We start from the raw sequence: 69,807 nt of genomic DNA on the forward strand, positions 1-69,807 counted from the left end.
TGTGAACACCAGAGCTGGACATGGGATTCCAGCAGTGGTCACACTACTGCCAAGTACAGAGGTAAAATAATCTCTCTCCCTACTTGAGATTCCCCTGTGTAGGCATCCCAGGATCACATTAGCACTTTTAGCCACAGCATCGCACTGGGTTCTCATGTTCAGCTGATTATCCACCACAACCCCCAAATCTTTTTCAGAGTCACTGCTTCCCAGGGTAGAGTCCCCATCCTGTAAGCATGGACTACATTCTTTGTTCCTAGATGCATACATTTACATGTAGCCATATTAAAATACATTTTGTTTCCATGTGCCCAGTTTACCAATTGATTCAGATTGCTCTGTATCAGTGACCTGTCCTCTTCCTTATTTATCACTCCCCCAATTTTTGTGTCATCTGCAAACTTTATCAGTGATGATTGTAGGTTTTCCTCCAGGTCATGGATAAAAATGTTAAATAGTCTGGGGCCAAGAATCAATCCCTGCGGGACCCCACTGGAAACACACCCACTCAATGATAATTCCCTATTTAAGGTTACATTTTGAGACCTATCCATTACCAGCTTTTAATCCATTTCATGTGCGTCATGTTAATTTTATATCATTGTGATTTTTTAATCAAAATGTTGAGTGGTACCAAGTCAAACACCTTACAGAAGTCTATTACATCAACACTGTTACCTTTCGCAACCAAACTTGTAATCTCATCAGAAAAAGATATCCAATTATATCCACAGGATCTATTTTCCATAAACCCATGTTGATTGGCATTAATTATATTACTCTCCTGTATCAGCTGCTCCATTATCTTGCCCTGCTCCCAGCCAGCACATTCCACTGGAGAGATGGCTGCTTAACTAAGCCTGAGCTCAGCTACCAGGGCAGTGACCCTGCTTCATGAGTTGCCAGAGTGCAAAGCAGCCCCATGGGGATGGCTCCTGAGAGAGAAAGAGACAGAGACAATCCCTAGGCACCCATTGTCTCCTCTGCACCCCGAGCCCTTTCCACGTATGCAACCAACAAGGACAGCTCCAGGGAAACATGCATCACCTTGAATCCCAGGCAGGGCCTAATACAGGGCAGATAGGCACCTCCTGGCATCAGTTCATACAATAGTGATTCCTCAGATATGGACCGTTGGAGAATATCTATCACCAGACACCTTCACTATCTATCTATCCAACCATCTATCCCAGGGGCAGGCAGACTTTTTGGCCTGAGGGCCGCATCGGATTTCATAAATTGTATGGAGGGCTGGTTAGGGGAGGGGGTCGTGGCCCGGCCCCCACCTCCTATCTGCCCCCTCCGGGACTCCTGCCCCATCCAACGCCCCCCCCAGTTCCTTGATGGCCCCTCTAGGACCCCTGCCCCATTCACACACACCCACTCCCTGTCCCCTGACTTCCCCCGGACCTCTGCCGCCCCATTCCTGATGGCCCCCCGGGACTCCTTCCCCATCCAACCACCCCTTCTCCCTGTCCCGACTGCCCCCAGAACCCCTGCCCCGACTGACCCTGCTGCCCCATCCAACCCTCCTCCCCTTCCTGACTACCCCCCCCAGGACCCCTGCCCCCATTCAACCCCGTTTCCCCCCTGACCACCACCCCGAACTCCCCTGCCCTCTATCCAACCTCCCCTGCTCCCTGCCCCCTTGCTGCGCTGCCTGGAGCACCAGTGGCTGGCAGAGTTCCTCGCAACACAGAGACTGGGTCAGGTCGGGCTCTGCAGCTGCGCTGCCCCAGGAACTCACAACCCCACCGCCCAGAGCATTGCGCCGGCAGCGGAGCGAGCGAGCTGAGGCTGCGGGGGAGGGGAAACAGCGGGGGAGGGGCCGGGGGTGAGCCTCCTGGGCCAGGCACCCTCGGGGGCCGGGCAGGATGGTCCCACGGGCCGGATGTGGCCCACGGGCCATAGTTTTCCCACCCCTGCCTGATCTATCCCCTACACACCCATCTATCTATCTATCCCTATACACCTTCTCTATCTCTATACTTATCTATCCCCACACCCTCGCTTTATTGGTTTGGTACTGGAGCCCATCACTGTGTGATCTGAGTGTCGGAGAATATTCACACAGCGGGCATCTCTGGAGGGGGCTGCAGGGTCATTAACCCTCATCTGTACATCACTGCTGCATCTGGCCTTAGAGTGAGTCTTAGGGGTTGGAAACTCAGGATGGGGAACACAGATAAATTTCAGAAATGTTACACCCCCCTTCTGGGATGCCACCTGATGTACTGGGGTTTCACTGAGCCCCTCCTGCTCCACTAGCCTGGATTCCCTCTCCCTGGTTCGCTGAATTAGGCTCTCCAGCCTCTTGCAACACACACACACACACACACACACACACACACACACACACACACACACACACACACACACACACACACACACACACACACACACACACACACACACACACACACAGAGCCACAGCTAGCTGCAGACACAGACTGAAGTCAGCTCTGTGTGAGAGGATTTACCCAGCACTCACGTGCACAGCCCCTTTGGGGAATAAACCCAAAATAATACTCTTAGGCTGCATAGAAAGATCTGCACAGCGCAAGCTCATAAAAATTCGCCCTCTCCCTCAATGTGGAGAGAGATGCGCATAGCTTCTTGCCTCCCCACTCCCAGTTAGAAATTGCACAAACTAGGTTTAATAATAAACAAAACAAATTTATTAACTATAAAAGGCAGATTTGAAGAGATTACAAGGGGTAGCAAACAGAACATAGATTGCTGAGCAAATAAAATAAAACATGCATCCTAAGCTTTAAGATCTTAAAGAGACAAGTTTCAAGAAGCAATAGAGAGTCCTCTGGCACCTTTAAGACTAACAGATGTATTGGAGCATAAGCTTTCGTGGGTGAATGCCCACTTCATTGGATGTGCATCCGACGAAGTGGGCATTCACCCACGAAAGCTTATGCTCCAATACATCTGTTAGTCTTAAAGGTGCCACAGGACTCTCTGTTGCTTTTTACAGATCCAGACTAACACGGCTACCCCTCTGATAGTTTCAAGAAGTAATTTCTCACCCTAAATGTTATTTTAGGCAAACTGCAGAGTTTCTGTAGCTTAGAGTTCCAGTTATTTCTTCTTACAGACTGGACCCCTGTTTCAGTCCAGACTCACCCCTGCCTGTCCTCTCAGGCTAGTTCCTTTGTCCCTTCAGGTACTTTCAGCTGTCTTTCTTCTTGGGTAGGCAATGGAGGAGAAAGTCCTGTTTTCCTACTCCCCAGCCTTAAATAAGATTTACATAAGGCAGGAATCTTTTGTTTCCCTGTCTTGATGTCCCCCTCCTTTTAGTGGAAAATTATTAGAAGTCCAAGATGGTGTTTAGTACCAAGTGACAGGACCACCTGACCTAGTAGTGTCACAGCTACGTCCCAGGACACCTCTCAGGAAGGAGAGAGTATCTTTAAAGAATTATTGTTTCTTCCTAATGGCCCATTAAAGCTGATGGCCTGTTGTCTGGAGGGTGTCTCCCAAATACAAACACAGTTGTGATTGTTACATAGTCAATATTCCTAATTGTAGATACATGCATGCAAAATGGATAATTGCATTCGTTAAATTATAACCTTTCCAATTATATCTTACATGAGCCATCTTGCATAAAGTATATCTTAGTTATGCCATATTCATATTTAACTATATTTCTATAAAGAATATGTAGTGTAACATCACAACTACGACTGGCACAGGGCATGGAGGAGTGTGCCCACCCAGCATGACAAGATGAGTGTGTGCAGGCTTGTAGTTGTGTTGGTCTCAGGATATGAAAGAGACAAGATGGGTGAGATAACACCTGTTCCTGGACCAACTTCTATTGGTGGAAGAGATAGACACAAGCTACACAGAGTTCTTCAGGTCTGGGCTGTGTGGTATCTGTGCAAGAATGCAAGGTGCCATGAGGCCTACTTGGCATCAGCTTGGAGCAGAGGAGGAGCCCGTTCAGGGCAGCTGGGGTAGGAGAATGGGAGAACCAGAATGACCCCGTCCCGGATGGTGACAGGCAGGATGAGGGGAGACAGACTGGTCCCTCCTAAGCTTCTGTGATTCTCATGGCTAGGCCCTGAGTAGCCCTTGGCTTACCTTGGGGGCAGCTGGGTTAGAACATCCCCAGGATGGCAAAGCCCAGCTGGCTCCCCCCGTTCCCCTTCCTAGCTAGGCGAAAGGAGAACTCGCTCCTAATCACCAGTGTCTGGGTCAGTCTAGTTTAAAATGTCCCAAAGCAGTGAGGCAGGTGGATAGTCTCCCCGGCCGGTGGGTGATCTCTCTGCCGGGGCTGTTCAGGGGTGAGCTCCCTGCATGGGGATGGACCATCTACTGGTAACTCCCCAACGGACAATGCAGCACTCTGCGGCTGGGCTAGGGGAGGCCGTGGGGTTTGACTGGGAACGCAGCCCTGGTGTAGCTAAGACCCCCCTGCCCAGCGCTAGCAGGAATGCCTTCAGCCGCACACGCTCACATCCTAGCTCCCTGCTACAGTTGGGGAAGCTGAGGCACAGAGCGAGGACTTGCTTCCCCCGAAGTGCCAGCGCTAGGGCCCGAAGCCAGGAGCCCTGATTGGTCCTAGCACCGGGTTAATGGCTTCCCACGCTCAGCCAGGGGGTCCCGGCTGGCCGCGCTGGCACCACCTGGCTCAGATCGGAGACAAGCGAACTTCACACGTCAGCCTCTGCTTTGCCAGGGCAGCGATGACCCGTGCGCGGTTTGCGCCCCCGCGCTGTGCCAGCGGTCCCCTGGGACCGTCCTGGGCTCAGCCCCCAGCCCCCCGCAGGGCGGACGCGGACACCAGGCGGAGCCCGGGACCGACGTACCCCGCCCGCTCCCGGAGCGGCAGGCAGGCCGGGCGGGCCCGGCGATTGGAGACGCGGAGGGCGCCCGAAGCTCTCGCAGGGCATTGGCTGTCCCCGTGGCAACGGGCGGCTTGTGGGGGAGCGGAGGCACCGCCCCCTATTGTATTGCTGGTTCCAAGCGGGCTGGCGGGATCGGGGCCGCGGGGGACCTGACGAGCTCCCTCCTGCGCGTCCCAGCGAAGCAGCCGGCCCGGGCTGGGGATGAGCGCCGGGGCCCCGGGAGCTCGCGCGGCGCCGACTCGCTGCCCGCCTGATGCGGGTGCCCGGGACAGGCCCCTGCCGGTCCCGAAGCGTGTCCGGGCGCAGGCCGGGGGGACTGGCGACCGGACCATGGCGCTGAGGCTGCGCTAGCGCTCGGGGTGCGCGGGGCGCCGCGGTGCCAGCGGAGGAGCCTTGTGTGCCCATGGCGAGCGCGCGTGCAGGTACCCGGGGGGCGCAAGGCGGTTGTGCTGGGGCCGGACTCCTGGGTTCCATTCTGGGCCTCGCGGGGGAAGGGGGGGGGTGTCTCCAGGTAGCAGGGATGAGGGTTGGGAGGACTCCTGGGTTCTGTCCCTCCCACTGCCCCCTCTGTGCTTCCGCTTCGCCGTCTGTGACCCAGCCGGGGCGGCCGCTGCGATCCCGTGGGAAGGGTGAACACAGGGAGGTGCGAGGGAAGAGGCTGCGGTGGGGGGCGAGCCTGGCCAATGGGGGCTGCCCGCGCCAGACGCCACAGTGTTTGTTTTTGAATGTTTTGCACCGGCGATGGCAGTGGGGCGGGGCGGGGGTGGTTGGGCGTGGGCAGAGGCTGGACTTTGCCGTTGGCTGCAGGCACATTCGATCCCCGCAAGAAAGTTGGTTTGTTTTCCGCATAAAAGCAGGGAAGGAAATCTCCCTTCGGGGCCCTGCATGGCAATCGGATCCGGGATCTAGAACAAAGGCAGCGGCCAGGTAGGAGCTCTGCTCAGCGCTGCTCCCCTTGCATGTGCCCAGGAGCACTGGGCCCTGGCAATGCCAGGGACAGGGAATGGGGCTGGCAGAAAAATGTCCTGGTGGCAAAGGACAACGAGAGCCTCCCCTGTCGGGATCTGCCAGGCTGTATGCCCAGGTCCCAGCACGAGGGCAGTGGGTCCAATGCTGCACCAGGGCACTGAGCGGGCACTGCACAGGTTCCTGCTGGGCATGTGCTTCTTATTAATGGAGTCATCAGCTGGGAAGAGCCCCAGCAAAGCAGAATGCAAAGGCTCCCAGCCGCCAGAGGACTGGAGGAGCAGGGCTTTCCCCCCACCCCCATATCCAGGGGTCCCTGGGCTGGGGATAGGTAACATACCCAAAGGGGCTGACTGGCTGAGGGCTCTGTGCCTGTCCCTAAGGGGGCTTTTGCTGTATCCAGAAGGGCACAAACTCTGGGGGAACTGCGTGAGAGAGAAGTGATGAAAAGAGAAGAGTAAATGAAGGATGAAAGAAGGCACGGGAGGGGAGAGCTGGGATGGGAAGGGGAGAGCTGGGGAGGGGGGGCTGAAACAGCTGTAGTCAAGGATCTCCCTTTGCAGACCCCCTCCTGCTCCCCCACAGGCAGCTGGCTGATAGAGAGAGGGGCAGAGGGACTCTCTGGAAGTAAGGCTAGCAACTCCCTGCATCCCATGCTGCTATTAACAGAGCAGGGGGAGAAAGGGGTGCAAATGGGAGGCAGATGCTTTCTGAGCGCTTGGCTATGCTGTGTCTAGTTGAGGCCAGGACATGCTGGGATTCCTGGCCCCTCTGCTCAGCCCAGCTGGTGAGCTGCTCCCTAAGGGCTTTGTGCTGGTTTATTTCCTAGGTGTTTCTTCGAGCTCCCCATAGCCCGCAGGAGAGGCAGCTGGGAGCTGAGACAAGCTGGATCTTGCCTGGACTGCAGCGCCCGGTCTGTGCTAGCCAAGGGCTCTTGGTTTGAGGAGCGGCACTTTCCCATCAGGCAACCAGAGCACAGAACCTAGGAACGGTGCCAAGGAGTCTCCTGCACTCCTGGCCTTAACGGGCCCCACCTGGGGGACACCAGACCCTTCTGTCCCATTGCACAGCCATTTGGTCCTTGCCCCCCACCCCCAGCCTGGTCTCTAATTGGGCAGTGCAGCGAGCCGGAGGACTTGGGACAGGTGGTGCGACGCGGCTGTCGGGGGAGCTGTGCTATGAATTGGTGTTTATGGATTGCCTACTTCAGCCTCTTCACCAACAACTTTGCTGAAGGTAAGCGAGTGCACATGGCATGCTGTGTTGTGTATTGTCCACAGCTGTACGCACCAGGGACCTGACCCGGAGCCACTGAACCCAATGGAGCCTTTCTGTGGGTTTGAATTGGATTTGATCAGGCCCCAGAGCTTGGGGTGTGCAGTGGGGAAGGTGCAAGAGCTGATGAAGTCATGATTAGAGCAGCAAAGAAGGCTAATGTTCCTCTGGGGGACCATGTTCATGGAGAGCAGAGACAGTGATGCTGCTGAACTGCCGAAGAGGAGGGGGTGGGAGGGAATCCCAGACGTTCACCCCTTGCGGGGGGGGGGGAGGGTGCCCTGCCCACATGCTCAGGCAGCAGGTTACATTAAGGGAGCTCCACTGGGGATGTCCAATCTCACTGACCATGACGACTGGATCCCTGAGGGCCCCTTGCGCTGCCCCTGCCCTAGAGTTCCAGCAAGCAGCCTGCAGGGCTGTTCGAGAGAGTTATTTCCTGCTGCAGAGGGTTTGGGGTGGGAGATGCAGTACCCCCCCCACACACACTTATTCCATTCCTTTCCCTTCGGCCCTGCATTGTGCAGCGATGTAGATGTGGATATCCACGGACCATGTTTGCAGATCAGATGCAGATACAAACTTTGTATCCATGCAGAGCTCTAAAAAGGGGGGCCAAGATGGTGCCCTTCCTCTGTGAATGGTGCTGGGATGTGGGGATGGAACGCACTGTGTTGTTGTGGCACCCACAGCAAAGCCAGGGCCCCAGGCAAAGCTGGGTAGGATGCAGTGTTAGCTCTCACCTTCTCCTGCCTTTTGGGAGCGTGAGCTGCACCCCATGACGCTTCCTCGTCCTCAGCAGAGCAGTGTGAGGCGCCCTCCAGGAGTCACTTATGGCCCCAGGAGCTGTTCCCTCTCAGGGTTTTGGATCCTGCTCTGAGAGCACCATGCCCAGGGTGCTGGGTGTGATGGGCCCTGCCTCGCTGCAGGGTATTGGGCTGGGCAGGGCACACTGGCTCTCCTTGCATAACCTGGACACCTGTGGGGCTTGGCTGGCTGATGCGGGGCCCATTGGTGCTGTGTCTGAGCTCCAGGACATAGCAGGGGCTCCACTGGAGACCGTGAGCTGCAGCTCATGGGACATCGTCCCCATGAGCATGAAATCTCTCTGTGCTGGCCCTGCAGGTAACGGCCAGGTGGAGTCTCAGGCTGTGGTTGGGCGTGTTGGAGAGAGCGTGATCCTGGGCTGTGACCTCCTGAATGCAGAGGAGGCACGCCCCCATCTCTACGTGATCGAGTGGGTCCGCTTTGGCTTCCTTCTCCCCATCTTCATCAAGTTTGGGCTCTACTCCCCACGCGTCGATCCGGAGTACGTAGGTGAGTGCATGCTGGGACAGCAGTGGAAAGGTGAACCCGTTGGGAGGACCTGGGGGCTGGGAGGTAGTGGAGGGGACGCTGGTGTATATTGGGGTAGGAGAAGTCCGGGGGGGCTGGGACGTAGCAGAGGAATGTTGGTGTATATCGGGGGTGGGGCTGGGAGGTAGCGGGGGGGACACTGGTGTATATCGAGGTGGGGAAATTGGGCTGGGACGTAGCGCAGGGGACGCTGGTGTATATCGAGGTGGTGAAGTCGGGGGGAGACGACGACTGGGACATAGCGATGGGGACGCAGGTGTATATCGGGGCAGGAGAAGTCCGGGGTGGGGTGGGACGTAGGAGAGGGGACGCTGGTGTATATCGGGGTGAGGAAGTCGGGGGGGGGGCTGGAACGTAGCGATGGGGGTGCAGGCATATATCAGGGCAGGAGAAGTCCGGTGGGGCTGGGACGTAACCGAGGGGATGCTGGTGTATATCTGGGTGGGGAAGTCGGGGGTGGAGCTGGGACGTAGCGGAGGGGACGCTGGTGTATGTCGGGGTAGGAGAAGTCCGGGGGGGCTGGGATGTAGCAGAGGGGATGTTGGTGTATATTGGGGGTGGGGCTGGGACGTAGCGGAGGGGACACTGGTGTATATCGAGGTGGGGAAGTCGGGGGTGGGGCTGGGACGTAGCGGAGGGGACACTGGTGTATATCTGGGTGGGGAAGTCGGGGATGGAGCTGGGACGTAGCGGAGAGGATGCTGGTGTATATCGGGGTGGGGCTGGGACGTAATGGAGGGGACGCTGGTGTATATCGGGGTGGGGAAGTTGGGAGTGGGGCTGGGACGTAGCGGAGGGGATGCTGGGGTATATCGGGGCAGGAGAAGTCCGGGGAGGCTAAGAGGTAGTGGAGGGGACACTGGTGTATATCGGGGTGGGGAAGTTGGGGGTGGGGCTGGGACGTAATGGAGGGGACGCTATTGTATATGGAGGTTGGGGAAGTCCGGGGGCGCTAGGAGGTGACTGAAGGGACACTGATGTATATGAAGGTAGGGGAAGTCGGGGGTGGGGCTGGGACGTAGCGAAGGGGACACTGGTGTATATTGGGGCAGGAGAAGTCTGGTGGGGCTGGGACGTAGGAGAGGAGATGCTGCTGTATATGGAGGTAGGGGAAATTGGGGGCGCTTGGAGGTGACTGAGGGGATGCTGGTGTATATGGAGGTAGGGGAAGTCGGGGGCACTGGGAGGTGGCTGAGGGGACACTGGTGTATATCAGGGTAGACGTCTGTCAGGGTGGAATGTAGCAGAGGACATGCTGGCATGTCTCAGGGCTGGAAGCTCCCTAGGTGGGACACAGCAATGGGGGAGCAGTGGGGCAGTGGCTGGTTCTGTGGCATGGGATCCAGTGGCTGAGGTGCAGTCCGGGGGCTGGCCTTACACAGCTGCATGGTGTTTGCCTTCCCTGAGGCGAGCCGATTCCATCCCACCCTGGGGCCCAGAGGAGTTTCCTGGCAGGAGCCCTGGGTTCCCTCCCATGACTGCAGTATCTAGTGACTGGTCGGGCCCCAGGAGGGTGAGGTCATGGCATTCCCTGTGCTGGACTTGCTCTGGGTCTTCCTGTATGTACAGCGCACTAGTGCTCTGCCTCCCGCACACTCCTCCCCGCCCCCCCCAGCTGGGCCCCAGCCCAGGGCTGCTGCTGTCAGGCTGCATTAGTCACGCCCCCATGGGCTGCGTGGTGCAGCAGGCAGGGCTTTCCCCCTGCCCACAGCAGCTGAGGGAAGGGATGGCCATGGGGCAAGGCAGGGAGGTGAAGGGGTCCGTCCCTGCAGTTTGGACTGACTGGTTCGACCCTCTGCGCTGGTAGGGATGGGAGTGTGGAGGAGGTGGGGGGACGGTGTGTGTGTGTGTGAGGGGCTGCATGGCACCAGGCAGGGTTCCCTCCCCCACCCTCTTATGTCTAAGGCTCTGTGCTGAGGTGGGTAGGGAGGCAAATCTGGCCTCCGCCACACACAGCCCAGCCGATGGCTGAGTGTGGGGGTGGGGATGGGGCTGTGCACACAATAATGAGCACCTGCTGAGGCAGGAAACTCCCATAGCCTGACCCTCCCCTCATTGATGTGCTGGTGGCCTCTGCTTGCCAGGAGACTCTCCTCCCTCCAGCCTGGGAACAGGCCTGTCTGGGGCTGCGTGAGAAAGGTGCACTGCCAGGCTCTGAGCCCGTGTCCATGCACGGCATCGTCTGCACTGGAGTGGGAGTGTTTCAGTGGCTCGGTGGTACATCTTTGCCTTGCATCGGAGTGTACTAGTCTCTCCTGGTCTGTCTTGCTGCCTAATGTGCATGCATCCTGCTCGGCACAGGGCAAGGGGGAACCAGGAGGAAGCGTCTTGCCCTGCCCGTCCCCAGCCAGAGCTGCCAAGGACCCGCGTTGTGGGGGCTCGGCTCCAGAACAGCGCAGCAGGCCACAAGGGGAGCTGGACTACCTGTAGCACAGAACCTTGCGGGGGCATCGTTGGGCTGGGGCTGCTGGGAGAAGGGCAGGCATCAAATGAAGGTCCAGGCCTGAACAAGCCGCTGGCCCCTTTGTGCTGTGCGCAGGAGCTGGTGCCTCGGGCCTGGGCCACACAAAGGCTCTTTCTTGCTAGGGTCAGAGGTCAGATTGACGCTGCTCCTGGGATCTTTGTTCCATTCTAATCCCATAATCCCAACTGGGGCCTGCTGCTGCCGGGGGGAATTCATGCCTGGGAGCCAACTGCCACCTGGGCCTCCTGGAAGTTCCTGGGGATGAGCTGGGATCCCATGGGAGCCCTTGGCACAACCTTGAGCGTGGACTTGTGTGTGATGGTCACAGCCCCTTCCCTTCCCCAACTGCACTGCTCCTGCATCACAGCCCCCGGTCCCTGTGTTACCACCCTCCCCCCCCGCCTTCTCTTCACAGCCTCCTGGCTCCTGTTACAACCCCTGAGCTGCCCCATCCACAGTGCCCTGTGTCACAGCACACCTCCTGAGTCACAGCCCCCCCAACCCCATCTACACTATACCTGCATCACAGCCCCCAGCTCCTGTTACCATCCCCACACCCCATCTGCGCTTCTCTTCACAGCTCTCCCATCCCTGGCTTCTGTTACCCACACACACTGCCCTGTGTTACAGCCCCCCGCCCCATCCACACTGCCCCTGTATCCCAGCCCCTGCCCCATGCGCACTGTCTGTGTCACACTCCTCTGCCTCATCCATGCTGCCTCATATCACAGTGCTGCCCATTAGCTGCACCTACCCTGTATATCCAATATGCCCTGCTCCCCACCCCACCCTTGTTTCCCTGAGTACCAGACAGTTCCCCATACAGGAGAGGACTAAGTCCTACAACACCATGGAACTGGTCACCGTCCTGCCTGTTCATGCCCCAGCCAATCGCAGCTACGAGAGTCGCTCAGTATTTGGGGACAAACCGAACTAAAATCTCCTTGGGAGACACGGGGACAGACACACACACACCCTCTCCCTCTCTCAGGCCAGCCCTGGGTTAGGATCTCTGTGTCTGAACGGTCCTCTAACACCCCCCCCACACACACACACACACACACACTCACACTCACACTGGGGCTGAGCCAGCCTTTCTCCACACTTTTGTGGCTTGACTGCTGCTGGAGCCCTGGGGCTGTGTGCGCTGCCTACTCAGCCCTGCCTGGTGGGTCACTTGAAGGTTGAGCTTGGGGAGGGGATTTCGGCAAAGCTGCTAATTGGCAGTACTGGGCGGAGTGGGATTTGGAGCGAAGCTGCTGGAGAGGGGACAGTGGCGTGGGAGTGGGATGTTCTCCTACTCAGAGGGTATTTAAAGTGGAACAGTGGCAGATTTTCGGGGCTCTTTGCAAACGCAGAGGCGTGAGCAACAGGATCTTCTCTTAATGAAAGGGAAAGGATTGGTGCCTGTTGCAGGGAATGCTGAAAGCTTTGGCTTGGGGCGGAGTGGGAGGGCTGGCTATGGGGCTGGAGACTGACAGCCCTGCAGACCAGGGCAGAGACTGGTGACGCTAACACAAACCACATCCCAGTAAAGATCTGTTACAGCCAGGCTGCAGGGGGCAGGGTGGGACAGAGCTGGGGCACCCAAACTTTGCCCAGGCAAGGCTGCATTGGCAAGCTATAGCAGGAGTATCCCTCCAGCGTGAGCAGGGCTGGCCGCAAAAATATTGCTGGACTTTGTTTCAAAAGCAAAAATAAAAAAAAGTAAATCCCTCTTGTGCCCAAGCTGGCCAGTGAGAGCTGGTGTCTTGGACACCAAAATGCAGACCAAGAAAAGCCTGTGGCCAGCAGGGTGGCCCTGCACTCACAGAAATCGCAGCTTGCAACATGGGTTGAGGTGGGGAGGATTTAGGTGAAAAATGATCATTATATTTCAGCCAGCTGTAAGTGTGGGAGAGACACTGCGGTGGGGGTGGGGGGAGTTGATATCAACTATTTATCTGAAAAGCTTGGCCCAGCTCTGCTGCTCAGCTGACAAGTATGGAGTGCTGCCCCCAGGCTCCTGGGCGAGTCCCACTCTCAGATCCCCCAGCAGGACTCTGCCTTCCCAATGGAGCTAATTCCACCTGTCTGTCTCCTAATGCCTTTAACCCCATCCCCACTGCCAGGCTGAAGCACAAGCCAAACTGGAATCCAGCTCCTCTCCTGTGGCTGAACTGACTCTGCAGGGCTAACGAGGGAGCTGATGGGACTCTGATGCCTGGATAAAGGGAGCGATTTGCCGAGGAGCAAGATACTACTTTGAATAGCCAATCTTCAGAGCAGGAGTGTGGCACGTTAATATTTAGGGGCTTGCTCCCATCATGTACTGCTCTGTCCTTGGTTTGGGTGGTTGAGCTGCCCTCCGGGCTGGGGCTGGACTGTAGCAGCTGGCCAGGTTACTGCTGGGCAGGTGTGCACCTCCCCAGCCTGGGGGCGGGGTCTCTGCCTCCTGGTGCTCACTGGTGGCTGGGAGATGGTCTCGCATTGCCTTTTTCCCTGTACTCTGGCCTAGTTTCTGTGGAGATCAACTATTTCCTCCCCACACCTCTCCAAGGCCTCTGGCTCCAAGTCTGCCCTGAGGTCTGGTTTCTGGGGATGTGGAAGGCATTCCTGGCTGGCCGGGCTCTGGGATCCAGCGGCACCACCAGCCCTATTGGTTCCCTGGTTGGAGAGCTGCCCCAGCTGCTCCACTCAGCCTGTGGCTCGGAACTGGCTCCTTTCTCCCTGCAGCTGTGGCTGCTGTTCCTGGTATGTGAGCTGCTGAGGCCAGGGGTCTCGCCAGGGCCCTGGAAAGCAGGGTTCAGTGCTGTTCGTAGGCATCTCTACAGCAGTGAGGGGCTCCCCCGATGCTACCTACTGGCCAGGCCTGAAAGCACAGCAGCTTGCGGGGCCCCTCCGGGAGAGCCTAGCCAAGGCTCCCAGCATGCTACAGGCATGTTTGTCACTGGTTGAGAGCCTGGCTTGGCCTAGCTCCCTGGAACCATAATGCAATGCCAACCTGTCAATGCCTCATCCTCCCTGGGCACGGTCCTGGACCTGTAGGTCTCTTGGAGGAGGATTTAAAAGCCTTGAGTTCTGTCTGCTTTGTATAGGCAGTTCAAGATCCCAGGCAATTCCTTTTGACACTAAATGTTTGCTGTGTTGACCAGTTGCCACCTCCCCAGAGGTGGCTGCACTTCAGTAATTCTGTGTGCATCAGCCCCAATGCAGGTGCAGTGCCATGCATGGAAGCGTGCTCCAGCGGCAGAGACCATGTGGGGGGGATGATGTATTTCTGGGTGGACTGGGATACTGACAGGGTGTGTCTGCTCCCAATAGTGACTGCAACAACAGCACATTTCCTCCCCACCCCAGCATGCTCCAGGAGCCATTCCTGTGGGCGCAGCGGCAACGCAACTCGGGAGAAGTTGCAGTTGGCCACACTGGGGAGGGCCACCCAGGGGAGGGCAGCGAGAGGTTTGCAGAGTCCCTCTCCTGGTACTGATGAGGGAAAGAGATGAGCCTGTTTTGACTCATAGGCCAGGTCTACACTAACCCCCTAATTCGAACTAAGGTACGCAACTTCAGCTACGTGAATAACGTAGCTGAAGTTCGAAGTACCTTAGTTCGAACTTACCTCGGTCCACAGACAAGATGCGATAAGTCGAACCCAGAAGTTCGATCGCTCGCCGCCGAACTACCGGGTAAGTGTAGACCTACCCTTAGAGTGCATGGAGGGAGCCTGGTGGCAGGCACATGGAAAAGCTGGTTGGCTGGATAGATACTGACCAGAGGGACCCAATTAAGGGCAGAGGGGGTGCAGCTGTGAGGTCACTGGCCAAGGCAGCGTTGCACTGGGAGTGTGTGTGTGGGGGGTGCTGCCAGAGGTGCTGGGCCCAGAGATGTGCTGGGGGGAGGGTGTTGGGCCCAGGACTGAGCCATGCTGGTGGGAGGGGGTAGGGCTGGGGGCTGGACCCAGGGTAGACCCATGGTGGGAAGAGGGGGACTGGGAGGGTGCTGGCCCAGGGCAGAGCTGTGCTGGTGGGTGGGGGCTGGGCCCAGGACAGAGCTGTGCTGAGGGGAGGGGTGGGGAGGGCGCTGCACCCAGGGCAGAGTCCTGGAGCTGCTCAATGACACCCTTGTTCCCATGGCAACTGGCTGCTTATTTTCAATCTTCCCTGGGGGGTGGGGGTGAGTTAGGGGCGGGGCGGGGTGGGGGTGGGGCCTGCCAAGGGGAAGCGCCTGTGGTTTCACCAGGGAGGTCAGGCTGGGATTTCAGTCCCGTTGCCACATTTCCCATGTGGCGCTTTTCAAACAGCTCCAGCCGTTGGTGGGAGCAGCTGGATGGGCCAGGAAGAATCTCATATACACCCCCACATGTGGCATGCCCCCCTGGGTCTGTGAGCAGGGGAAGGCAATCACTCAGGATGCAGCTGCTGCTGGTGAGGCCTGGGGCAGGCCATGACTCTTGCTGCCTCCTGGAAGGCTGCTTCCTCCATGCTCCCATGTGCTGCTAGTCAGGCTCCCTGTGAAACCAAGGTGGGGACCTGGGGACCGGGAGTCACTCTCCCTGCCCAGAGGCCCAAAGACACAGGATCTTAGTCCTCCGTCCCTCAGCCACCGTGCTTTGCCCTCCTCTCCCAGCACAGCCCTGACCTGCCACTCCTGCTGCTAGACACAGAAGCAGCTAATGGGGGGGGGGGGGAGGAGCTGCAGCCTCCCTTGTAGCCCTTTGAACAGTGGTTGCTAAGCAATGGGAGGCTGGGGTTGCTAAGGTCAATGATGTTTTGTTGCCAATCCTCTTGGTGAATGAGGGGGAAGGAGTTGGCAGAGCCAGTGCAGGGGATTATGGAGGGTTGGGGGAAGGGATCGGGGAGGGGTCCCCACTGCAGTCTTTTTGCAGGGTTTAGTTCCTTCCAATGGGGCCTTTGTTTAGGAGCCTGGCTGCTGCTCTGGGATGGGGGAGGGGATTCCCCTGGAGCTCCCCCCCCCACTCTGCTACCCACCCCCACCTGGCCCTGCCCCATGTGTGATACCCATCACCCCTCCGGCCTCTCAGCAGGCAGGCACAGAAAGGGCAGAGTGGGATGGGGAAGAAGGGGTCTCCTGGATTCCAGGCAGCCCTGGGCCTACATATGGACAGTCCCAGGAGCTGCTCTAATTGACCCAGGCTGCAGACCAGAATTGCTGGAGCATGTTCCCCTTTGCCAGGCAGTTGCGAGGGGCTAGAAAAGGGGACACTGGGCCTGTGCTGCACCTGCACTGGGCACCGTTACAGCAGGGCTGGGATCTGGCCCCTTGTCCTCACTGGCAATTTGCCTCAGCTCCCCCAGGTGCAGCCCCTCTGGCAATCAGTCGCAGCTGGGGGAGCACTAGGCATACCAGAATGACCGACTCACCTGGGCCTGCTCTGAGCAGGGTTAGGCCACGTGGCAGTTAATGCGCTACTGGCTGGTCTATGCTGGTGCCCTTCGCCATGGCAAGTCCAGTCGTGGAGTTGAGTAAACTTGGGTAAACTGAGTTTACCCACTTCTCGTTTGGGGAGGTGGAGTTTAGCTTAGGTTAGTTTAGCCACTTCATTGTTTATCACTACAACCCTGCACAGGGGCTGGTGCAGGGACAGGGAATCCCAGCAAAATGCTGGTGTGTACCCAGCCTGAGAGGGGATTGTGAGCGTAAGGCTTGGGGCAGAGGGCTGGTGAGCACACACATGTTCATGAGAGTGCAGGCAAGTCTGGGGGGTGGGGAAAGCCAGGGGAGTATGTAGCAATCTGCCACTAGATCAGCAATGGGCACAAACCCCAAACCCAGCAGGACACCCTCCTGGTGCACATCTAAGCCCTGTGACTGGGGTCTCTCTGACATGCTGGCTGTGGCCACACTAGAAAGGGTTTGCCAGTCGAGGGTTAGAATCATAGGGTCAGAAGGGACTGCAAAGGTCATCTAGTCTAACCCCCTGCCAAGATGCAGGATTTGTTGTGTCTAAACCATCCCAGACAGATGGCTCCAGCCTCTTTTTGAAAACCTCCAGTGGAGGAGCTTCCAGAACCTCCTGGGACAGTCTGCTCCATTGCCTACTGTTCTTACCATTAGGAAGGTTTTCCGGATATTTAATCTAAATCTCTGTGCTCTAATTTGATCTCACTGCCTTTTGTCCTCCCCTCTGTGACAAGAGAACAACTTTTCTCCATCTTTTTTATGGCAGCCTTTCAAGTATTTGAAGACAGCTATCGTGTCCCCCCCCTTAATCTCCTTTTCCAAACTAAACATACCCAGTTCCTTCAGCCTTTGTTCAGATGGGTTTGCATTCCATCCCTCTGATCATCTTTGTCACTTGCCTCTGGATCCTTTCCAGTTTCTCTACATCCTCTATATACACTGGTGACCAAAATTGGACCCACTACTCTAGCTGAGGCCTAACCAGTGCTGAGTTCTATCACTTCCCGTGGCTTGCATGCTATGCTTCTGTTAATGCAACATAAAATTGCATTTGATTTTTTTGCAACAGTTTTGCATTGCTGACTCCTGTTGAGTTTGTGATCCACCACAACTCCCAGATCCTTTTCAGCAGTGCTGCTGCCAAGCCAGGTATCCCCCAGGCCAGATTTGTGCATTTGCTTTTTCTTCCCTACGTGTAGCACCTTACATTTATCTTTGTTTAATTTCATTTTGTTGTCTGTAGCCCAGTTCCCCAATTTTATCAAGATCCTGCTGAATTTTAGCTCTGTCCTCCCAAGTGTTGGCAACCCCCTCTAGCTTTGTGTCATCTGCAGATTTGATCAGTATGCTATCTAGTCTTACATCCAGGTCATTGGTAAAGAATTAAACAACACCGGACCCAGAACAGATCCCTGTGGAACCCCATTTGAGACCTCACTTCTCTCCAACATCATTCCATTAATGCGATTGTTTAACCCAGTGGTTCTCAAACTGTGGGTCGGGATCCCAAAGTGGGTCGCAACCCCCTTTGAATGGGGTCGCCAGAGCTGGCTTGGACTTGCTGAAGCCCAAGTCCCACTGCCCAGGGCCGAAACCCTGTGTGGCAGGGTTCGGGTTGCAGGCCCCCTGCCTGGGGCTGAAGCCCTTGAGCTTTAGCTTTGGTCCCCTTTCCCGGAGTGGTGGGGCTCAGGCTTTGACCCCCCACCTGGGGCAGAGGGGCTCGGGTAGGTTCAGGCTTCGGTCCCTTCTCCGGGGTTCATGAAGTAATTTTTGTGGTGAGAAGGAGGTCAGGGTGCAATGAAGTTTGAGAACCCCTGGTTTAACCAATTATATATCCACTTAATGGTAGTTCTGCCAAGCCCGCGTTTCTCCAGCTTACTTATCTATCAGAATGTCATGTGGGACTGCATCAAAATCCTTGCTGAAATCCAGGTATATTTTGTCCACCAAAGAGTTACCCTGTCAAGAAGGAAATCAAGTCAATTTGGCATGATTTGTTCTTGGTAAATCCATGCTGACTGCTAGTGATCACCCCTTCATTCTCCAGGTATTTGCAAATTGAATGTTTTTATGTTACTCTAGTAGCTTCCCAGGTATTGAGGTCAGTCTGACTGGTCTATAATTCCCTGGCTCCTCCTTTTCCCACTTTTTAAAGATGGGGACTACGTTAGCCCTTCTCCAGGCTTCCAAGACCTCTCCTGTCATCCATGAATTTGTGAACATTTTTGCCATTGGCTCCAAGATTTCTTCAGCTAATTCCTTCAGCACTCTCAGGTGAATAGCATCCGTCCCCACTCATTTGAATTCATTCAGATTGGTCAGAAGATCTCTGATATGTTCTTTACTTATTCAAATCTGCATCCCTTCCCCTTTTTTGTCTATGGTAACTTTGTTAGTCTCAGTTCCCCAAACCAAATGAACTACCCCATTGAAGGACTTTTTGGACAGTATAGCTCTGTCTACGCAGGGGCTTTTGCCAGCACAGCTGTGTCGGTCAGAGGTGTAGGATGGTTTCCACCCCACACTCCTAACAGACACGGCTGTGCCAGCAAAACTTTGTAATGTGGACCTGACCTTTGATAGCTTTTTAGGCCAAGGGAGTCTTGTGGCGGGATTGTGCTGAGGTGGTGGAGAGTGTTTCTCAGTGAACTGTGCAGTGAACCCATGTTGCAGAGTGTTCCTCTCAAACCGCAGAGGCCTAGTACAGAGCCCACCTCCATGTAGGAGAGGGATTGATTGGGTGATGACCTGTAACACTGGAAGCTTCGTGGGGCTCTGGGGTGTGCCCTGGCTTGGGGCAGGGGAGGGATAGCTCAGTGGTTTGAGCATTGGCCTGCTAAACCCAGGGTTGTGAGTTCAATCCTTGAGGGGCCATTTAGGGATCTGGGGCAAAAATCTGTCTGGGGATTGGCCCTGCTTTGAGCAGGGGGTTGGACTAGATGACCTCCTGAGGTCCCTTCCAACCCTGATATTCTATGATTCTATGAACCCCTGCAGCCTGAGTCAGCACCATCGTTCAAATGGACAAGCCTCAGAGACTGCAAGGTGGGGAGGCCCGTGTGGGTGTGAAATGAGGGATAGTTGAGCAGTGACCTATGTTGAGAGAAAGTGTGTGTGTGCTCATACATGTTTATATGGGTGTGTGCAGGTAGAGGTAGGTATATGTGTGTAGGGATCCTGGTGTGTACATAAAACATGGCTACCACTCTGATACTTGTGTAGCTTGTCATGCCAATGATGTATTATTGAGTTGTACTGTATGTGTGTGCATATCAGTGTGTGAGCATAAAGACACGGGTCTGTATAAGTGAACAAGGTGTCTGGTGTGTGTTAGTATGTGTATATTAGGGTGTGTGTGTATATGTCTGTACCTGTGCATGTGTGTGTGTTGGGTCGATGGATGGATAAGATGTTGGTGTGTGTGGGTATATGTATCGGGGTGCGTGTGTATCGGGAATGTAGCAGTGTGTATTGGGGTAACTATGAGGAGGATGTAGCAGTCTGTATTTGTGTAGGGGTGTGTAGTGGGGGTAGCTACTTGTATCAGGAGGATGTGTAGCGGGGGGTGTTTAGCAGCATGTATTGGGGTAACTGCATGGGATGGCGTAGCAGTGTCCATATGTGTGTGTCGGGGAGTGTAGCGGTGTGTAGCTGGGTAGCTACCTGTATCAGGAGGATGTGTAGCAGCGTCTAGCGGGGTGTGTTTAGCAGTATGTATTGGAGTAACTATGTATGGGAGGGTGTAGCAGTGTCCATATTTGTGTGTTGGGGGGTGTAGCAGTGTGTATTGGTGTGGGTGGCGAGTAGCAGCGGGGTAACTACGTGTATGGGGGGGGGGCGGGTGTAGCCATACGTAGCAGGGTGTGTGTACACGCAGTGCATCACAGCCCCTGCGCTGAGCCAACTGCCCACTGCGCTCCTGAGCCGATTATGGCTCTGATAATAGCCCTGGGGATTAGGGGGTTGCATTTGCTGCTTCTTTAGGGTTCTTAGCCTCCTGCTCATGAAAGAGGCTGTGCACTGGGCCACCAGTTGGGCGTCCTGCAGCCCCAAACAGTGGGACTGAGGGCAGCCCCTGCACCAAAGGCCCAAGTCCCGTCCCAGCCTAGGGTGTGTATTCGGGAGCAGGGAGGTTGGGACGCAATGCTTGAGGCCTGCAACCCCCACGGGGAGGCTGGGTGGGAGATGGGGTCGGGCTGGGAACCAGCAGCTCAGGTGGCTGGCAGGGGTGGGAACTGCTGGGGGAGGGGAGATCCTGGGGGAGGCAGAAGTTACTGTAGTGGAGAAGGGGATGTTCAGACTCACAGGGGTTCAGTGAGGGCTCCAGGGATATGGGGGGGGGGCAGGGGAGAGTGGATTGGCCAGAGCTGAGGCAGGTCGAGGAGGAAGAGCTTGCTGGGGGGCCCCCTCAGGCTCACAGGGAGGTGGGGTTAGCAAGGACTGCGAGGGGGAGGGGCAGGCCGAGGATGGCACTGGTGGTTAGTGGGGGAAGGGGGCTGGAGGGTGCTCCCTGAGGAGGCAGGAGCTGCTGGGGAGGAGGCACTCAGCAATCTGCAGGACTTGCAGCCGGGGGCTCCCACGCCATAGCAGGTAGAGAGGCCAGTACTAGGGGCGGGAGCTGGCCCAGGTGGGGATTATGGAGCTGGGGATGATTCTGGGGCCCCTCGTTAGACCCTCTGCCCCAAGCCCCCTGTCTGCATCTCCCTTCCCCCGCTACCTCGCCCCTCCTGCCCCGCTGGGCCGGCGGCGATGTGTCTAATGCTGGGTCTGTGTATCTGTCCTCCAACCCGGTCCCCAGACAGGCATTTGTTTGCCTGGCAGTTCCCAGCTCCCCCACCCCAGCCGGGAGCAAGAGCAGGGCCAGGAGGCAGGGAGTTGAGCTGTAGGGCCTCAGCCGGGACCAGGAGCCAGCTGGCCCCTTTGGATGGGCTGGGGAAGATTGTGGGGAAGAAGCTGGGTTGCTGTGCTGGGGGAGACCAGGATGTGTTGAGTGGGGATTGGATAGAGCTCACTGCTCCGGAGCCTAGGGGGCTGTGAGATACTGCACAGAAGGGGTTGGCGCAGGCTGGGCATGTGCCCTCCAGCACACGGCTGGCCCAGGCAATTGCCCTCAGGTAGGGGGTGTTCCCCTGCTGGTGCCTGGCACTGCCCCCAAGCTGCTCGGTGTTCTGAGTGACAGGCTGGCTCTGTGTTGGCAGGTCGTGTGCGGATCCAGGAAGGCGCCTCGTTGCGGATCGACCTCCTGCGTGCCGAGGACCAAGGCTGGTATGAGTGTCGTGTCCTCTTCCTAGATAGGCACAGCAATGACGACGAGTTCCAGAATGGCACCTGGACCCACCTCACTGTCAACTGTATGTGCCAGGCCAGGAGTCGGTGTGCTCTGGTGGGGAGGCCGGGCAGTGCCATAGGGAGACAGGGAGAGATAGAGGCAGTGCCAGCCGTGACCAGCCTCCCCCATGCAAGGACACTTGGGATCTTGGTACTGGCTGTGACCAGATCTCCCTTTGCAGGGGCTCTCTGGGTCCTGGTGCCAACCATGACCAGTCTCCGCCATGCAGGGACACTCTGGGTTCCGGTGCCAGCCGTGACCAGCCCCCTGCCCCTCATGCCAGAACTCTATGGGTCCTGGTGCCAGTGAAACCAAATCCCCCCTTCCTGGGGCATGTTGGGTCCTGATGCCAGGCATGATCACCCCCTGTCCCTGTGCCAGGGCACTCTGGGTCCAGCCCTTGTCTGTGTTGGGGGTCTCTGGGTTCTGGTTCCAGGCATGACCAGTCCCTCCCCTGTGACAGGGCACTCTAGGTCCCCGTGCCAGGAGTGTCCAGCCTTCTTCCATGCAGGGGTGCCCTGGGGCATGACCAGCGCTCCCTCCCCATGCTGGGCATAAAATTTGCCTGGCACCAGCAGCTATTACGGCATTCGTAGGTACCTACACTGGCACTGGTCTCCCCAGCTCTGTGTGAAGGAGGCATTGCCTCCCCTACGTAGGGCCTAGGTTTCCTTGAGGCAGTGCTCTGGGTGCCTGCCTGCACCATGGCAGGGGGCAGTGCTGGGCAGGGCCTGCTGGGGCCATTGTGGCCCCATGCCGTGTCTCGGGCTGGGCCTTCTGGCGTTCCAGGGGGATTGCGGGTGTTGGATCCCAGTTCTTGTATTGGAATGGGGTGGGGGGGGACCTCCCAACCCCTGTGGCAGACTCGAAGCAGCTGTGACATGGTGTTCGATGGAGGTGGGGCCGGACGGGCAGGGTGCAGCGAGGGCTGAGTGTGCTGGGGACACTGGGGGTGCAGGCTCGTCTGCATTTGGACGGGGCTGAGCTTTAGACTTCACACCTCTCCCCACTTTGGCTGGTTTGGCAGCAAGGCGTGTCCTAACGGCAGTGGGGCTGGCATGGTTGGTGCCGACGTGTGTAGGGCTGCTGAGGAGCAGCGTGAGCTGGGCTGGGCCGTGGCAGGGAGTCCTGGTGCTGCCCAGGGCTTGCTCTCTGCAGGCCTTGTTCCCCTTTCCCCCCTGCTGTAAATCTCTCTTACCAGCCGTGTGTGACCCTCACTCTGAAGCCTACGCTGGGAGGGCAGGGGAGGCACCAGGCTGCTTACAGAGAAGCATAGCAGTGAGCTAGCTTCTGGCAGGGCAGGAAGGGTGCTCGCGTCTGCCCTTCCCTCCTTCAGCTCTTCCCTGACCTCACTTGTGCTGTCCCTTAGGGACTTGCTCTGGGTCTGATTCTCCTCCCCTGGGTACATACTATGCTCGGGGTCTGATCTCCGGTCCCCACCCCCGCACTGCACTCTGGGTCTGATTCTCTTCCCCTGGGTACACACTATGCTCTGGGTCTAATCTCCGCTCCCCAACTGCACTCTGGGTCTGATTTTCCTCCCCTGGATACACTGCATTATGGGTCTGATCTCTGCTCCACCCCACCCCCCGCTGCACTCTGGGTCTGATTCTTCTCCCCCGGGTACACACTATGCTCTGGGTCTGATCTCCGCTCCCCACACCCCTGCTGCTAGGGTTACCATCCGTCCGGGTTTCCCCGGACATGTCCAGCTTTTTTAGCTTTAAATGGCCATCCGGGGTGGATTTCTAATAAGGTAGAAATGTCCCGGATTTCCCCCTTCCCCTCATTCAGAGTGCGGACTGGCTGATTGGACGGCTGGGCCTGATTGAAAGCCGCTCTCAGCCACTGGGGCCTCTAGCAGCCAGAGTCCCTCCCCCGCTCCCTCCTCCCCCGCAGAGCAGCGCCACAGTGTTTGGCTGCACGTGGAGCCCGCAGCTCTCCCTCGGCCTGGGGGGGGGGGCAGGCAAGGGACAGGGAACGGGGGGGTTAGATTGGTCGGGGGTTCTGGGGGGGCTGTCAGGAGAAGGGGGTGTAGAGAGCGATTGGGGCAGGCAAGGGACAGGGAATGGGGGGGGTAGATTGGTCGGAGGTTCTGGGGGGGCTGTCGGGAGAAGGGGGTGTAGAGAGCGGTTGGGGCAGTCAGGGGACAGGGAGCAGGGACACTTAGATAGGGGGTGGGGTCCTGGGGGCAGTTGGGGGGGGCAGGTAGGGGGATTCTGGGGGGGGGCAGGAAGTGGGAGGGGGCAGGGCTAGGGTGGCACCCCATGTCCTCTTTTTTGATTGCTGAAATATGGTAGCCTTACCTGCTGCACTCTAGTTCTGATTCTCCTCCCCCGGGTACACACTATGGTCTGGGTCTGATCTCCGCCCCCCAACCCCCGCTGCACTCTGGGTCTGATTCTCTTCCCCTGGGTACACACTATGCGCTGGGTCTGATCTCCGCTCCCCAACTGAACTCTGGGTCTGATTCTCCTCCCCCGGGTACACACTATGCTCTGGGTCTGATCTCTGCTCCCTGCCCCCCTTTCCCCGCTGCACTCTGGGTCTGATTCTCCTCCCCTGGGTACACACTATGCTCTGAGTCTGATCTCTGTCGTCCCTCCCCCGCCCGCTGCACTCTGGGTCTGATCCTCACCCCCACCCCCCGATTCCCCAAGTATGCTCTGGGCCCAGTTTCCCCCCTCCTTCCTCCGAGTACACTATGGGCCAAATTCCTCCCCACACTGGGTTAACCCAACACTCTGGGCCCAGTTTTCCCTCCACCCCTCCCCTGGGTACGCTCTGGGCCTGATCCCCTCCCACGGATATGCCCTGGGCTCCTCATTTAGCCCTGAGCAGAATGAGCACACGGTCAGGGTAAATGCAGCCGAGTAGAGTGAGACCATCACACGGGGCGGGGGGGACAGCAGCAGTGCGAGGCAGGCCCCCGTCCAGCCCCCACCCCTCTTGCCTTCGCTAGCCTCTGTGAAACCCTGGCAGCTGCCTTCCTCGAAAGCTCCACTTTTCCCCTCCGTGCCAAGCACATTAGCAGAGCAGCAAGCAGCTTGTTGCTCCATGAGCTGAGGAGCAGCGGGGCAAGCGCCTGGCTGGACTCTCCCCCAACTGAGGCCTGGTTACCTCCTGGGGCCCAGGCAACGGGTCTGCAGGAAGCAGCCCAGGGGTCCTGCTGTGCTTGGCCGGTTGCACCCACCCCAGTTTGCACTGCCCACGTGGTGTCCCCAGCCTCCTTACGTGAAAACACACAAACTCCTGGCCAGGGCTCAAGGCCAAAGTGCTCTGACATGGTCCCAGACTGGGGGGCCTCAGTTCTTGGAAGCCCAACTTGAGACTCTTCTGGGAACCCTCCGCAGCCCCCGTTAGTGGCCCCTGGTGGACGTGTGGCTGTAAATGTCCTGGGCCCACTGGCAGCGCTAGCCCTGGGGATGTTGCCATCACAGCCCTTGGTTTCAGCGTTCCACACTGGATCTGAGCACATGGGCCCCATGGCTGGGTTGCAGGGTCCCATTCCAGTTCTGTGCGGCCCAAGGAACTCAGCATAAGTGTGTGGGGGAGCCGCAGGGGATCATCCTGCCTTGGCCTGAGGATACTGTCCGTGGAGCAGAGACAGCGCCTGCAGGGCCCTGACCTCCGCTCCCCTTCCCCATAGGCCTTCCCGGAGAAGCCTGTAAAGGGACTCAAATCCGCCCTCCTGAGTAAACACTTGTAAAAGGCCCAGCCTAACTATTAAACCTCCAAGGGGGTGGGCCCTGACCCTTGGACCCCAGGCAGCACACAATAAGCCTTTGTGCTGAGCCTCCTCTCCGTTTATAGCATCAGGGGGTGGGGACTTGGAGGCCTGGATCCCAGGGCAGGTCCCTCCCTGCCCTTGGCCTGCAGGAGCAACCCTGACCCTGTACTTCATGCCTTGTGGGCTCTCCCATCCCATCCAGCTGGGGAGGCAGAGGAAGTACCCGAATGCCTCTTTTCCGGCTCAGCCCAGCAGCCCTGGCCTGGGGGCTGCAGGCACCCTGCCATCAGCACAGGCCCAAGAGAGCGAGCCCTGCTCTCCACGGGGCATTGGCACAGTCTGTGCCTCCCCTCCCCTTTGCCACAGAAACCCAGCGGCTGTCCCAGGGCCCAGCAATCCCGGACCCATCAGGACCAGCAGAGCTGTGCGCCTGGATGCAGGCTGGGTCTTGGGTGTAGTATGGACAGTGCCCTGGGCACTCTACAGCTGAGTGCAATGGACACAGGCCCTGCCCCAAGGAGTCTGCCATCTCCCTGCAGACAGGCCCTGCCCCGCAGCTGGTGCCACCAGCAACGGCTGTGCACCGCATGTGTCAGTGTTCTGCACTCCCGCGGGAGGAGTGTTCAGCACCCACTGTGCACAGCAGGGGCAGGGCATGTGTCTGCACCAGCTGCTCACTTTCCTGAGGGGCTGCCTGACCCCAGCTCCCCTCGCGGGGGTGGGATGAGCGCAGTGTTCCTGGAATTCGGGATTCCAGGGACTTAGAGGCTGGCTCATTCACTTCTTCAAGCTTGTGTGCACACATGCCCCTCCCCCCTCCTCTCCACACATCAGGGTCACTCAGGCTGCTTAAGGTTATAAGGGGCTGCTCCTCCTGTGGCCCTTCGTTTGGGAATCTGGCCCTTCATTTCCTTTGCTTTTATTTTAAAAAAAAAAAGTTTAAAGCATCTGGGAACAAACAGTCTCATTCCATGTCGCACAACAGACTTTGTTAACCCTGAAACAAATCTGTCGACTTTTCCCATTCGCTGATGTTTCTTGGTGTTGACAGTTTCGGTTTGGGCTGAATCGAACTTTTTCCAGTTTATTTTTTTCAGCACTTGCAGTGAAGCCCCCAGTCCGTCCTCAGCCCCGTTCTGCTCCTCACTTCCCTACACGCTCCCTGCACAACACTGCACTAAGGCTGGCAGGGTTACTGAGGGGAGGGAGAGGAAGGAATTTGCCAGCACCACAGACAGGATCAGACTCCAGATCTCCCGCCCCCTGTCCATACCCTCCCAGCACCCCTTCCCTGAGCCAGGAACGGAACCCAGGAGTCCTAGCTCCTAGCCCTTGGCTCTGACCCTCAGATCACACTCCCTGCCCTGTGCTGCCGGCCCACCAGGACTAAGCAGAGCGAGTGCCTGGGGCTCTCTGCAGCAGAACCAGCTGGTGTGGCTGCATGAGGGAGCCCAGCTTGCCCTGGGGCCAGCAGCTTGGTTCTGAAGCACTGTTTCCGCGTCCTCTCCGCAGCTGCCCCCACCTTCGTAGGGACCCCGCCAGCTCTTGTCGAGGTGCCAGACGGAGAACCCCTGAGTCTCACCTGCTCAGCCGTCGGCAGCCCCCAGCCAGTCATTGTCTGGAAGAGAAACGACCTGGCCATTGAGAGTGGAGACAAGGTGCAGGTAAGGGAGGGGCAGCCCCAGAGAGGGAGGAGATCAGGGAGCTTTCCCAGGCTGTCTCCTGCATCTCCCCAAGTGCTGCTCACTTGGGGCTTCCTCCCCCAGCAAGCGCTAAGAGTGGATTGGGGCTCATGCAGACAGAGGGGTGGTATTGTGTGGGGAGGAGAATCCTCCTGTCACCACTGCAGAGTTCTCCCAGCCCGGGGGGGAAGGGGGGGGGCGAAAGTGCACCAAGGGCCTGCTTTGTCGGAGACCTAGGCCTGAGCTGAGCCCCTGAGGCATGGGCCCCTCTCTGCCTGCCCCAGAGCTGCCCAGCTCAGCACAGAAACCAGGGTGGGGCCAGTCCCCACAGGCCACCTGCCCCAGGCACTGGCCACAATCCCCTCTCCCGCCAGCAGGGCAGAGTAGGGAGAGCCATTCTGCGTGGCCAAGGCTCTCCTGTCCTGACACCACACTGACCCCTAGTGGCCACTCTGCAACAGGCAAGAAATTCCTTCACCTTCTGCGGCTCCAGGCTGGGGCTGGCGAAGAAGGGACGGCAGGACTATTTTTTAATCCTGCTCCCATCCCGCCCTGCAATACCTTTATCTTGCTCCCACCTGCAAAAACCCTTAGATCCTGCAAATCCCTCAAGAGAGACGGATTCCCCCGTGCTACTAAAAAACCCCAATGGTCAGTTAATATATGATATCTATATAAACAGAATTCAGACATAATTTTATCACTAAAAGAATAAAACAAATCTTGCTTAAACCATGGGGGAAAAACTCCTGCTATAATAGACATCACATAGCTTTCTATCCCTTGCTTAAATTTAAGTATTAAAACCTTTATTAAAAAAAAAAGAAAGAAAGAAAAAAGAAAAACTTGCTTCACATTGCTGAAATTCTGTTTGACACACTGATGAGAGATTTAGTGTTTTCCCGCAAATTCCCACAGTCTGGTTTTTTTGCCCACCCAGTCCCGCCTGCAATAAAGTACATTTTACCCACTCCCCCTATTACGGCAGTGGGTCCTGCGGGACCCATGGGATCCTAGTCCCACTGCAGGGCTCTAAACCACAGTTCTCTGCTGGCGCTACCTGCTCCAGCCAGCAGGGCTGCATCACCGGGCACCCCCCAGGCTGAGCAAAGGGTCTTGTTTGTGCCAGGCAAGTGCAGCCTAAAGGGTGCAGGGGCCGGAAGTAGGGTTGCCAACGTTGTATTTAAAAAATAAGGGACGGTTTTCTTAGCACCCCCGCCCCACCTCTCTTCCCGATATTATTAGTATTAATACTAAGCAGTACTCACCTACATTCGCCAAAGGTATTTCTTGCTGCTTTTTGCAGTGCTCAGCAACTCCTGATCTTGTTGTACACAGATTTAAAAATAAGGGACGTCCCTTGTAATAAGGGACTGTTGGCAGCCTGGAAGGCACTACCTAGTTTGCATAAAAAGGAGAGATGGTTGCTGGCCTTATCGGTAGAAAGAGAACCTACAGGACCCAACATGCACTGCTCCATCTTGAGCTGCAGGATTATGACTACACAATTCAGTGTGGAGCATTGCATGCTGGGAACTGTAGAGTGTAGGCCGCTCTGCCAAAGGGGAGGTGAAGTGTTCTCAGGCCCCATTCCAGAGCTGGCAGGCTGCCTGCCACTACCACTGACCCTGCCTCTGCCACAATGGCTTTAATGGCATCCAAACTGCCAGGGGCTTTGCAGCAGGTGCCCCGTGGTCAGTGCCTCCCTTAGCTGACAGGCTGAGCAGGCTCAGGTGTGAGGAGTGGGGTGGGGAGCAGTAGGGGGTGCTGTCCCCTCTGAGTCAGCACCGACCCCGGGGTGCTGTAGTGAGGAAGCAGAGGCCCTGACCACCTGGGGTCATTGGGGCCCCAGAGTTTTTATCCCAAGAGCTGGCTGGGAGCCATGCTGACCCACACGCATCCCAGCTTGTCTTGGCTGCTTCCTATCACAGATCCTCAGTCTGTTGGCGGAAACCCTTCGAGGGGCCAGGCTCCCAAGGGTCTCACTGGTCCTTCAGGGTCACCACCTGAAACTGACCCTCCGGGCTCCAGCACTCCTGCTTCACACTGTGAGCTCTGCTCGGCATGTCGACTGAGCCAGACTCCTGGGAGAGACTTGTCCACTCTGCAGGGATTAATGCACCTCACCCAGCAATCCCAGTGATGCTCACACACCATCTCCAAAACAGCCGGGTTTATCAGTCAGCTGGAACACAACAGCGAGAGGCCGTAGGTCAGCACAGAGACAAGAAGCCCTTCTGGTCAGTCCAGAGCCCAGCCACGCTGTAGTGAAGCCCATGTTCAGGCTGTCTCTGTCTCTGTCTGACCTCCCCAGTCAGTTTCCAGGTCAGAGAGCTCCCAGCTTCCTCCAGGAGCCAGCACTTATCCCCTCACCTCACACTTTCCAGTCATTTGTTCTCCAGTTGGGCTCTTTGCTCAGCTTCCCTGCTGGTCTCCTTGTTGATCTGGGTCGGTTTCAGCCATTTCCTTAACAGATTCTTCATTCCACCCAGACTGAGTTGTCTTAGCCTGCCCTGAGAGCAAATGTAGTCCTCCCCCCCCCACCCCACTGGGTAGCCATGCCAAATATAGGGGAAACTGAGGCACACACAGGGGTCATACAAATAATTCCCATTTTGTCACACTTCCATTCTGCCTCCCATTCTAACCCACACTGTAGATTCAGTTGGATACAGGAGTCTTCTTCATTTCTTGTCCTGAGCTGCTGTGTCATCTTGCTGTTAAACAGCCACGATGTTCTGTCCCAGAGGTAGCTGTGTTTTTGTGCTGGGCAACATAACACTTCTGTACAGGACAGAATATCACCAGGGAAGGGGAGGTGAAATGCTGGCCCCATCTCGCAGCACCGTGCTGGGGTTGGCACTGTGAGCCTAGGGAAGGCAAGAGATTCAGGAGCTGAATTCTCTTGGGATGTTGAAATGGCCTGTACAGCTCATAAATCCGACCCCTGGTCTGCTGCTAGGCTGGGGGTGCCTGAGGACATCCTTCCCTGCACTCCCGCCTGTACTGCCTTGTGCCTTCAAAGGTGAGCAATGGGACGCTGAGGATCACCAGCGTGGAGCGGGCCAGCACTGGCATCTACACGTGCCATGCCTCCAGTAAGGAAGGCTCTGTCACCCACACCACCCGGCTGCTGGTTCAAGGTAAGGGGGGAGCTATCTCTGGGGCTCCTGATTGATCAGGGGCAATCTCTATAGTCAGTGAGGTCCTGTCATCTGGGCACCTCTTACCTTCCACTGCAGAGACCAGCCTGTCAGAGCAGGAGCTGGGTACGTGTGCATGTGTTTACACACCCGGACATACGCACATGCAGTGAGATGTGGGAGTCTGCTAGCAGAACGTGGCCTCTCTCTGCACACACTTGACCCAAAGAAGGATCTTGCCGGGGTAGTCCTCCCCCTTGCCCCTCCCCCTCAGGCCCTGTTAGCCCCCCACATCCCCCGCAGCCAGACCCTGCTTACTCCCCTCTCCGAGTCTCTGCAGAGGAATTGAAGCCTCTCTGGGAATCTGTTCCCCATGTCCCATTGGTCCAGTCAGCGCTTCCCCTCCCTGTCAGAACGAGCTGGCGCCCCCTTCTGCCCAGAACCTCACTCTGTGCCCTGTGTGTGCCAGGGCCACCGGTCATCGTGGTGCCACCACAGAACATCACGGTCAACATCACCCAGGATGCCTTCCTGGCATGCCAAGCCGAGGCCTACCCTGGCAACCTCACCTACAGCTGGTTCCAGGGCAGCAGCAACGTCTATCACCTCAGGTACACAGCGCCGGGAGCCAAGGGGGTGGCACGGGGGCAGCGGGCAGGGGCAGAACGGCCTCTTGTGGGGATGGGCAGGAGCTGCGGCAGGGAGCTGGAGACTCCACGTCCACATACACATCCATACCTGCGCACTCACTGACATGCACACACCCATTGCGCTCACATCGCCACACGCACACTCACTGCACTCTCACACTGTCACACAAGCACACACCTCATAGATGTTAAGGTCAGAAGGGACCAACATGCTCATCTATACTATACATTGCAGGCCACCACTGCTTAATTTGTAATGAAAGAGTTCCTGGGGCCCAAGCAATTTTTTCACATTCATAACTGATACAGCAAGCCCAGAGGTGCCGGGGCTAGGAACTGCCAAGGCCCAGAGGCGCCGGGGCTCTGAACTGCTTGGCACAAATTAAGTACTGCAGGCCACAGAACCTCGCCCACCCACTTCTGCAATAGGCCCATAACCTCTGGCTGAGTTACTGACGTTCTCAAATCATGGTTTAAAGGCTTCAAGTTACAAAGAATCCACCATTTACACTAGTTTAAACCTGCAAGTGACCCCTGTCCCACGCTGCAGAGGAAGGTGAACCCCCCCCAGGGTTTCTGCTAATCTGATGGCGGTGGGGATTCCTTTCCGACCCTGAGTGTGTGGGCAAGACCCAGCAGCCAGACTCCTTGGAAAGAATTCTCTGTAGTAACTCAGAGCCCTCCCCATCAAGTGCCCCATCTCTGGCTATTGGAGAGATCTGCTGCTAGCAGTTGCAGATGGGCTACATGCCATTGTAGGTAGTCCCATCACACTATCCCCTCCAGAAACTTATCAAGCTCAGGCTTGAAGCCAATTAGGTTTTTTGTCCCCACTGCTCCCCTTGGGAGGCTGTTCCAGAACTTCACTCCTCTGATGGTTCGAAACCTTTGTCTAATTTCTAGCCTAAACTTGATGCCCCACACACACATCCACACACCTGTGCACTCACACACTGCCCCCCACACACACACCCATGCACTCACTGACCCACACCTGTGCACTCACACACTGCCCCGCCCTACACACATCCATGCACTCACTGACCCACACCTGTGCACTCACGCACTGCCCCCCCCACACACACATCCACTGGCTCACCGACACACACCTGTGCACTCACGCACTGCCCCCCCCACACACACTCACTGACCCACACCTGTGCACTCACACACTGCCCACACACACACACTCACTGACCCACACCTGTGCACTCACACACTGCCCCCCACACACACATCCACTGGCTCACCGCCACACACCTGTGCACTCACACACTGCCCCCCCCATCCATTGGCACACCGCCACACAACTGTGCATTCACACACTGCCCCATGCACTCACTGACCCACACCTGTGCATTCACATACTGCCCCCCCACACAGACACATCCATTCGCTCACTGCCACACACCTGGGCATTCACACACTGGCCCCCCACACACACATCCATGCACTCACTGACCCACACCTGAACTCCCCTCAGATACGCACACTTTGGCACATGCACGCACTCACCATACACAAACACACACGCACTGATTCATAGAGAAGTGTATACACCATGAGATATACACCTGTACACACACATAGACACTGACACACAAACACAACACAGAGGCGGAGGCATTGCTGCACGTGCACACACAGAATATTGTGGAGATGTATGCATGCAAGCACACAGTGATACACTCAGATGTGCACACACACCTGAAGAGACGTGCGCACACAGGTATATAGTTGCTGACACACATGACGACATCAGATACACACCAAGAGATGCAAGCGTGCACACAGTCCTACAGCAAGGGAGATGCTCAGAGCTCCTAAGTACACGGATACATGGAAGAGTGTTACGTACACACGGATACCAGCCCATGCACTGCTGTGTGGCAAGGCTGATGCACACAAGCAGAATGGTGCTGGCACTGGTGACAGGAGCGGTGGCCCCAGCTGAGCCCCCGTGATGTGCTGGTGGGAGTGTGGGGGGATTCCCTGTTAGGCCTGGTGGTGCGGAAAAGGGGACTCCAATCCTCTGGTGGCCTGACAGCTCAGACCCGGGTGGTGATGTACGGCCTGTGATGCTGACAGCGCTGGCAGCACATGGAGCCCAGGGCTGGAGTAGAGTAGGGGGAGGAGATCGGGCCAGGGACCCCCCCCCCGCAGCACCATTCAGATCATATACACCTGGCCAAGGGCTTGCGCGGTGAGTGCTGAGGGGGTGATTTGATTGGCTGGTGGCAGGAGGGTAAAGTGGTGCTTCTGGAGTCATAGGAGTCAGCGGGACAGTCAGCAGTGACGAGAGTGTGGACAGGGCTGTGGTGATGGCAGCTGTAATGAAGCTATGGTGGCCATGGCAGAGCTGTGGGGAGAGTGGTCGGGTCCCAGTGGCGGGGCCATGACCTGGCCTGCCCCAGTGGCCATGGCTGGACTGTGGGGGTTTGGCTGGACAGTGGTGTGGCCGTGGTGGCAGTAGCCGGGCCCCAGTGTCAGGGCTGTGGAGGCAATGACTGGGTGCTAGTGGCAGGATTGTGGGGGCAGTAGCCGGACCCCAGTGTCAGGGCTGTGGAGGCAATGACTGGGTGGCAGGACCGTGGGGGCAGCGGGCAGGGCCCTGGGAGCTGGTCTTGGGGGTGCTGCTGAGCCGATGCGAGTGCTGGTTGTGATGTGTTGGGATCAAGTCGCTGTGGATGCGCCGTGAGCCCTGCAGTGGGGGCTGCCAGCAGTTTGGGTGCTGGCTCTTTGGGGCAGCTCCTGCTGGGCTCCTGACTCTGCCCCCCTCCCTCCCTCCCTTCCTTCCAGCCACCTCCAGTCTCGTGTTCGTGTCCTGGTGGACGGGAGCCTTTTGCTCCAGAAAACAAACCCAGACGACGCTGGCAAATACACCTGTGTTCCCAGCAATGGGCTGCGGAAACCACCCTCTGCCTCGGCTTTCCTCACAGTGCTGTGTAAGGTCCCACTGCCCCTGCCCTCCCTGTCCTATGTAAGGGCCACCCCTGCCCCACTCCGCCCTCTCTCAGGGACCCTGCCGTACCCAGACATCCTGGCTCCTGAGCTGAGCCCTGGTGGCCCCACTTGTTTGACGGGGGCAGGGAAATACTTCTGGCCTGTGACCTCCCCCTTTGTGGCCTGGAGCCTGGGAGAAAAGGGCCCATCCCCTGCTGTGGGCCTCAGCCGGCCTCCCCATCCACCTGCCTCCCACCTGGCCCAGGTCTCTGAGCTGAGGAGCCCATGTGGCCATGGCCCAGATGCACCCAGGGGAGCAGCGCTGAATTGCCAGGAGCTGGGCTTCCTCCGCGGGCAGATCCAGGGTGTCCCTAGCTTTCCAGAGGCTCTGCCATGGACAAGCCCATCACATAGAGACGACACTGCCTCTGGTGCTGCTTGTCCCAGCCCCGCGGGCTGGCAGCATATTGTGCATATGGCTGCCACACCCCACTCCCCAGCCCCTTCGCTGCGGAGCTCACCCAGGCCTTGACTACATCCTGCCCGTTGGTACCTTGCAGATCCAGCCCAGGTGACCACCATGCCACCGGAGACCCTCTTGCCCATGGGGATGCAGGGCATGATCCAGTGCCCCACCAAGGCCAACCCACCTCTTCTCTCCATCAGCTGGACCAAGGACGGGCATCCCCTGGAGCTTGATAAGGTACCGACTATGCCAGGCCTCCCTGGAAACTCAGCCTCTGCCACACACCCGCTGGCAGGGGGCCGCATTCTGACCTGTCTCTCCCTCTGCAGTTCCCTGGCTGGTCCATGGCACCCGATGGCTCCATTGTCATCACCACGGGGAACGACGACGCCTTGGGGCTTTACACCTGCACCCCCTACAACAGCTACGGCACGGCGGGTGCCTCAGCACCCACCCACGTCTTGCTCAAGGTGAGAGGGGGGCAGCCTGCCCTCCACATTGGCTGAGTAGGGGCATGGCTGGGGCTGGGGAGCCCTTCTCTGGTGCCCTCACACAAACATGCACCCGGATGGATTAATTTTGGTGTAACAAGTGGGCCCAGAGAGTCAAGGTGTGAACGTGGCTCTGTCATTTTACAACACTAAACATTCAAACGTGGTCGGGGCTTTTGAGTGCAGAGATCTCGGCCTGCTTATGGCAAATTCCCAGGAATATTTTTAACCATGTATTACAGATACATAAGAAAATAAAAAAGAGTTACTTAATATTTCACATTTCAAATTATTAAGATTTTCATTTGTACCCTTCCCATTTAGCTGTAGAGAATTTTTACCTGGAAAAACATCTTTGTTTGACATTAAAGATGGTGATAACTGTCCTTGGGGGAAGGAAAAGAAGTTAGCTGAGATGGGCTGGAGCTGTTGCTGCTGCTCTTAAAATCCGATCCTTCTTCCTTTAAGACAAAACACGACAAGCGCACAAGAGGGGAGAGAAAAGACTAGCTTCTGTCTCTGGTGCTGACTCTCACTTGCAACCTCACTGCTGGAGAAACACAGGCCTAGCCCATCGTCTGATCAGCTACTCCAAGCCCTGGCAAACTTGTACAAAGCCATTGCTTTTAGATACCTCTCTGGTCATGGGCTTACAGCAGTGTTGCAAAAAATGCCGTTGTCTTGGTCGACTGAACCAGACTCTTGTTAGAAGGTGAAAGAGAGAGTGAGGGCTTATCTATATGAACACTTAGGTTTTCCAAGTCGTTGCCCCTATGGGTGCTCCATGTGAGGATATCCTGCCCATAAATTCTCGATCAGAGGTTTTTCTGCTAGTAGTGCCTGGTGCACCCTCTTCCCCGAGAAAGGGACCCTAGAAGGCAGCAGATGTTTGACCCGATAGCCCTGGCGAGACTACCCATGGGGTCTAGCACCTTTCCCTTATGCCCCTCCACAGGGGGCTTTCTGGAAACCTGGGCTTCTTTTGGGGATCAAGTCTACAGGGTACCCTCATGTGCAAGAGATCCTATCAGAGTCTCTTCCACCAACAACAGGGAGCCTCCTTACTCAAGAGGAGCCATCAGTGCATTAAGAGTTGAGAATTGATGGAGAGGTGCCATCATCCTTTTTCTCCCCAGATAAGGCAACTGTGCCCCCACTGCCATCCAATGTGGATGACTTCAGGGCCTTTCCAGGCTTGATGAAATGCATAGCAGAGGCTTTGCAGAATCCCTTGGAGGAAATCCAGGAACAGCAGGACTCCCTGGGTGGACATCACACACGCCTCTACCCAGGGCAAGGTAGCCTTACTTATTAATTAAGTCCTCCTCTTGCCAGCCCACACAGCGTGGCAAGACTTTAGCCAGCATCCCATCCACCTGTAAGAGGGTCGATAAAATGTATTGTGTCCGGCCAAGGGTCCAGAGTACTTGTTTACTTAGCCCACGCCCAACTACCTGGTCATCAGTGCTGCCAACAAAAGGAGTAGGCAACATTGTTTCAAGGCAACAATATCTGACAAGGAACTCAAGTGTCTGGACCTTCTAGGACATAAGAGCTACAGTTCCAAGGCGCTTGCTTCGAAGCCCTGATGGCAAATGTGACTTTACCAACTAGAGTAAATTTTCAAAACTATATTGAATTTTTGCCTTAGGACAAGACAGGGCTGTTTCGTGCTCTTATTACAAAGGGCCAGACAATAGCCAAAGCCCTCCTGCAGCCTCCCTGGATATGGCTCTGTTTAATGGCTACTGCCATAGTCGTGTGTTGGGCTCCTGGCTACAATCCTCCAGCTTGCCCAGGGAAATGCAAAACACTGTGGAGGATTTGCCCTTTGAAGGGCCTCAGCTCTTCAGTGGCACTACGCATGGCTCTCTTCGCTCATTCAAGGATTCCAGGGTGACGTTGCGTGCTCTTGGTATCTATGCTCCAGCTACAAAGAGAAAATACAGCAAGTCTCAGACAGCACAACGCTGCCCCAGAGAACCGCTGAGCTACCTGGAAAGAGGATTAGGCCATACAAGAAAGGCCCATCCTCCACTGTCACCTCCCAGGTGGCTGCCTCATCCAAGCAACCATTTTGACTCCTGGTTGAGGCCCACAAACCCTCCCTATTGGATCTTCAGCTACATCACTCCATTCACTCACCCTTTGGAGACCATCTTGCCCATGTCTTCCCTTCTGCCCAAAGCCCTGGCTGGGATGATTTAGTTGGGGTTGGTCCTACTTTGAGCAGGGGGTTGGACTAAATGACCTCCTGAGGTCTCTTCCAACCCTAATCTTCTATGATTCTTGGGAGCATATCACCTCAGACAAATGAGTACTGGCAGTAATCTTGACTGGCTATTCCATCCAGGTCAGCTCCATTCCCCCTCCCTGTTCATATTCAGGGACCCCTCTCAGGAGAGGCTCCTTAAACCAGGAGGTAGAATCCCTCCTGCTTCCAGGGGTGGTCAAATCCATTCCTTCAGACTTCATCAGTAAGGGTTTCTTCTCCTGGTACTTCCTGGGCCCAAAGAAAAAAGGAGGGTGGAGACTGAGTGCAGACCTTCCATCTCTAAACACTTTGATTCACATGCAGCACTTGCAGATGGCCACCCTAGTGGCATTCTTTCTGTTGTTAGATCTTCGTCACCCTTGACTTCCAGGATGCCTATTTCCATGTAGCCATATACCCAGCCACATGGTGTTTCCTTAGGTTGGTAGTGGGCACTGACCATCACCAGTACCGTGCCATGCCTTCTGGCCTGTCAGCTGCCCTGAGGGTCCTGACAAAAGTCCCCTCCATCATCACAGCCCACCTTTGGCATCTGGGAACAGTAACTTTTCTGTGTCTGGACGACTAGCTCTCCAAGGGCCATCCTTCCGTTGAAGGTCAGTCCGCCACCAAGAGGGACCTAGCTCTGTTCCACTCCTTAAGCCTTCGCTTCAACGTAGAGAAATCAACCCTGTGCAACATATAGACTTTATCGGGGCTGCCCTGGACTCTGGCAGTTAAAACCTACCTGCCTGTGGATAGGTTCACCTCAATGTCTCACCTGATCTCTGCATGACAGCAGAGCCCACAAACCGTGGTGTGGGCTTGTCTTTAGCTCCTGGGATGCATGGCAGCCTGCGCTTTCATAACCCCCCATGCAAGCCTGGCTTAGGACAGCCTACACTCCCCGCAAGCACAAGCTGTCCAGGGAGGCATCAGTCCCTTGGATGGCACCTGACTCCCTCAGTTGGTGGAAGGACCCTCAAAGAGTCTGCGTGGGAACCCCCCTCACATCCACCTTCCACATGTCATCCCCACGGACACCTCCCTTCTAGGCTGGGGCGCTCACCTACAGAATCATACAGCGCAAGGCAGATGGACTCCTTGAGAGTTGTCACTACACATCAATGTCCTCAAACTTCGAGCCGTCCATGATGCCTGCCTTTGCTTCCTCCTCATGTAGGGCCAGTCAGTCGAAGTGAGGTTGGACAACCACCAGGAGGCCACGTACTATATAAACTCCCAAGGAGAAGCAAAATGCCAATTCTTAGGCGAAGGGTCACTGAGACTATGGAACTGGTGCATACTCTAGTACACAGATATTGCCGTGATCTATCTGCCAGGATCACAGAACACCATCGCGCATTCGCTGAGCAGAATTTTCCATCAAGACAATGAGGGGGAGCTGACCGATGTATTCGTTGAAGAGATCTGCTTTACCTGGGTTCTTCAACAGATAGACCTCTTTGCCACAGCTTCTAACTCAAAATATCGCTACCTATTCTCGGGGGGGGACAGGGGGGACGGGAGGGGGACATGGTCATGACTCCCTGGGAGATGCACTCCTTGCCTCTTGGCCCCAGGGTCTATTATATGCCTTCCATCGAACTCCACTGATCCACAAAGCCCTGCTTAAATTGAAACAAGAGAAAGCAGCGCTCATTTTTATGGCTCGGGTGTGTCTGAGACAGGTGGTTCCCGACCATGATCCATCTGGCAAAATATCTGCCTCTGCAGCATCCTCTAATGACAGACCTCCTGACCCAGGAGTTGGGCTCCATAACCCACCCTAACCTATCATCCTTGCACCTCAAGGCCTGACTTCGCAGTGGTTCTCGGGCCTAGAACAGGAATGTTCTCCTGAAGTTCAGTCAGTTTTACTGAACAGCAGGAAACTAACCACACGAAGGACTCACCTGCGGAAGTTGAAGCGCTTCCAGATCTGATGCACCCACCACTCTATATCCCCTGCTGATTTTTCCCTTGGCATTCATCCTCACTAGCCGACTAAGTCTGAAATCTCTGGGACTGTCCCTGCGCTCTGTCAGGGTTCATTTAGCTGCCATCACAGTATTCCATTTGCCAATCAAGGGTTTGTCGGTCTTCACACATCCTATGACAGCAAGATTCCTTAATGGCCTCCTTAAATTGTTTCCTCCAGTACAGGACCCTACCCTACCCTGCAACCTCAATTTAGTGCTTAACGCATTAAGAGGACCTCTCTTTGAGCTCGTGGCAACCTACTCGCTACTCCATCTATCCTTCACTTTGTCCTTGTGAAAGTCCCCTCAGCCAGAAGGGTAGGGGAACCAGCTGATCTGCTGTAGACAGTGCTTTATCTGGACAACATTATGCTGTGTCCTACCCTCACTTCCTCCCTAAAATGTCATCAGCGTTCCACATCAATCAGGACGTTCAGCTGTTGGTGTTTTATCCCAAGTCCCACTCACCCAGAGAATAGACCCACTCCATACACTGGGGGTAAGATGAGCCTTGGCTTTCTATCTTCACGGAAATAAGCCCTTCAGGGTTTCCCCCGGACTTTTTATTTCTTCTGAGAGCACGGGGCTCACTCAGTCTCCTCAGACTATGTCAGTGGGTATCAGCCTGTATTTTGGCAAGCTACAAGTCCTCTTGGATGCATCCCCTCTGCTCACTCCACCAGGGCTCAATCCATTTTGTTGCCCTCCTTAGGAAGTTACCCATCAAGGACATTTTCAAGGCAACCATGTGGTCCTCTGGTCACACATTTTCACAGCCTTACTCCACAGCCTTTGGTGAAGCTGTTCTACACTCTGTACCAGATCTACCCCTTCCACATTAAGGTACAGTTCTGGAGTCTCCACGCATGAAGCACTCAGAGGGACAGTAACTCTGTGCTAGGTAAGTAACCACAGTTCCTGGAGATGTTTTATCCCGATGGGTGCTCCAGTACTGGCTCTCCTCTTGCCTTGACTTGAAAGTTTTACCAAGTTCTGAGGCTGAGAAGGGACTGTGGTGGTGTGGGTCCACCCCTCCCTATATGCACTTGTACTGGAGCATGAGTGGCGTAGCATGCAGGGGAGAAGCTCTGGGCACTGCTAGCAGAAAAATCGAGTGCATGTGCACACACATCCTCACTTGGAGCAGCCATGGGGACAAAACATCTCGAACTGTGGTTGCTGTCAAGGTAAGTAGCCTGTCTTTTGTGGCAAGCTGGGGTGTAAGTCTGTCCTGCACTAGCCTGCAGGACACTAACTGGCTGTGTGGTCCCTGCTGCAGTGCACTAGAAGTTCCCTAGTGCACGTGGATCTACCCTGCTTTGAAACAGAAGTAGAGTAAAGCACACTAGGGAATCTTTAGTGCATGGCACCACGGTCCACATGGACACTTAATGCAGGGTAGAAGTATATGCCAGCCAGCCATGCATGACCTATGTGTTTGTATAGACAAGTCCTGAGAGATAGGAAAGTGAAGAAGTAAGGGGTGGAAGGGAAAGGGAGGGGGCGACAGCCAAAGGACTTGGAGCTGCCATGGTCAGGATTCAGGTAGAGGGGGTGATGCCCTTGCTCTGGCCTGCTCTAGTGAGGACATCTCAAGGTTAGAACAGTGAAGGCCCAGTGGAGTCACAGCAACTCCCAGGCTCCCCGGAGACAGCGGGAGTGGCAGCCAGCCTTGCTCCTGTTGATCCATCTCCCAGCCAGCTGCTAATTTCATTTGAAGGACCTCAAGAGGGGGTTGGGTGGAATAGCTCATCCCCTCCTAATCCCCAACACACCCATTCTGGTGCATTGATTTTTGGTCCCACGCTCCTCTTGTTTACCTCCAGCAGGAGGCCTTTTTACTTGTACTAATCCAGCCTGTCTGTCTCCCTCTTGTACCTTTCCCCATCAGCACCCATGGTTACAGGTGACTGGGCCATTCTGTAACCTTGGATTAAGCTCACAATATGGGCAGGCCTGCTATTATACCAATAAAAACTAGCAAGATCTTATTAAAGGGGACAAGATAAAGATACCACATTTATTATTATAACAATTTGATTTATGACCAATAACTAATATTTTAATCCTAATACACACACATTATACCTAATACCTATAAACACACACACACACACATTTACACACACACACATCCATCAGATGTTCTGCAGCTGCTGCATAGTTACCAGTCCTGCTTGAGTCTGTGGCTTGAGTTTGCAGCTTGGGTTCGTAGCTTGTGGCGGCTAACTGGCCAGGAAAGCCGGGCACAAGGACGAGCTGGGTCTCTGTTGGGCATGCACCGATGCCCTTCCATGTTGGCAGCAGAATGTTACCCTCCTCCAAAGTTTTCCATCTCACCCATCCTTTTTTGTAGGCTTTAGTTTTAATCCAGAGTCTATAGGTCTTGCTGTGTCACACTGCCTCTGGGTTTGGTGATTGATCAGCCATCAACTGCAGACGTGACTTTCAGCCTGGGACCGGGCTTTGATTTTTTTTTTTTATTGTACCTTTTTTTTTTAGGGTGGATTCTTCTTACTTTGTTAGGGCTCTTGTCTGCATCTTCAGCCGTTGGTGTTTGAACTCTATTTAATCAGGACAGACTGGGGCTGGAGGTTGATTCCATCATCCATACATACCTCATTCACACATCTAAACTAAACTAATAAGATTACAGCAGGGTTTGCAAAAATGAAGGTTGCAGCAAGCCCTTACAAAATGGAGTAAGCGTTTTAAAATGGGGTTTGAATTACAATATGGCAAACAGTGAACAGAAGTTACAATATAGACAAGTGTAATAAATGGTGAACAGAAGTTACAATACTGAAACAGTGTAAGTTTTAGTGATTTAAGCAGGAATTGGATTGATAGTGAAATTTACAAAGGCAGATGACTGAACAGCTATGGCTCTTAACAAGCATCTTAACTGTTAATTAGCCAGTTATTGGGGTAACCGGTTTTATGAATGAATATTGTTTCATTCATAAAACTTTACTTATGAAGTTACATTAATAAAGTAAACAATTAAAAACAATTTCATTCATCAATTCTACACTGCCAGGCCCCAGTTATTACAGTACCCACCCCATCTATGCACCCCACAAAGCAAGCTGGGTAGCAATGCTCAGGCTGGTCTCTTTCCTGCCCTGAGTGCCACTGTGCAGGGCCCTCTGTCTGCTCTGCTCCCTGGACCTGTCGGATCTCTCGCCCATGAGTCCAGGCCAGTGCCACCTCCCGCCTGAGCTGCTGAGCCCTGACCCCTTTGTCTGTCTGTCTCGCTCCCCCTGCCCCCAGAGTGGGGTGCTGAGCTACCCGTGTATCTATTCCAGGACCCTCCCGTGTTCACCCTGCGCCCCAAGGAGGAGTACTTCCAGGAAGTGGGCCGCGAGCTGGTGATCCCATGCGCCGCCCAAGGAGACCCCCCGCCCACAGTCACATGGGCAAAGGTAGGGGGGCTGCAGCTCTGGGTTCAGATGGGGGGAGGGACTGGGGAGCCTGGGTTCCCCATGGCTCAGGGACCGTGGCTCCTTGGCATCACACCCTCACTTCCCCCAGCCTGTGGTTTGGTGCTGGCTCAGGCTGCTGCCGGCGGCAACGGAGCTGTGAGTGGCCAGTGCCCTGGGACTCGGTCCAGGGCTCTGCTGCTGGCCATCCACATGGCAGATTCCCCTTGGCAGTGGGGTGCAGCCCAGAGCTTCAGGGCTCCACAAGCAGGACCTACTCTGGCCCAGGACTCGGCTCTGTGCTGCAGGGGGAGCCAGCCCCACACGGCCCAGCTGCCCCATGCAGCTCCTGCCTTATGGACACATGCCCGGAGAGGCGGAGCCCTGGGGATGGGGGTAATTCCCTGGGTTATTCATTCCTCAGGCTCGCCCTGTGCAGAGACGCCCTGTGCAACAACCCTTCTAGAGCCCTCGGGGGGGAGGGGCGGAGGAGGGGGTCTCCTTCCGGGTAGCCCCCTCCCTCTGAGAAAGTGATGACCCAGGACTCTGGGGTTTTGTTCCTGTTCTGCCCCTAGCTCTCAGTGAGACCTCGGCCCAGTCGCTGCCCCTCCCTGTGCCTCACCTTTCTCACCCACCACTGGGGCGACAGGTTCAAGGCTCTTGGAGATGAATGCGGCCCTGCACTGGTGTGGTGTGAAGCAAGCTCAGCTTGGTCGCTGGCTGGATTGCTGCCTAGAGACTCTCCTCAGCCCCAATCTATGCTCGTGGCCCCCCTTTTCTCCCCAAGCTGCACTCACCCAGCCCGGCGCCACCCTATCTCCCCCCCCAATCTGCACGCCTGCCGCCCTGCCCCCCACGGGCCCCCGGTCTGCACGGGCTGGGCCCTGCCCCCCTCAAATTTGTGCTCACAGACCAGCCCACTTTAGTCTCTCCCCCCGTGGTAGACAATGGCAGTGGTGGGGGAGGGCTGGGCTGCCGGTGTCAGTGTGGCTGTGCCTTTGCTCTGCAGCTGGGAACAACAGGGAGGAGCGATGCCCAGGTGGATGGGAACAGCAGCCTCGTCTTCCGGCCACTGGTTAAGGAGCAGCATGGAGCCTGGGAGTGCACGGTCAGCAACCAGGTGGCCCGGATCAGCACCACCACCTCCGTCTACGTGCTGGGTGAGTTGGGCTATGCCAGCCCCACCACCAGCTGCCCATGGTGGGTGGGAGGCCTGATCCAGGGCCGCTGGGCTCTGAGGAGGGAGCTCTGTGTGTGTATGTATGGGGGGATGCATTGGCAGTGTGTCTATGGGTCTCAGGGTGGGGAAGGGTGGTTGTGTGTGGGGGGGGGGAATGAGGCTCAGGTTGGGGCTGGGCAGCTCTGTGTGTGTGTGTGTGTGTATGAGGCTTGGGGGGGGGGTGATTGTGTGTGTATGGGGTTCGGGGTGGAGGTGGGCGGCTGTGTGTCTGTGTGTCTGAGGCTCAGGGTGGGGTGAGTGCTTGTGTGTGTATGGGGTTCGGGGTGGAGGGGCGGCTGTGTGTGTGGGGGGGGGGGGGGGGCTGAGCTGCTGTGTGTCTGTGTATGGGACTCAGGGTGGGGGGTTTGTGCCTGCTGAGTGGTGTGTGTGCACTGGCTGTGCATGGGAATGCCTGGCGGAGCGTATATGAGACGAACACCCAATCTCCACATCCCAGACCCCGTATCGCTCTGGAATCCATGTTGGATTTGGCCTGTGCCCAGCTCCATTGGGCACTGCCAGGGACCCTGCAGTGTGAGGCCAGTGTGCCCAGGTGACCAGCATCCCAGCCGCTCCCTCGAGCACAGCAACTGCCAATTGGGAGACCACAGATGCAGGTGCCTCCCCTGTGGATGGTGCCTGCCCATTTCATCTGTGGGGAGGGGCGTTCGTGCTGGCCAGGTGGTGTTCTGCCCCCGGCAGCTCCCAGCCAGCGCCTGAGCCCTGGGAGGGGCAGATCAGAGATGGCCCCTGACTCACTCCCCACCCGACTGTCTCCACCAGGCACCAGCCCTCACGCTGTCACCAACGTCTCGGTGCTGTCACTGCTTCTGGCAGCCAACGTCTCCTGGCAGCCGGGTTTCGACGGGGGATACTTCCAGAGGTTCAGCGTCTGGTACACGCCACTGTGAGTCCCATGCCGGGCAGGGCTCTCAAGTCCCAGGGGCACCCCCTGTCTACCAGCTCTGGAAGTGGGCTGGCGCGGCCATGGGGGCACAGCCTATGGCCCAGGCTAGCCGTGGGTGTGAGCGCGGGATCCCTGCCCCATGCAAGACAGACACAACACGGGGAATTCCCAGCTCTCAGCACAGGTGGAGGCTGTGTCCCTGTGCCCTCCTGAGGGGTGAATGGGGGGGCTCTCAGGCACAGGCCCTCACTGAGGGGGACGTATGGGGAGGGTGTGTGTGGGGGGTTGGGCCCCAGTGCTGGCTCCAGCTCACCTGCTCTGTCTCCTCAGGGTGAAGCACCTGAACCGGCTCCATCATGACTGGGTGTCACTGACGGTGCCTGTGGGGGCTGGGTACCTCCTGGTGGAGAACCTGCAGCCGGCCACTGGCTACCAGTTCAGCGTCCTGTCCCAGAACAAGCTGGGCAGCGGCCCCTTCAGTGAGATCGTCACCTCCTTCCCCCTGGGTGAGAGAGCCTCTGGCACCCCCTCCCCCTGAGTACCACCCCCCCACCAGCAGCTGGGAATTGAGCTTACCTCTTCCCCCGCCTGCACCCCTGAGAACTGGGCCCTCCATGCCAGCTGTGGGAATGGCCCCACCACCGCCAGCACTCTAGAGAACTACCCCGCCACCAGTCCCAGGAATGGCTCCCCCACTGCCAGCACCCCGGGAATGTCCCACCCACTGCCCACACCTCTGAGAACCAGGCTCCCCTCTCTCCACCTGCCAGCCCCAGGAATGGCCCCCCACCACCGCCAGCAACCCTGAGAATCAGCCCCACCACCACCAACCCCGGCAATGAGCCCCCACCAGCAGCACTCCCCCCCCCCCTTAGAGAACGGGGCTCCCCACTGCCCGCACCTCTGAGAACTGCCCCTCCTGAGCCCCGGGAATGGCACCCCCACTGCCAGCAGCCTAGAGAACCGCCCTCCACCCCAGCCCCAGGAATGCCCCTCCCCCCCGCCAGCACTCCCTCCCTTCAAGAATGGGGCTCCCCCCCACCAGCCCTGGGAATGGCTCTCCCACTGCCAGCACCCTGCCTCCTGGAAATATTATCCTCTACCTTCCCCCAGCCTCTGGGAACAGCTCCCCTACACCTGGGAACAGCTCCTCCACCTACAAGAGGGACCTCACCTGTAGGGCTACCCTCACCTTTGCCGGCCCCCCAGAAGGGGCATTCCCAATGGCCACCTTTTGGGAGAGATCCCCACCCCCTGAACTCCTGGGAAAGGAACCCCCACCCTTCAAGTGATGCCTGGAAACCCCCCGGGCTCTGGGGCTGCCCCTTCCCATGTCCCCTCCCCAGAGCTGGTCCCACCCTCTCCCCCAGGGAGGTTCCAATCATGAAGGGAGGAACATGCTTCCCAGCCACCCACCCGAGCTCACATGCCCTGAGTGGCTGCCCTGGGGCTCCCCCCAGCACGCCGCTGAATGGCTGTCCTGGGGCTCTCCCCCATTCTCCCCTCAAAAGGCTGCCTGGGGCTGCTCCTCTCCCTGAATGGCTGCTCTGGGACTCACCCCCACCCTAAGTGGCTGCCTGGGGCTCCTCCCAGCCCCCCCCCCCCCCCCGAATGGCTGCCCTGGGGCTTCCCGACTCCCCAAATGGCTGTCTGGTTCTTTTCCTCAGTGTCTCCTTTCCCTTCAGGTTTCCCGACGACCGAGGTGCCTCCCGAGCTGCCCACCACAGCTACACACGTCTTTCTGTCCCCCCCACAGTCCCTGACGGCCAATGAGACATCACGCGGGGTCCTGCTGCAGTGGGAGCCCCCGTTGCAGTTCTCCGTGGCCCTGACAGGCTACGCACTGGAGTTACGGCAGGACCAGGGCGGCTGGGAGGGGCTGGATGGCTCCATCCCCAGCACGAAGACCCAGGTCCTGGTGCCAGGACTCATCAAGGTTGGCAGGGGGACGGGGGTTGAAATGCCAACCTCTGGGTCTTGCATTGGATGTTTCTGCACCAGGTCTCCGCCTGCTGCTGCTGAGATTGGCAGCCCGAGCCCCTGGCACTGAACTGTGAAGGATGCAGCCCTAGGCTTGAGGAGCAGCCCCTCCCTGGCTGGGTGGCGCTAGTGGCACACTGGGCGCGCCTCATGGCCCCTCATTAGCGCTGTGCTGATGTACCCGCCCCCAGCTGGCTTTGTGGAGTTTGGAGACCCCCGCCAGGCGGGACCCCCGGGCGGGGAGTGGAGAGTGGCTCTGCACAAGCAGGGGGCTGGCAGCCCATGGGACGAACAGTGGCTCCAGGCTGGTGCCTGGTGCTCCTTCAGGGTGGGAAGCCCTGGGCCTTGGCTCACAGGGTTTGCTACGGAGCCTGTGCCCTGGCGCTGCAGGCTTCTGAGTCTCGGGACAGCAGCAAGCCCCAGAAGGGCTAGAGGGGCCCAAACAGCCTGGTCGGGCACAGGCCAAGGTGCATCATGGGAGTGTTCTCTTGCCCAGCAGTCCACTGGGGGTGGAAATGGGGTTCTGCTCTGCTCCAGCACTGGCCCCCTGGTGGTGAGTACTGCGTGGACGGTTCTGGCCGGAAGGGGCTCTGCTTGTCCCCAGGTGTCACTGCACCTTTCAGAGGTGCTTTGAGACGGTGCGTCTGGTGCTGGGATGGAAACCCTCAGCTCGCTGCACACATGGCTGCGGGTCCTGTGGCAGGAGCTGCCTCTGGTCTGCGCCCCACGTCATGGGGGAGAGCCAGCAGGTGCTGGCCGTAACGCTAACGCAGCCTCTGCTCTCCCAGGACGCCTGCTACGAGTTCCGCCTGGTGGCCTTTGCCGGGATCTACATGAGCGACCCCAGCAACACCGTGAACGTCTCCACGGCAGGTAAAGCTCTTTGCTGCCCCGGACAGCCAGCCACACCCTGGCAGGACCCTGGGTCTCCTTGGGGTGCAGGGGAGGGGACCTGTACTGCCATAACTCCTGTGCTGCCCCCTCCATGCACCCAAGCCAGGCCAGCCTGGGTGTGACAGGGACAGGAATGGAACTGGCCATTGTGCCCAAGCAGAGGGCCCCTCCCCGCAGGTAGGTAAGTGTCTATGGGCTGGTTTCCCCCTAAGGGAGAAGCACGGTATCCCCTCGCCCTGCTGGCTGTCTGAGGCCTCTCCCCATCACCTTGCCCAGGTATGGAGGTGTATCCATCCCGCACTCAGTTGCCTGAGCTCCTGCCGCAGCCTGTGCTGGCTGGTGTCATCGGGGGCATCTGCTTCCTCAGCGTGGCTGTGATCTTCAGCACCATGGTAGCCTGCATCATGAACCGCCGGCGTGCCGCCCGCCTCCAGAAACGCAGGCAAGGTAGGGACCCAGCCCTGGCATGGGCACGCAGCTGCCGAGGCCGGGAACACAGCAAGGGGATGGGATCTTCGCTGGGCAGCCCAGAAACACAATGGAGGATGGGGTGAGGTCTCTCAGTGGGGTCAGGGGTCATTCCCTACATGGGGTAAGGGGTTGTAGCCCAGGTGGGGGGCACAGGAGGTTGTAACCCAGGTTGGGTGACAGCCCCCTCTGGGTTGGTTGGGTGGGAAGAGCCCAGAGGAGCGAGGAGCTGAGGTCAGGCTGGCATGGGACACTCAGAATCCCAGGACTATTGCAGCCAGAGGGTGAGTTCAAAGTGGTTCAGTTAACTGGGTGCCCTGTTGGTGGGGCTGCTCTGACTTTGGTTTGACCCAGGCTAGTGCAGTTTCGCTACAGCCATTAGGAACCAACTTAGGCTAAAAAGCAACCAGCCACCGTGGTGAGCCACAGTCCCCGGGGGCTGCCCCTAGGTCACTGAACTCCCGGGGTAACACCAGTGCCACTTTCCCCGGTTGACAAGGCCTGGGAATGATGAAGGTCCCTTGATCCCAGCCTCTCTACCCCTCCCTTCATCTGCTGCTTGCTCCTGGAGGAGCAAAACCTGCCCAGGGCATGTCCCCCTGCTGGGAACAGGGGCTGTGGGGAAGGGGAGCTGAGAAGCGCAACACCATTAGGTCAAGGCACTGGCAGGGTCAGCGGGGTGGGAAATGGGACACGGGGCCTTTCCTTTCTAGGGAGCACCGATTCTGATCCGGCCCCAGGGCAATAGGGACTATAACCCATCCCCCGATGGCTGTCTGGTGGCCCCGTTTCATGCCGTTTGTCACAAGCAGGTGATCACCCCCCAACCCATGGGGGCCCTCAGGGCTCAGCTGGGGGCCAGGGGTGGGCGTGGGCCACTGCAGTCTCCTCATCTCACGTTGAGTTGCTTGCCATGTGATCCCCTTGTGTTCTCATGACCTTCCAGATCCACCAATCGTCTTCTCCCCCAACAAGAAGCTTCCACCTCCACAGTAAGTCGCGCCATTCCACGACATCTTCCTGTCTCACCATGCTCCCTGTGCCATTCTGTTCTCCTTGCTTTCCCCATTCGCTCCCCGCTGGCTCAGGGTGGGGCTTTGAGTGGGAGGGAGGGAGGCTGGGTCCTGGCTGCTGGGGTGGGGCTGTGGGAAACGGGCTACCCCTCCACTGGCCATGCTCTGGTGTGGGGCTAGCTCCCCAGCGTGCACTTTGACCCTTCCCTCTCGGGGCTGGGGGGTTGTCCTCAGTTCTTGGAGTGAATGTGCAGGCCAGGTTGGATGGGGGGAACAAGTAGGCAGGGGCTGCCCCGTGGCATGAGGCAGGAGGATCCCCCCATTAATTCCTCTCTTTCTCTGCAGAAATTCTCACAGCTCTGGTAGCCCGGACAGCGCCATAAAGCTGAAGCTGCAGGCCTCCCCGTATCAGAGCTTGCGCCGGACCCTGCTGTGGGGGGAGAAGGCTGGCACCAGTCTGGGCCTCACCATCGCTGGTGGCCCTAGGAGCAGTTCCAAGTACATGGTGTACGAAAGCCACATTGGGGATACGATGCCCCTGGAGCGCATCTGCCGAGGCCCCGATGGGCGCTTTGTGGTGGAGACGGACAGGCTGCCCCGGGAGGCCTCCCTCTGCACCCTTGAGACGGAGCTGTTCCCCGAGCTCCTGCAGCAGGATCCCTCCCCCACCCCGCCTGAGCCCAGCCCGCCAGCACCCTACCTGCAGGTGTATGCTCCCCCAGAGGCAGAGGAGCCTGTCTGGAAGAGGGGAGTGCCGCTGCGGCCCAAGGCCACAGGCCAGGCCCGCAGAGAAGCCAGATCCTCTGGCTACCGCCAGGGACGCTACTTCAGCTACTGCAGCAGCCCCACGGACGAAGCCAAGCCCTTGTGCAGCATCAACCTCAGCCCTGTGGCCTCCTCAATGCCGCTGCCCCTCAGCACAGTGGAGGAGCCGCGGGACGGCATGTGTTGCGAGGGGCACTGCCAGAGCACTGTCAGCACGCTGCGCAACTCCCCAGGCCCTGGGGGCTCCCCCGTGCTCAGCAGGCTGTTGAGCGCCCCAGCTCTGGCCAGCCCCAAGCCACTGGGCTCTGGGTCTCCGAGCAGCCAGCAGAGAGCCAGCTCCTCGGCCCAGAGTGGGATCCTCCAGTACCTGAGCCTGCCTTTCTTCAAGGAGATGAGCGTGGATGGGGACTGGCCACCCCAAGAGGAGCCCCACGAGCTCCAGCCCCTGGGCAGCACAGAGCCCACCCTGCTGCGGGAGGAGGGTCCCATGCAGAGCACGGAGGGAGCGGTCTGCCTGGACTACATGGACACGCGTGGCACTGCAGAGTCTCCTCTGGAGCAAGCGCCCAGCAAGGCTCTCCTCAAACCACCAGAGCCACAGATGGGCCCTGCCAAGGCTGCCCTGCCTGGGAGCACGGTGTGGCCAGGCTACCTGGGCCCCAGCTCCGACCCGCTCCTGGCCAAGGAGCAGGCCCCCTGGGGCCGGGGGCCATCGCCCACGGACAGTAGCAGGACCGAGCTGATGTACACAGCCGTCTCCTCAGAGTCCAACTGGGCCTTGAGCCTGCCAGGGCAGCCGTTGCCTGCAGAGCTGCTGGAAGCTCAGGTGCCTGAGAAGCACCAGGCCCCGGGGACCCTCTGCCTGCAGGGGCCACCTGCTGAGAAGCTGCTGCGGGGCAGCCTGACCAGCCAGAGTAGCGGCCGGGGCAGCGTGTCCTTCATGAGACCCCCCTCGTTGGCACTGTCATTAGGGGGCACCTACCTCAGCTCCCCCCTAGGGGAAACAGCGGGCTGGCAAAGCGAAAGCGAGTCCCGGGGCTCCACGGTAGAGGAGGGCAGGCCAAGGAAGGAGCTGATCGTCGCCACTGTCAGCAAGAGGTGAGCCGCATGGGTTGGATGTGGGGGGGGGGGGGAAGAAACCCCAGGACTCCTGGGTTCTATTCTGCTGACTCATGCGGTGACAGGGGGATAATAACCCCAGGGCCTGCTTTGCAGCGTGGATGCTGAGAGCCCAGGGCAGTGGCTATGGGGGAGCTATCCGAGGGAACCCCAAATCTGGCATTACTAGCCTGGAAACCAGCTGCACTTACCCACCCAGACCCCGAACACCCTCAGCTCTGCCCTGCCCTGGCTCCTGGGGAGAACGAGGGATGAAAAGCCCTTCTCTGTGTAATGGAATCGGGGATTGTAAAGTGCCCCCCTTGGCACTGCCAAATGCAGGGGCTGGAGATGGACCTAAGCTGCTATGAGCAGAGTTCCCACTGGCCTCTCCCCTCCTGTGAGTGATTCTTTTCTTCCTGATGTTCACATGAGCCGATGCCCAGCTGCTAGGCTGTTGTCCCCTGTGGCATGGAAGGGTGAGGGAAGTCCATGCTGCCATTGGCTTTGTTCTGGAGCAGGGCGTGGGAGCCTGCCACACTCCTGCAGAGAGCAACAGACAGTGCTGGTGGTTGGTCCATGGGGTGAAGAGGGAGCTGAAAGGCTGTGAAATTCCTGGAGACCTGGCATGGGGCAGTCTGCCCTAGACACTAAAAATTGTGGACCGGGCAGAGATACTGGATTGATGGCTTATTACAACGATTTGTTTCCCGCTAAGAACTCCCCTATCCCCAGCTGCTTTCCCCCGCACCTTCCTTTCCTCCCTAGGCTGGAGGGGGGGTAACGAGCCACTTCACCTTGAATGGTCCCTTGATGTGTGTTAACCACTTATGCTAAACTCTCTGGTCCCCCCTTGTATTTTGCAGTGACGCTGGGGGTACCTCTCCCAGCCCTGTGTAGCTCGAAAGCTTGTCTCTCTCACTAACAGAAGTTGGTCCAATAAAAGATATTACCTCACCCCCCAGATCTCTTGAACATCCCCAGAACAACCAGTTAGAGAGGCCTGGGGGGCAGCATAAGACCCGGGAGGGTAAGAGCCATCAGCCTGCAGCGTGGCCAGACAGACTGATGCTGGTTCTTAAAGTAGTTTCATGTCTGAGCTCCAGAATCTCTTCATCGCTATGGGAAATGTCTGAGCCTCCTGGCTACCAAGAGCCCTCAGGCTGGCCACAAGGTGTAACTGGCACTGTTGCTCTGCAGGCCACCTGGACCAATAGCTCTGAGAGCAGGGGGGACTGTTCTAGCTGCCTCAAGGTGGTGTTGACCCTGAACCCTAACAATGGCACATCACTGCTGATTGCTTTAGCAGCAGCCTCCTGTTAGGGTGCATTCCCGAGACTGCTGAACGCAGTGTCAGATACCCAGCTGGGAGCATCTTGTCAGTGTCTGGGATCGCGGGGAGGGACTAAGGAATTCAAATGTCCCTCCCCTGAAATCTCCAGGCCTCTTTGTCCTGATCCAAGCAGGTGAGGAAAGGAGGGGCTCTTCCCTTCCCCCTACCAGAGCTTCTGAAACCACTTCCCAAGCCCTCCAACCCCCTCCCCCCCACCCCTCAGCGGCTTTGCAGTTCCGGGGCTGGACATGGCCCAGCCCGCACCATGGGAGATGTACTGGGCCAGGAGAGTGAGCGGGAGGGAGCTCTGGGCGTCCTGGCTGCATGTCAGGACGTGCTTGTGGAGCTGGCACATGCCCAGACCCCGGGGCTGATGCCGTCCTAGCAGCCAGCTTCATTGCGGGCCTCACTGGGTGTGTCGGGGGAAGCCCCTCAGCAAATGGAGCAGAGCTTATATCCATGCCCTGCACGCCACCCCCTAGCACCGGTCCCCTGGCAGACCATGGCCTGCTCCCGCACAGCCAGCTCCCACCAATGCTGGAGGTCATGGGGTATGCAGGCCTGTGCTGCCCCTGGCCTGGATTGTCACCAGAGCATCCGTCACCCCCCAGTGGCCACTGTGTCAGCTGCTGCTGTGTGCCTAGCTTGCTCTGGGCTCCTGTCTTGTGCTACGGTTGCAGGGGAGCAGGTCAGGTCTGGCCCAGGACACTCCAGGCCAGGCCAGGCCAGCGGTGGCACCGGGCTCAGGGACACTGTGCAGCCCCGTTTGGGATGTGTAATGGGATCACACCTGAGCACCTTCTCGTGACCAGAGGTGGCTCTACAGCCCCTGCCACAGCTTTCCCCTTTTTCAGGGCTCCTCAAACCCAACTCAGGCCAAAGGAAATTAAAATATTTCCCATTAGGCTCCACTTGACTCAGTCCTCAGCTGTGTCCTGGCCCTCCAGTGTGTCTCTCCCTTAGCTGGGGGGTTCCCAGAGCTGGGCACAATTCAGTGTCTCTGCAGGAGCTGGACGGGCTCCCTGCAGCCACTGCTGCAAGCCAGCTCCAGCTCTTCTGGCTCCTGACCATCCCCCTCGCTGCAGCACCTGCTGCTCTCTGCTCACCCAGGTGCCCCTCCTTTGGGAAAGGGGGCTGGCTAGCCACAAGCCTCCAGCCCTGCAGGGGGGGCACTCCACGCCCGGCTCGTTCCCCCAGGGCGCTGGGGGGGGGCACTCTGTGCCCGGCTCGGCTTGCTCCCCCAGGGCGCTATGGGGGGGGGCACTCTGCGCCCGGCTCGGCTCGCTCCCCCAGGGCGCTGTGGGGGGGGCACTCTGCGCCCGGCTCGGCTCGCTCCCCCAGGGCGCTGTGGGGGGGGCACTCTGCGCCCGGCTCAGCTCACTCCCCCAGGGCGCTGTGTGGGTCGGGGGTGCATTCCACACCCGGCTTGGCTCACTCCCCCAAGGCGCTGTGGGGGGGGCACTCCGTGTCCGACTCGGCTCGCTCCCCCTGGGTGCTGTGAGGGTGGGGGGCACTCCACGCCCGGCTCGGCTTGCTCCCCCAGGGCGCTGTGGGGGGGGTCACTCTGCGCCCGGCTCAGCTCACTCCCCCAGGGCGCTGTGGGGGGGGGGGGTCACTCTGCGCCCGGCTCGGCTCGCTCCCAAGGGCACTGTGGGGAGGGGGGGCACTCTGCGCCTGGCTCGGCTTGCTCCCCCAGGGCGCTGTGGGGGGGGGGCACTCCGCGCCTGGCTCAGCTCACTCCCCCAGGGCGCTGTGTGGGTCGGGGGTGCATTCCACACCCGGCTTGGCTCACTCCCCCAGGGCGCTGTGGGGGGGGCACTCCGTGTCCGACTCGGCTCGCTCCCCCTGGGTGCTGTGAGGGTGGTGGGCACTCCACGCCCGGCTCGGCTCGTTCCCCCTGGGCACTGTGCTGCCAGTTGTCGAGTGTTATGGGCTCAGGCTCATCCCGGATGCCCGGGGTTTTGTGGCTCAGTGGCAGATCTAGCTGTGGGACAGTGAGTGACCCCTGTGTGGCCCACGGAGCTGCATGTGCACCCCATGGGGAAGGGAGGCTAGAGATGACCCCAGCAGCCCAGGCAGAGTCACCGCCCCAGCCCTGGGGCTCTGCTGTGTAGCCTTGTGCTGTTGCTGACGCCAATGCACAGGAAGGCCCATCTCTCCCATGCTGCAGGGGATGCTCGGTCACTGGCCTGGGGACCCGAGCAGCAGGGAGAGCCCAGCCCAGTGAGCTGGGAGGAAGTGAGGAAGATGGTGGACTACATCACAGAGCCCAGGTCAAGCTCAGCGGCAGGCTGTGCTTCTTGAGCCTGTCCATGAGGTGTTGCCCTGGGCCCAAGCCATGCCCTGGGTCTGGGATGGATGGGGCATTGGGACCTCGCTCCCATCCTGCACCGCATGGCCCCACCCTGCTGGACCCAGGGGCGGCCAGTCCCTGGGGGCCTGCTGGGTGCAATGCCAGGCCCAGGGCCCTGGAGTTGGAAGGTCGCTTGCCACCCCCTGTGGGAAGCGTGAAGCTTCCCTGGGACAGAGAATCACAGAAGATTAGGGTTGGAAGGGACCTCAGGAGATCATCTAGTCCAACCCCCTGCTCAAAGCAGGACCAATTCCCAACTAAATCATCCCAGCCAGGGCTTTGTCAAGCTGGGCCTTAAAAACCATCAAACGATGGAGATTCCACCAATCTCCCTAGGTAACCCATTCCAGTGCTTCACCACCCTCCTAGTGAAATAGTGTTTCCTAATATCCAACCTAGACCTCCCCCACTGCAACTTGAGACCATTGCTCCTTGTTCTGTCATCTGGTACCACTGAGAATAGTCTAGATCCATTCTCTTTGGAACCCCCCTTCAGTTGAAGGCTGCTATCAAATCCCCCCTCACTCTTCTCTTCTGAAGCCTAAATAATCCCAGTTCCCTCAGCCTCTCCTTGTAAATCATGTGCCCCAGCCCCCTAATCATTTTCATTGCCCTCCACTGGACTCTCCAATTTGTCCACAGCCTTTCTGTAGTGGGGGGGCCAAAACTGGACACAGTACTCCAGATGTGGCCTCACCAGTGCTGAATAGAGGGGAATAATCACTTCCCTCGATCTGCTGGCAATACCCCTACTTATACAGCCCAATATGCCGTTACCTTTCTTGGCAACAAGGGCACACTGCTGACTCAAATCCAGCTTCTCATTCACTGTAATCCCCAGGTCCTTTTCTGCAGAACTGCCGCTTAGCCAGTTGGTCCCCAGCCTGTAGCGGTGCCTGGGATTCTTCCGTCCTAAGTGCAGGACTCTGCACTTGTCCTGGTTGAACCTCATCAGACTTCTTTTGGCCCAATCCTCCAATTTGTCTAGGTCACTCTGGACCCTATCCCTACCCTCCAGCGTATCTACCTCTCCCCCCAGCTTAGTGTCATCTCCTACTAGGGTCACACCCTGTGTCCTGACAGCCTCAGTCAGAGCATTCGCAACCTCAGCCTGCCCCCTCCCACCCCCACCAGCAGCCAGCCCCATGTCAACATCCTCTCGGGTCTCCCTTCACCCTGTGCTGGGCATGGCACTGGGGCAGTGTCCCCCCCTGCTCTCGTCTCCCTGACACTGAGCATGGCAGTGGGGCAGCCAGCCCTGTGTGTTAGCATCCCCTCTGCTTCCCCCCCCCCACCCCAGTGGTGCAGGGGATGGCAGTGGGGCAGCCAGCCCTGTGTGTTAGCATCCCCTCTGCTTCCCGCCCCCCCAGTGGTGCTGGGGATGGCAGTGGGGCAGCCAGCCCCCCTGCTCTCCCTTTTACCCCTGCCGCCCCAGCACTGGGCATTGTCCCACATCAGTGCCCCAGCTCCTAACACCCGCTTTTGCCCTCTGCCTGGCAGGAGGAACACGTCTGTGGATGAGAATTATGAGTGGGACTCGGAGTTTGCGCTGGAGTCAGACATCCTGGATGCTCTGCAGCTGTACCGCAGTGGGGACCCCAAGAGACCCGTCTCCACCATCGCCGTGCAGGAGCTGGAGCGGCAGAGTGAGTGAGCAGGGCCTCGGGCGTTGCCATGCGGGGCTGCAGGGTGCTCCTGCCCAGAGTCCTGCCCCCCAAGCCCTCCCTGCTGTTCCAGGTCCCTAACTCTCTGCCCTGGACTCCTGTACAGGGACATGAGGGTGTGAGTATAAACAGCTGCCCCATCCTACTCCAGAGGTGGCTGCATCTCCATATGGGAGGTGAGCAGAGTCTGTATTGTGTTTCGGGATACAAGGGGTTGACACAAGCCCTCCCCTCCAGGATGAGGCATGCAGAGAAACAGAAAGTTACAGCATGGTCCATCTTGGCCAGCACAGAGACCTCTGACCCCTCTTTAGTCCCAGCCCAGGAGCCCACACTTAACAGCTTCACCAGGCCTTTGTTCTCCAGCTGGTCACACCTGGCTGGCTTCCTGCAGAGGGTGGGCCATCCATGGTCGTTAGTTGCTAGGTGCCAAATGTCCAGGCAGTGGGAGAGACCATTGTCTTCTCAGTCTCTCCATGGGCATTGGGCCCCAGGCCCCACACAGCCAGGCATCAGTCACACCTGGATCTCTGCCAAGTAAGTAGAGACCTGTCAGCTGAACAACCCTTTCCCACCTCCTAGTTAACCATGCACCACCTAGGGGAAATTGAGGCACATACAATATTAATACAAAATATTACAAAAAATTCCCACTCTGCCCCAGGGCTGGCTTCAGACCAAGCCTCCAATGTCCCTGCTCCAGGCCTAGCAGTGGGGCAGCTGGGCACAGTGTTGTATTCCCACCCCACCACACTGGAGGCCACCAGGCCCAGTCTAGCTCCTCCCCATCCCCTGCTGGAGTCAGAGCCTCTCAACCCCACAGGGCTGCTGTTTGGTGCTGCTCAATCCCAGCCAGGGACCAGGCTCACCAGCTGTTACTCCCAGCTGGGAGCCCCCATGTGAGCCGTGCTAAGCCAGTCCCAGCCGGGAGCCCCCATGGGCCAGCCCGTCTGAGCCGTGCTAAGCCGGTGCCAGCTGGGAGCCCCCATGGGCGGGCCTGTGTGAGCCGTGCTGAGCCAGTCCCAGCCGGGACCTCCCGTGGGCGGGCCCGTGTGAGCCATGCTGAGCCGGTCCCAGCCAGGAGCCCCCGTGGGCAGGCCCGTGTGAGCCATGCTGAGCCGGTCCCAGCCGGGAGCCCCCATGGGCAGGCCCGTGTGAGCCATGCTGAGCCGGTCCCAGCCGGGAGCCCCGGTGGGCGGGCCCGTGTGAGCCGTGCTGAGCCGGTCCCAGCCGGGAGCCCCCATGGGCGGGCCCGTGTGAGCCGTGCTAAGCCGGTGCCAGCTGGGAGCCCCCGTGGGCGGGCCCGTGTGAGCTGTGCTAAGCCGGTCCCAGCCAGGAGCCCCCGTGGGCGGGCCCGTGTGAGCTGTGCTAAGCCGGTGCCAGCCGGGAGCCCCCGTGGGTGGGCCCGTGTGAGCTGTGCTAAGCCGGTGCCAGCCGGGAGCCCCCGTGGGCCAGCCCGTGTGAGCTGTGCTAAGCCAGTCCCAGCCGGGAGCCCCGGTGGGCGGGCCCGTGTGAGCCGTGCTGAGCCGGTCCCAGCCGGGAGCCCCCATGGGCGGGCCCGTGTGAGCCGTGCTAAGCCGGTGCCAGCTGGGAGCCCCCGTGGGCGGGCCCGTGTGAGCTGTGCTAAGCCGGTCCCAGCCAGGAGCCCCCGTGGGCGGGCCCGTGTGAGCTGTGCTAAGCCGGTGCCAGCCGGGAGCCCCCGTGGGTGGGCCCGTGTGAGCTGTGCTAAGCCGGTGCCAGCCGGGAGCCCCCGTGGGCCAGCCCGTGTGAGCTGTGCTAAGCCAGTCCCAGCCGGGAGCCCCGGTGGGCAGGCCCGTGTGAGCCGTGCTGAGCCGGTCCCAGCCGGGAGCCCCCATGGGCGGGCCCGTGTGAGCCGTGCTAAGCCGGTGCCAGCTGGGAGCCCCCGTGGGCGGGCCCGTGTGAGCTGTGCTAAGCCGGTCCCAGCCAGGAGCCCCCGTGGGCGGGCCCGTGTGAGCTGTGCTAAGCCGGTGCCAGCCGGGAGCCCCCGTGGGTGGGCCCGTGTGAGCTGTGCTAAGCCGGTGCCAGCCGGGAGCCCCCGTGGGCCAGCCCGTGTGAGCTGTGCTAAGCCAGTCCCAGCCGGGAGCCCCGGTGGGCGGGCCCGTGTGAGCCGTGCTGAGCCGGTCCCAGCCGGGAGCCCCCATGGGCGGGCCCGTGTGAGCCGTGCTAAGCCGGTGCCAGCTGGGAGCCCCCGTGGGCGGGCCCGTGTGAGCTGTGCTAAGCCGGTCCCAGCCAGGAGCCCCCGTGGGCGGGCCCGTGTGAGCTGTGCTAAGCCGGTGCCAGCCGGGAGCCCCCGTGGGTGGGCCCGTGTGAGCTGTGCTAAGCCGGTGCCAGCCGGGAGCCCCCGTGGGCCAGCCCGTGTGAGCTGTGCTAAGCCAGTCCCAGCTGGGAGCCCCCATGGGCGGGCCCGTGTGAGTTGTGCTGAGCCAGTCCCAGCCAGGAGCCCCCGTGGGCGGGCCTGTGTGAGCCGTGCTGAGCCGGTCCCAGCCGGGAGCCCCCATGGGCGGGCCCGTGTGAGCCGTGCTGAGCCGGTCCCAGCCAGGAGTAATTCTTTGCTTCCCTTCCCCCAGCTCTGGAGCAGCCTCCTGGGGAGCACGGTGAGGGAGGGCAGGACTGGGGTGGGGGGTACTTTCTGCCCTCCCTTCCCTTGACACTGTCCCCTTTGCTGGCTTGCAGGTGCCAAAGCTCCCGGTGACGGCAGTGGCTCCCCCGGGAACTCCAAGTCAGTGGATGCCCTGGAGGCGTCGGGCTCACTGCAGCCCCTTGCCAGCCCAGAGGCTCGCTGCGTGGCCCTGAAGGAGGAGTTCCTGGCATACCGGCGCCGCAGGGAGGTTGCCCAGCGACGCAGGCAGAGGATGAGCAGCCACGGCTACGATGAGCGCTTTGAGCAGGCCACGCTTCTGTGAGAGGACACACCCCCACTCTCCAGCACAGCCTGGTTTGGCTGGGCTGGCAAAGAGTCTGCCGGGTGCCAGGGCATCCTTGCAGCGCCCCGGCTGGGCAGAAGCCACACCCCACCATGGGCTCATCAGCGCACCGGGGACAGGACTCAGGAGGCCCCTGCAGTGGCTGGTCTGCCAGGCTGTCCTAGGGCCTGTGATGGGGGGAGCCCATGCCTGGCACTCAGCCTGCCAGGTGCGGTTAGGCCTGGTCAGACCTTCATATAGCACCTGGTTGGCCAGCTGTGGGGACCGAGCTGAGCCCAGGCTCCGTGCCCACAGACAGCACTTGCCACAGGCTGCTTGTCCCTTCCTGCTGGCCCCAGGAGCTCCCATGGGCCAGGCCAGGGAGCACAGGGAGTGGGCCAAGGGATCCTCGCAGGGGATGGGCGGAGGACAGAGGCATTTGTAACGGAATAAAAAGAGAATTGCACAGACTTTAGCCCCCATGTGAGTGACAGACCACGTCGGAAGGGGAGACAGGGGCCAATGCTAGGCGAGGGAGTCTCCACCCCATCTGCCAACTCCCCCCGGCTCTGCGGAATTCCCTGCCTCGTCTTCCGCCGTCGCCCCGCGCCCACCCCCATCTCCTGCCCCCTGGCCCTGCAGAGCGCCCTCCTCCATCTGACCCAGGCACACACTTGGTATCAAGCCACTTTTTCTTGCAGGTGTGGCCTGTGGTTGCTTGGTCCTGCGGCAGGCCCCGATCTAGTTGGCACTGCACCGAGTGCAGGAGGCACTATGGCCCCCCACGGCCAGCCTGGCGCTGATGGATGAGCTTAGACCCTCCTGCCTTTGCCAGCTGTGCCATGCCTGATGCTGCCGGGGGGCCCTAGGCTCCTGCATGGTGCTGGGGCAGCTGGGAGTTGATGAGAACCGATGGCAGTGCAAGGCCCAGGCTCCCTGGCCATCAGCCTCACTCCTGGCCTGAGGTTGTGCCCACCGCAACCCTCCTGGGCTAGGTAATGTGCCTGCCAGGGGCCATGCAGCCTTTCACCTCCAGCTCCCTGCTGCTTCCAGCCGCTCTGACTCCGGCTTGTCTCTGGTTGGCAGGCGCCCCCCTCCCCTGTGGCACTAGCTGCTGCAGGCCCTGTGGGCAGAGGGGCAGCAGGCTGACGGGGCTGTGGAGTCTGCGTAGCCCCCAGAGCCTGGCCGCGTGAAATCCAGCGAGGCGGCTGCTGCAGCAGCCAGCAGGGCTGTTGGGGTGATCACTGGCCAACACCCAAGTGAGGGGCAGGGCTGTGGTGCAGCCCCTGCCATGGGGGCACAGGGGCTACAGCCGGCTCCGGAGCAGCGCCTGGCACGGGCAGGATTAACAGAGGCCACGCCTGGCTGCCGGGCGGATGGGCTGCACTTCCTCTTTCCCCAAATTTGGCCAGGCTCAGGCAGTCACTTGACTGGGGGAGGGGCTGGGGCTGGGCACTCCAGAGACAAACTAAAACCCTGCCCCATGGACCCCTCCCTTCCCCATTCCGGCTGCCTCCCTCAGCCCTGCCCTATGGACTCCTCCCCCATGTTGGGTGCCTCCCCCATCCTGCCCCACAGACCCCTCCCCCATGCTGGCTACCTCCCCTGCCCCATGGACCCCTCCCTCCCCCACACTGGCTGACTCCCCTGGCCCATCCCCATGCCAGCTTCCTCCTTTGGCCTTGCCCCACAAACCCCTCCCCCATGCCGGGTGCCTCTCTTGGCCTTCCCCTCCATGGCCCCTTCCCCACAAACTCCCCTGTAGCATAGACCCCCTCCAAACTCCTCCACCCCATGTGCCAGCCCTGTCCGGGCACCACAGACCTCCCACCTCTGCCCTGCACCATGCGCCTTTCTCTGCCCTGCTCCCTCCACACACACCATGGACCCCTCCCCGTCCCATCTCCGCCCCTGCCCCATGGTGCTCCCCAAGCCCCCCTCTCCCCCATTACACCTCTGCACCATGAACTCTGCATGGCATCCCTCTGTCCCCCCTGCCCACTACCAACCCCTCCCTAGCATCCCTGCCCCAAAGACCCACTCCTGCCCCATCCATCTCACACTCCTCCCCCAATACCCCTCTGCCCCTCCCCCATACCACAGACTCTTCCTTGCAGCTCCCCCTGCCCAGCCCCCACTTCTTTTGCTCCCACTGCCCTGGGATCCTGCCACCCTCCCCCCCCCCCCCCCGAGCCAGGACAGGAGCAGCATGAGGGTCCCTGGGGGAAGAGGTGGTTTGGGGTGAATGAACTCAGGCAGCCCTGTCTGTCCCCCCAGAATGCCACCTCCTGTGGGCACTGCTCAGGCCCTGGTGCTGCTGTTGCTGGGTTTGTAGCTGCCCCAGAGCTTGCTGCTTGCAAAGACCTCGTGGGCAAGCGCCTTCCCCCCAGCCAGGGGTGACGGGGGGGGGGGTGCTTGGCCCTGCTCCGTGCTGCTGTCCAGCATACACTGAGCAAGGACTCTGCCAGGCTGCAGGCACCAGGGGACAAAGGGTACCTATCACCATGTGATCAGGGAACTGCTCCCTGGCACATCCCCACGGAGGCTGGGAGCTGCTGTGCCAGCCCAGCCCACAGGCCCCAGGACGCCATGGGAGGGGAGCAGGGGGTTGCCCTGGCTGCTGGGACAGTGGACCCAGGGGAGCAACAAGCCTCCATGGGTGGGAGTTGGACTCCACCACCCCCAGCTCCCATAGGCTGCTCCCTGGCAGCACAGGCTGGACACATCCTCTGGGAGGGGGGCTGTCTCTGCTCCCTCCACTCCCCCCGCACAGAGGGGCCTGCTGGCAGGGGCATCAGACAAACTCAGCATCTCCCATGGAAGGGCACGAGCATGGAGCATGAGCTGCCTGGGCATGAGTCTCTGGCCAGCCCTAGCACCATGTGCCCTGGGGTGCGGGCACCCCCCACGTCATTGCCTGCTCAGCTGGGCTGGGGGGCAGGGCCGGGGGAGCGTATACCCGGCCATTGCTCTCGCTCTATCCCCACACTGCCTGCTCCTGTCAGACACAAGCCCCAGTGCTCACCACAGCATGAGCGTCCCCAAGCCCCTGCAGCTGCCTCAGCACCTGGGACCTGTTCACAACTGCCGCTCCGTGGGGCTGCCTTCCCTCAATACGAGGGCACCTGGGGGGCTCCATGGGGCTAACCCAAACTGCCCCCAATGCCAGGGCACCTGGTGGGACTCCATGGGGCTGCCTGCCCCCAATACCAGGGCATCAAGGAGGGTTCGGGGGGGGGGGCTGACCCAAGCTGCCTTCAATGCTAGGGCACCTGGGAGGACTCCATAGGGCTGCCTGCCCCCAATGCCAGGGCACCAATTGGAGTCTGGGCAGAGCTCAGGAGATGGTCATAGCAGTCCCTCTGGCCTTGAATCTAAGGTGATTCCCCCCCATCACCACGTGTGGCCCTGGTGGGGGCAGCGATAGGAAGGGGGCTGAGGGGGATGGGGGCAGAGAAGAGATGGGTTGAAGGAGAAGAGAAGGGGGGGCTTCTGTGGCTATTAGCACTGGTGATCAGGAAGGGGGGTGCTGGTGTGATGGCCAAAGGGAAAGGAGTTGGACCCCTCCCCGCCTTGGGAAGGGGGGAGCAGTCCAGGCAGTGGAGATAACACCTGCGGTTTTACATGGGCATTTAAGGTTGAATTCTGGCCCTGAAATCTTCCCTGCAAACAAAGACGGCGGCTGCCCCCAAAGGCTCGAGTTGTGCCAGAGCTGGGGATGGCCGCGGGCATTCGGCTCTCAGGTACCGGCAGCACCTGCCTGGAAACTCTCCGAGCACCAGTGACTGCACCAGGAAGCCAGTAACTGGACACTGGGCACCTGGGCCAGCCCTGCCTGAGCTCAGCCATGGGGCAGGGGCGGCAGCAGGGCCTTGGAGTGGCTGGGCTGAGCAACAATTGGATTGTGCCCAAGTAATTTTTTTCATTTTTAAAACGCTTTTTACAACCTCTACTATCGTATTCACCTTTTCCACCTCCCCTTCATCAGCCCCCTCCTACCTCAGGCCTGGCATCCCTTTACACACCCTCAGTCCCCTGCCACTCCAGCCCTGGGTTTCCCCCCAGCTCTGCAAAGATTCCTCAGTCTGGAGCCTTGCACCCCACTCCCCCATCCTCAACCTCTCTGCTGATGCCCCCCAAACCCTTGTTCACCTGCTAGTTCATGCCTGCACCACTCTGCAGGCCTCCCCCTTGCCACCTTCACAGGATGTCCCAGCCTGGGGCTGTGCAGGCGTCTCCTCCTCTTGGAGCAGGACAGCATATCAGGACTCGGGCCAAGCCTAGACTTGAAACACTGCAGCACTTCAGTGAAAACAATCCTACACCGTTGGGAGAAGGTCTCCCATTAGCACTGTGGCTATTAACCTTTCCAGGCTACTAGCCCCCTTTCAGGAGTCTGATTTGTCTTGCATCCCCCAAGTTTCACCTCACTTAAGATCTATTTGCTTACAAAATCAGACGTAGAAATACAACCCCTGCAACCCCCAGGCTGAAAAACTATCTAGATGAGTTGGGGAACTCCGAGGTCTTCCAGGGGTACCCCAGAGAGAAAGGTATCCCAGTTGAGAACCACTCTGCGAGAGGCAGTAACTCTGTTGACAGGAGAAGCCCTGTGGATTTTTCACACCCCTGAGCAAAGATACGAGTTTATAGTGCAGACCTGGTCTTACAGGGAAACCACATTAGTTGTAGCCATATGAGCCAGTGTGCTTGGGTGGCTAGAGCAGGTGCTGGGAATCAGGACGCCTGGGTCCTGGCCCCAGTTCTGTGACCTTGGCTAAGTCCATGACCCCAAAGCACTCAAACAGGAGTCCTTCTAAGAGGTCTGTTTTGTAGAAGAGCTGAGTTAGCCCATCCCAGAAGATGGGGCATCTGCTCCCCCTCCACACCCCATTTCCAAATGGATCCTGCTGCCATTCAGGTATCCCTTGGTGGGTGCCACACCCCCGTAGTAGCCCTTGGAGCTGGCTGCCCACTTTGTGCCTGGGGCTCCCAGGGCTCAGCCCCAAAGCTGGATCCCTGGCTGACCCCCAACCTGCCTGGCCAGCTGCTCTCTGCCTCCTTCAGCTTCCCCTGCCACTGATAGTCCCCAGCTGGGCTCTGGCTGGGATGCTCAGGACCCCAAGCCACTGTCACACGGGAGCCAACTCAGCCCAATGCATCTAGGGCTCCCACCCTGGTGTACTGAAGGAACAGGTCCCCCCAACTCGCTTCCTCCTGGGATGGAGCCTGCAGTGATGGCCACAGCCACATTGTTGCCATAGAAATGCTTGCTCCCCCCCCCTCCCCAAACGTCTGGGATCAAACAGCAGGAGAGGGTGGGAGCATGGCAGTGGGAGTGGAGCAGGAGGTTCTTTCCTTTCCAGCAGAGCATGAATGGTGCTCCGAGTAGGGGTCCCCCATTGACCCAACCCCCAGAACCAGCCCCCAAGGGAACACAACCCGAACAGGGAGCAGAGCCAGAGGAGCTCCCTAAGGGGTAGGACATGGATGGTGCTCAGATGCCACAGCTACATCTGCTCTGCTGACTCAGGCTCACAGGGCTTATGCTACGGGGCTAAGAAGATCAGTGTAGACGTGCCCACTCGGGCTGGAGCCTGGCCTCTGAAACCTGGCAAGGGGGAGGGTCTCAGAGCCTGGGCTCCAGCCCGAGCCCAAACGTCTACAGTGCTATTTTCATCCCTGGAGCGTGAGTGCCACACGCCCAAGTCTCTGAGACTCACTGCCACGGGGTGTGTGTGTGCGCGCAGTCTAGACATATGCGTAGCAATGGGCCGCAGGAGAGACCCTCGGGGTTAGCGTCACAAACCGACACAGGCATCGCGGTGGCTAACACTGGGTGCCCTGCCACCGAGGGGAATCTTCACTCCCTTTACCTGCACAAAGTTTGCTGTTACTCACACACTCTAGGACATCCCACCTCTACCTAGTTCCTAGGGCTCAAGACATAACCCAGTTAATTTAGGCACCCCCCAGCCTTACCTCATTCCTAGGGCTCCAGACGAAAGGCACCTAACTTTACCCCTCATGGGCTCCGGGCTCTGGGTAAACACCTTTTCCCTGTGGACTCAGGGCTTAATCTTTTGCAGGTTTACAGGGTCTTTTACCAGTGAAAGAGCCTTACACAGTAATATACTACATAACCTCTATTTATTAACAATCACCAAAACAGACAGTGCTCACCACTCCCAATAAGACACATGAACTTTTCTTGATGGTCAGTGAGGTTTTAACTCACGAAAGCTTATGCCCAAATAAATCTGTTAGTCTTTAAGGTGCCACCAGACTCCTTGTTGTTTTTGTAGATACAGACTAACACGGCTACCCCCTCATACTAGTCAGGATCAGGTCCATCTGGGGGACTCCAGTTTCTGCACGATGTCATTGGCAGAGTGTTGAGGTCTGGCAGCTCTGAGCTTGGGCTGTGTCCTAGAGTTGGTTCCCAAGAACTTCTTTTTAGACCCCAGTTGATATAGTGAAACTTGAGTCCTGCTTAGCTGTACCTTAACCAATCATTTTACTAACATTTTACTAACCGATCCTAACACAGTGTAACAAAATTCTCTAACCAATCATATCCCACCACCTTAATTGATTTACACCTAGCAAAATTAATTATGTAACAGACAGAAACAATCAAAGAACCAGACAGAGACCATACAGACAAACAATAGGGAAGTGGGGACCATAAAGACAAACCAATAAAGAAATGAGGATTTCACAACCACAACTCTTGATAAGTGATTTTTTGCCAGACAGATGCTGTCAAACTACATTTTCTTTAACCATCTTAAGATCTGTTTCTTTATCTGGTGATAGTGGTGCCATTAGGACAGGATCTCCTTCTTAACAGCCTGATATTACAGTGTTTACATGTCATTTAGATGGAATATGAGGATGTGATTTCCTGCTTCTTAGCTAATGGCTGCTGCTCTCTTAATATGGTTACAGGAAAAAGCCTGATCTTTATGCCCTGGCCACCCAGGCTTCCCGTACAAAGCACAGGGAGAGAGAGTTGGATGTCCAACAATGGGATCCTCAAAAGCCAGCCACTGGGAGGTGCTCTTGAGAAGGGTGTGACCTAAGCTTTACCCCTCAAAGGGAGGCAGGTGCTGAGGATCTCAGCTGTGAGCCTGCCCCTGGGGGTAGGCACCTTAGCCTTCGTCTGCAAGAACAGGGACCACAAAGGGGCTGTAACCTTACCTTTACCTGGTGGTTAGAGCCCTCACCTGGATTGTGGGAGTGCCAGGTGCAATCGCCCCCTCCCTGTGGGCCGTAGCAAAGGGATTGAGTTCGGATCCCCCACCTCTCTGCACAGTGCCCTAGTCGCTGAGCTAGGGGATATTCAGATATGGGGCTCTGGCGGTCGCTCCTATTGGAGTTGTGCCATGTCTTAGAAAGACTTGAACGTGCATTGGGCCAGTGAGAGAGAAGAGACCTGTTGTGCAGGCACTCACCTGGGATGGAGGAGATGCGGGGTCTAGTCCTCCTGCTCCAATGCATGCTTAACTATTTAGACACAGCGGAAAAGAGCTGTAAGAGACCCACCCCAGAATACTCCATCATTTGGAGGGTCGCTCCAAACAGAAATCTCTTCTCCACAGGAGGCAGAGGCAGGCATTGAACCTGGGCCACCCACAGACCAATGCCTCACCCCTGGTTCAGGGAGGCTCCTCCTCAGGCTGGTCTGGTGTGGGTTCATGCATGCTCTGAGCACGCTGTGTCAGCCCTGCAGGTGAGATAGGCATGAACTAAGTGCCCAGGAAGCTGCCCCAGAGCAGAGTGGTTTCTTTAACAGCTGATACTTCAAAGGGCTTAAAATCCTGCAGAAAAGGACCTGGGGATTACAGTGGATGAGAAGCTGGATATGAATCAGCAGTGTGCCCTTGTTGCCAAGAAGGCTAACGGCATATTGTGCTGCATTAGTAGGAACATTGCCAGCAGATCGAGGGAAGTGATTATTCCCCTCTATTCGGCACTGGTGAGGCCACCCCTGAAGTATTGCATCCAGTTTTGGGCCCCCCACTCAGAAGGGATGTGGACAAATTGGAAAGAGTCCAGCAGAGGGCAACGAAAATGATTAGGGGGCTGAGGCACATGACTTACGAGGAGAGGCTGAGGGAACTGAGGTTATTTAGGCTGCAGAAGAGAAGAGTGAGGGGGGGGATTTGATAGCAGTCTTCAACTACCTGAAGGGGGGTTCCAAAGAGGATGGAGCTCGGCTGTTCTCAGTGGTGGCAGATGACAGAACAAGGAGCAATGGTCTCAAGTTGCAGTGCAGGAGGTCTAGGTTGGATATTAGGAAACACTATTTCACTAGGAGGGTGGTGAAGCACTGGAATGGGTTACCTAGGGCAGTGGTGGAATCTCCATCCTTAGAGGCTTTTAAGGCCTGGCTTGACAAAGCCCTGGCTAGGATGATTTAATTGGGGTTGGTCCTGCTTTGAGCAGGAGGTTGGATTAGATGACCTCCTGAGGTCTCTTCCAACCCTAATATTCTCTGATTTTATAATTCCACATGCCTACACAGATTTGAAAATCACTGGGTCTCATCAACTCCAGGCATAGCGTTAGTGGGGGAAGTCTGGGGTCATGTGGCCAAAGGGTTCTTCAGATACAGCCCACCCACCTCTCACCCCACATCAGTAACAGAATTTAATATCCACATTGCTCTAAGACCCAGGAGAAGAGCTCTGTGTGGCTCAAAAGCTTGTCTCTCACCCCCACTGGAAGCTGGTTGGTCCAGTAAAAGATATCAACTCACCCTCCTTGTCTCTCTAAAAGCCAGGTGCACAGGAGTGTTTATATGAGTGCCACAACAGAGACTGAAGGAGCAACAGTGCAGGGCCGGCTCCAAGCACCAGCTTACCAAGCAGGTGCTTGGGGTGGCCGCTCCAGAGTGGGGCGGCACATCCAGCTATTTGGTGGCAATTCGGCGGACGATCCCTCACTCCTGCTGGGAGCAAAGGACCTCCCACCGAATTGCCGCCGCAGATCGCGATCGCAGCTTTTTTTGTTTTGTTTTTGTTTGGCTGCTTGGGGCAGCCAAGATCCTGGAGCCGGCCCTGCAACAGTGGGGGAAATCTGTGCTCATTTTATGGAGAGGCAGCTCCCACTCTGCAATATGAGCTGCTTTTAATGTTCAAAGTGCTCTAAAATCCATGTGCAGAGGAAGATTGGCATGGCCCCCCAGGAGCGGGGAAGAGCGGGTGGGTTGTTTGTCAAGGGGTAGCTGAGAGAGAGCCTCCCAAATGAACCGCTTTTCCCATTTTCAGCTTCTCAGAACTATTTCTGTGCGGCGCTGGGGGGAAAGGGAGGCTCTGCCCCTCGCAGCAGGTAGATCACTGCCCAGCCCCTGCATTCTGCTAGTCACTGCTACCAAGGACATGGCTGGAAAGATTTCAAAAATGTTATCACTTCTGCCTACAGGAGGTTTATGTCTGTGTGGCTTCTTCTGAAACCATGGAATATCAGGGTTGGAAGGGACCTCAGGAGGTCATTTAGTCCAACCCCCTGCTCAAAGCAGGGCCAATCCCCAGACAGATTTTTACCCAGGTTCCCTAAATGGCCCCCTCAAGGATTGAGCTCACAACCCTGGGTTGAGCAGGCCAATGCTCAAACCACTGAGCTATCCTTCCCCCCCACGTAAAGACATGTCCTGAGCAGTCTGTCTGGCTGGTGGCTTAGGGACCAAGCCTGCCTCCAGAATCAGGGATGCTGAGCTCCAGTGCCCGGTTGCTGTGTGTGCTGTGCACATTGTTCTCTCACCCTCTGGGTGGTGGCTGGGCCTATGCTAGGCTCCTTCTGGAAGTGAGAGCGGTGTGTTCACTTTGGAGAAAGGTCAGCAACCCACAAATGCCCCCCCACTGCCATCCACTCAAGTCCTGCCCTGGGCCCCTCCCAAGGCTCTCCAAGCTTACCAAAGGTCTTGAGTGGCAAGCAGGAGCACAGAGCTGGTAGCCGAGTGGTGGAGAACTGTGCCCAGAGCAGTGCCCCAGTAGTGTCCTCTCACATACCAATTTTTCTTAAAAACAGGGAAATTCACTGCCCAAACTGTTGTTAATGCAGCATTTGGGCTGGCCAGCACTGCCAGGCCCTTCCAGAACATCATGTGCACGTTGACTTAAGCTCTGAAAACCAGAAAGCAACTTTGATGTAATAGACTTTGACTTCTGTAAGGCCTTTGACCTGGTACCACATGACATGGATTAAAAAACCTAGAAAGATTAAAATGAACATGGCACAGATTAAATGGAATAAAAGCCATCTGATAAGTCCCCAAATGTAATTGTAAACAGGGAATCATCATAAATAGGGGCTGTTTCCTGAGGGGTCCCCCAGGGATCAGTTCTTGGCCCTACACTATTTAACATTTTTATCAATGACCTGAAAGAAAACAAAATCACTGATAAAGTTTGCAGATGACACAAAAATTGGGGAGTGGCAATTAACGAAGAGGACAGGTCACCGACACATTAACAGGCTTTCTTGGTAACTTGGGAGCAAGGAAACAATAGGTGTTTTAATATGGCTAAATGTAAACAGCCAGGAACAAAGAATGTAGTCACACTTACAGGATGGGGGACTCCCTTCTGGGCCTGAGAAAAATCTGAGGGTTGTGGTGGATAGTCAGCAAAACATGAGCTCCCAGTGCGACACAGTAGCAAAAGAGCTAATGCGATCCTGGGATGCATAAACAGGAGAAGCTCATTTTGGAGTAGAGAGGTTATTGTACCTCTATCTGGCACTGGTGCGACTGCTGCTGGAA

General features: G+C 57.9%; 1 protein-coding gene across 1 annotated transcript; it reads left to right on the plus strand.

The window, feature by feature from the left end:
* Window positions 1-5,652: 5,652 nt before the first annotated feature.
* On the plus strand, window positions 5,653-59,510 carry IGSF9 (immunoglobulin superfamily member 9). The gene is made up of 21 exons (XM_065573843.1): window positions 5,653-5,792; window positions 6,661-7,067; window positions 8,232-8,423; window positions 21,528-21,680; window positions 26,901-27,052; window positions 30,096-30,213; window positions 30,683-30,824; window positions 33,663-33,808; window positions 34,367-34,509; window positions 34,602-34,742; window positions 42,308-42,424; window positions 43,431-43,581; window positions 44,424-44,547; window positions 44,878-45,053; window positions 46,233-46,483; window positions 47,316-47,400; window positions 47,698-47,868; window positions 48,836-48,881; window positions 49,248-50,765; window positions 55,952-56,097; window positions 58,810-59,510. Exons 2-21 carry the CDS (start codon window positions 7,010-7,012, stop codon window positions 59,037-59,039), a joined length of 4,260 nt encoding a protein of 1,419 aa, XP_065429915.1. The 5' UTR covers window positions 5,653-5,792; window positions 6,661-7,009; the 3' UTR covers window positions 59,040-59,510.
* The last annotated feature ends 10,297 nt before the right edge of the window (window positions 59,511-69,807 follow it).

The sequence above is a fragment of the Chrysemys picta genome, chromosome 20, assembly GCF_011386835.1.
Source record: "Chrysemys picta bellii isolate R12L10 chromosome 20, ASM1138683v2, whole genome shotgun sequence".
NCBI lineage: Eukaryota > Metazoa > Chordata > Testudines > Emydidae > Chrysemys > Chrysemys picta.

Bases quoted from the DNA above. Each gene is read 5' to 3' on its own strand.
- IGSF9 (XM_065573843.1), top strand. From the start codon at position 7,010: ATGAATTGGTGTTTATGGATTGCCTACTTCAGCCTCTTCACCAACAAC. The intron at 30,214-30,682 runs GTAAGGGGGGAG...TGTGTGTGCCAG, and splicing joins CACCCGGCTGCTGGTTCAAG to GGCCACCGGTCATCGTGGTG. The intron at 30,825-33,662 runs GTACACAGCGCC...CCTTCCTTCCAG, and splicing joins AGCAACGTCTATCACCTCAG to CCACCTCCAGTCTCGTGTTC.